Source organism: Macaca thibetana, chromosome 3 (assembly GCF_024542745.1).
Source record: "Macaca thibetana thibetana isolate TM-01 chromosome 3, ASM2454274v1, whole genome shotgun sequence".
Taxonomy (NCBI): Eukaryota; Metazoa; Chordata; class Mammalia; order Primates; family Cercopithecidae; genus Macaca; species Macaca thibetana.
The window spans coordinates 81,076,487-81,148,575 of record NC_065580.1 but is presented as its reverse complement, the minus strand read 5'-3'; positions in this window follow the sequence as shown (position 1 = coordinate 81,148,575).

The window sequence follows — 72,089 nt, the reverse complement described above, 5'->3', positions numbered from 1 at the left end:
GAGATACGACTAAAAGTAAGGCATCTATTCTTTTTTGTTTTCTCCAGGTCTTGCCTCCCTGTGCAGAAGCAAGGGGATCAGAAACCCCCTTTTTACTACCTACCCCTGGTTTAGCTAAATGAATGCTCTCATCTGGGGCCACAGTCAGGAGCAAGAGATATAAGCAAAGGATTCGTTTGTACTTAGTTGCACCATCAGAGATGTCAAGTGGTAGAAATGTCCCGAAGGGACAGTGTGAAGTATCCATAGCACTGGACAAGATGACCAGCAGGGGAGACAGTAACTGAATCTCCTTGCTCCCTGCCCGTGGCTTTTACCTACAGTCTAGTTGTCCGTGCTGCCTGGCCAATTTCGGGACCTGGTTCACTAATCTCTCTATTGATTCTGAGAGCTACTTGATATCCTTCAAGAAAATCCTTTAAAAACTAACACAGAGTCATGTTCTTTTATTTACATGTAATATATTTTAAAATATACTCAGTATAATTTATGCATTTAAATAAGTGGTATCTTTTAAGATGGCCTATTTAGGAAGTACTTCTTTGAATTACCTTTTTGAGTTCTGTAATGATATATGCTCTATTACCTTGTGACCAGAATTGGTTCTTAACTATTTTGGATACTTAAAAAAAATGAATCCAAATGTATTTGAAAAAAAAAAAAAAAAAACTAAGTAAGAATGTTGAATAGAATATGCTATTGGCTCTAATAGGAATTCCAAACAAGAATTTTCAAACTCTTTTGGTACTGGCTACATTGTCAAAATAAGCATAGAGCTTCTTCAAGTTCCTACTTTTGAAGGTGACATTGTTTGTATGCTTTAATTCTGACACCCACACACACACTATATTCTTCTCCCAAACAAGATAGGGTATATAACTTTTCTTGCTTGAATTCTAAAAAAAGTTTGTTATTTCAAAAGTGACTAGAGAATCAAACCTAATGTATTTCCTTAAAGAATAACTCAAGTAATTGGGAAAAATTAATGATCATGTTCATATCCAGTTTATATCCAATTACTTTTGCTACTACAGGGTTTTATTTTTATTTATTTTTTTAAATTATACTTTAAGTTCTGAGATACATGTGCAGAGCATGCGGGTTTGTTACATAGGTATACACGTGCCATGGTGGTTTGCTGCACCTATCAACCCATCATCTACATTAGGTATTTTTCCTAATGCTATCCCTCCCCCAGACCCCCCATCCACCGGCAGGCCCCAGTGTGTGATGTTTCTCTCCGTGTCCATGTGTCCTCATTGTTCAACTCCCACTTGAGTGAGAACATGCAGCGTTTGGTTTTCTGTTCCTGCGTTGCTTTGCTGAGAATGATGGTTTCCAGCTTCGTCCATGTCCCTCAAAAGGACATGAATTCATCCTTTTTGATGGCTGCATAGTATTCCATAGTGTATATGTGCCACATTTTCTTTATGCAGTCTATTGCTGATGGGCATTTGGGCTGGTTCCAAGTCTTTGCTAAGTGAATAGCGCTGGAGTAAACATACTTGTGCATGTGTCTTTATAGCAGCATGATTTATAATCCTTTGGGTATATACTCAGTAATGGGATTGCTGGGTCAAATGGTATTTCTGGTTCTAGATCCTTGAGGAATCGCCACACTGTCTTCCACAATGTTTGAACTAGTTTATAGTCCCACCAACAGTGTGAAAGTGTTCCTATTTCTCCACATCCTCTTCAGCACCTGTTGTTTCCTGACTTTATAATGATCACCATTCTAACTGGCATGAGATGGTATCTCATTGTGGTTTTAATTTGCATTTCTCTGATGGCCAGTGATGATGAGCATTTTTTCATGTGTCTGTTGGCTGCATAAATGTCTTCTTTTGAGAAGTGTCTGTTCATATCCTTCACCCACTTTTTGATGGGGTTGTTTGATCTTTTTCTTGTAAATTTGTTCACATTCTTTGCAGATTCTGGATATTAGTCCTTTGTCAGATGGGTAGATTGCAAAAATTTTCTCCCATTCTGTAGGTTTATTGTTCACTCTGAGGGTGGTTTCTTTTGCTGTGCAGAAGCTCTTTAGTTTAATTAGATCCCATTTGTCAATTTTGGCTTTTGTTGCCATTGCTTTTGGTGTTTTAGTCATGAAGTCGTTGCCCATGCCTATGTCCTGAATGGTATTGCCTAGGTTTTCTTCTAGGGTTTTTATGGTTTTAGGTGTAACATTTAAGTCTTTAATCCATCTTGAATTAGTTTTTGTATAAAGTGTAAGGAAGGGAACGAGTTTCAGCTTTCTACATATGGCTAGCCAGTTTTCCCAGCACAATTCATTAAATAGGAAATTTTTTCTCCATTACTTGTTTTTGTCAGGTTTGTCAAAGATCAGATGGTTGTAGATGTGTGGTATTATTTATGAGGGCTCTGTTCTGTTTCATTGGTCTATATCTCTGTTTTGGTACCAGTACCATGCTGTTTTGGTTACTGTAGCCTTGTAGTATAGTTTGAAGTCAGGTAGCATGATGCCTCCAGCTTTGTTCTTTTAGCTTAGGATTGTCTTGGCAATGCAGGCTCTTTTTTGGTTCCATATGAACTTTAAAGTAGTTTTTTCCAATTCTGTGAAGAAAGTCATTGGTAGCGTGATGGCGATGGCATTGAATCTATAAATTACCTTGGGCAGTATGGCCATTTTCACGATATTGATTCTTCCTATCCATGAGCATGGAGTGTTCTTCCATTTGTGTCCTCTTAGTGGTTTGTAGTTCTCCTTGAAGAGGTCCTTCATGTCCCTTGTAAGTTGGATTTTTAGGTATTTTATTCTCTTTGAAGCAATTGTGAATGGGAGTTCACTCATGATTTGGCTCTCTGTCGGTTATTGTTGTATAGGAATGCTTGTGATTTATGCACATTGATTTTGTATCCTGAGACTTTGCTGAAGTTGCTTATCAGCTTAAGGAGATTTTGGGCTGAGACGATGGGGTTTTCTAAATATACAATCATGTCATCTGCAAACAGGGACAATTTGACTTCCTCTTTTCCTAATTGAATACCCTTTATTTCTTTCTCCTGCCTGATTGCCCTGGCCAGAATTTCCAACACTATGTTGAATAGGAGTGGTGAGAGAGGGCATTCCTGTCTTGTGCCCCTTTTCAAAGGGAATGCTTCATTCCCTTTGCTCATTCCATATGATATTGGCTGTGGGTTTGTCATAAGTAGCTCTTAGTATTTTGAGATACAGCCCATCAATACCAAGTTTATTGAGGGTTTTTAGCATGAAGCGCTGTTTAATTTTGTCGAAGGCCTTTTCTGCATCTATTGAGATAATCGTGATTTTTGTCATTGGTTCTGTTTATATGATGGATTACATTTATTGATTTGTGTGTGTTGAACCAGCCCTGCATCCCAGGGATGAAGCCAATTTGATCATGGTGGATAAGCTTTTTGATGTTCTGCTGCATTCAGTTTGCCAGTATTTTATAGAGGATTTTTGCATCGATGTTCATCAGGGATAGTGGTCTAAACTTCTCTTTTTTTGTTGTGTCTCTGCCAGGCTTTGGTATCAGGATAATGCTGGCCTCCTAAAATGAGTTAGGGAGGATTCTCTCTTATTCTATTGATTGAAATAGATTCAGAAGGAATGGTACAAGCTCCTCTTTGTACCTCTGGTAGAATTTGGCTGCGAATCCGTCTGGTCCTGGACTTCTTTTGGTTGATACACTATTAGTTATTGCCACAATTTCAGGGCCTGTTATTGGTCTATTTAGGGATTCAACTTCTTCCTGGTTTAGTCTTGGGAGAGTGTATGTGTCCAGGAATTTATCCATTTCTTCTAGATTTTCTAGTTTATTTGCATAGAGGTGTTTATAGTATTCTCTGATGGTAGTTTGTATTTCTGTAGGATCAGTAGTGATATCCCCTTTATCATTTTTTATTGCATCTATTTGATTCCTCTCTCTTCTTTATTAGTCTTGCTGGTGGTCTATCAATTTTGTTGATCTTTTCAAAACACCAGCTCCTGGATTCATTGATTTTTTGAAGGGTTTTTTGTGTCTGTCTCTCCTTGAGTTCTGCTCTGATCTTAGTTATTTCTTGCCTTCTGCTAGCTTTTGAATGTGTTTGCTCTTGCTTCTCTAGTTCTTTTAATTGTGATGTTAGGGTGTCGATTTAGATCTTTCCTGCTTTCTCTTGTGGGCATTTAGTGCTACAAATTTCCCCCTACAGACTATTTTAAATGCGTCCCAGAGATTCTAGTATGTTGTGTCTTTGTTCTCATTGGTTTCAAAGAACATCTTTATTTCTGCCTTCATTTCATTATTTACCCAGTAATTCAGGAGCAGGTTGCTCAGTTTCCATGTAGTTGTGAGGTTTTGAGTGAGTTTCTTAATCCTGAGTTCTAATTTGATTGCACCGTAGTCTTAGAGATAGTTTGTTTTAATTTCTGTTATTTCACATTTGCTGAGGAATGCTTTACTTCCAACTATGTGGTCAACTTTGGAATAAGTGTGATGTGGTGCTGAGAAGAATGTATATTCTGTTGATTTGTGGTGGAGAGTTCTGTAGATGTCTATTAGGTCCACTTGGTGCAGAGCTGAATTCAAATCCTGAATATCCTTGTTAACTTTCCGTCTTGTTGATCTGTCTGATATTGACAGTGGGGTGTTAAAATCTGCCATTAATATTGTGTAGGAGTCCAAGTCTCTTTGTAGGTCTCTAAGGACTTGCTTTATGAATCTGGGTGCTGCTGTATTGGGTGCATATATATTTAGGATAGTTAGCTCTTCTTGTTGAAGTGATCCCTTTACCATTATGTAATGGCCTTCTTTGTCTCTTTTGATCTTTGTTGATTTAAAGTCTGTTTTATCAGAGACTAGGATTGCAACCCGTGCTTTTTTTTTTTTTTTTTTTTTTTTTTTTTTCCGTTTTCTTGGTAGATTTTTCTCCATCCCTTTATTTTTAGCCTATGTGTGTCTGTGCATGTGGGGTGGGTCTCCTGAATACAGCACAGTGATGGGTCTTGACTCTTTATCCAATTTGCCAGTCAGTGTCTTTTAATTTGGGCATTTAGCCCATTTACATTTAAGGTTAATATTGTTATGTGTGAATTTGATCCTGTCATTATGACATTAGCTGGTTATTTTGCTCATTAGTTGATGCAGTTTCTTCCTAGCATCGATGGTCTTTAAAATTTGGCATGTTTTTGCAGTGGCTGGTACTGGTTGTTCCTTTCCATGTTTAGTGTTTCCTTCAGGCACTCTTGTAAGGCAGGCCTGGTGGTGACAGAATCTCTCAGCATTTGCTTGTCTGTAAAAGATTTTATTTCTCCTTCACTTATGAAGCTTAGTTTGGCTGGATATGAAATTCTGGGTTGAAAATTCTTTTCTTTAAGAATGTTGAATATTGGCCTCCACTCTCTTCTGGCTTGTAGAGTTTCTGCTGAGAGATCTGCTGTTAGTCTGATGGGCTTCCCTTTGTGGGTAACCCGACCTTTCTCTCTGGCTGCCTTTAACATTTTTCCTTCATTTCAACCTTGGTGAATCTGACAATTATGTGTCTTGTGGTTGCTCTTCTTGAGTAGTAACTTTGTGGCATTCTCTGTATTTTCTGAATTGGAATGTTTTCCTTCCTTGCTAGGTTGGGGAAGTTTTCCTGGATAATATCCTGAAGAGTGTTTTCCAACTTGGTTCCATTCTCCCCATCACATTCAGGTACACCAATCAGATGTAGATTTGGTCTTTTCATGTAGTCCCATATTTCTTGGAGGCTTTGTTCATTTCTGGTTACTCTGTTTTCTCTAAACTTCTCACTTAATTTCATTCGTTTGATCTTTAATCACTAATACCCTTTTTTCCACTTGATCGAATTGGCTACTGAAGCTTGTGCATGCGTCATGTAATTCTCGTTCCATGGTTTTCAGCTCCATCAGGTCATTTAATGTCTTCTCTATGCTGCTTATTCTAGTTAGCCATTCGTCTAATCTTTTTTCAAGGTTGTTATCTTCTTTGTGATGGGTTCAAACATCCTCCTTTAGCTCAGAGAAATTTGTTATTACCGATCTTCTGAAGCCTACTTCTGTCAACTCGTCAAAGTCCTTCTCTATCCTGCTCTGTTCCATTGTTGGTGAGGAGCTACGTTCTTTTGGAGTAGAGGCACTCTGATTTTTAGAACTTTCAGCTTTTCTGCTCTGGTTTCTCCCTATCTTTGTTGTTTTATCTACCTTTGGTCTTTGATGATGGTGATCTACAGATGGGGTTTTGCTGTGGATGTCCTTTTTGTTGATGTTGATGCTATTCCTTTCTGTTTGTTAGTTTTCCTTCTTTTTTTTTTTTTTTTTTTTGAGACGGAGCTTGCTGTGTCTCCCAGGCTGGAGTGCAGTGGCGCGATCTCGGCTCACTGCAAGCTCCGTCTCCTGGGTTCACGCCATTCTCTTGCCTCAGCCTCCCGAGTAGCTGGGACTACAGGCGCCCACCACTGCGCCCGGCTAATTTTTTGTATTTTTAGTAGAGACGGGGTTTCACCGTGGTCTTGATCTCCTGACCTTGTGATCCGCCCGCCTCGGCCTCCCAAAGTGTTGGGATTACAGGCGTAAGCCACTGCGCCCGGCTGTTAGTTTTCCTTCTAACAGTCAGGACCCTCAGCTGCAGGTCTGTTGGAGTTTGCTGGAGGTCCACTCCAGTCCCTGTTTGCCTGGGTATCACCAGCGGAGGGTGCAGAACAGCAAATATTGCGGAATAGCAAATGCTGCCTCATCCTTCCTCTGGAAGCTTTGTCTCAGAGGGGCACCTGACTGAATGAGGTGTCAGTCAGCCCCTACTGGGCGTTGTCTCCCAGTTAGGCTATTTGGGGGTCAGGGACCCAGTTGAGGAGGCAGTTTGTGTGTTCTCAGAGCTCAGACTCCGTGCTGGGAGAACCACTACTCCCTTTCAACGCTGTCAGACAGGGACATTTAAGTCTGCAGAAGTTTCTGCTGCCTTTTGTTCACCTATGGCCTGTCCCCAGAGGTGGAGTCTACAGAGGCAGGCAGGCCTAATTGAGCTACAGTGGGCTCCACCCAGTTCGAGCTTCCTGGCTGCTTTGTTTACCAACTCAAGCCTCAGTAATGTCAGATGCCCCTCCCCCAGCCTCGCTGTTGCCTTGCAGTTTGATCTTGGACTGCTATGCTAGCAGTGAGCAAGGCTCTGTGGGCATGGGACCCTCTGAGCCAGGCACAGGGTATAATTTCCTGTTTGCTAAGACTGTTGGAAAAGTGCGATATTAAGGTGGGAGTGTCCCGATTTTCCATGTACTGTCTGTCATGGCTTCCCTTAGCTAGGAAAGGGAATTCCCTGACCCCTTGCACTTCCCAGGTGAGGCAATGCCCGCCCTGCTTCAGCTCACACTCAGTGGGCTGCACCCACTGTCCAACAAATCCCAGTGAGATGAACCTGGTAAAACTCAGTTGGAAATGCAGAAATCACCCATCTTCTGTGTCGCTCACACCGGGAGCTGCAGACTGGAGCTGTTCCTATTTGGCCATCTTGGAAGCCGAGCCGACTCTTCAGTTTAATTAGATCCCATTTGTCAATATTGGCTTTTGTTGCCATTGCTTTTGGTGTTTTAGTCATGAAGTCTTTGCCCATGCCTGTGTTCCTGAATGGTATTGCCTAGGTTTTCTTCTAGGGTTTTTATAGTTTTAGGTCTTACATTTAAGTCTTTAATCCATCTTGAATTAATTTTTGTATAAGGTGTAAGGAAGGGGTCCAGTTTCAGTTTTCTGCTTATGGCTAGCCAGTTTTCCCAACACCATTTATTAAATAGGGAATCCTTTCCCTATTGCTTGTTTTTGTCAGGTTTGTCAAAGATCAGATGGTTGTAGATGTGTGGTATTATTTCTGAGGCCTCTGTTCTGTTCCATTGGTCTATATATCTGTTTTGGTAGCAGTACCATGCTGTTTTGGTTACTGTAGCCTTGTAGTATAGTTTGAAGTCAGGTAGCATGATGCCTCCCACTTTGTTCTTCTTGCCCAGATTGTCTTGGCTATACATGCTCTTTTTTGGTTCCTTATGAAATTTAAAGTAGTTTTTTATAATTCTATGAAGAAAATCAAGGGTTGATTAATGGGAGTAGCATTAAATCTATAAATTACTTTGGCCAGTATGGCCATTTTCACAATACTGATTCTTCCTATCTGTGAGCAGGGAATGTGTTTCCATTGGTTTATGTCCTCTCTTATTTCCTTAGGCAGTGGTTTGTAGTTCTCCCTGAAGAGGTCTTTCACATCCCCTGTAAGTTGTATTGTTAGGTATTTTATTCTCTTAGTAGCAATTGTGAATGGGAGTTCATTCATGATTTGGTTCTCCATGTATTGTTGGTGTATAGCAATGCTTGTGATTTTTGCACATTGATTTTGTATCCTGAGACTTTGTTGAAGTTGCTTATCAGCTTAAGGAGATTTGGGGCTGAGACGATGGAGTTTTCTGAATATACAATCATGTCATCTGCAAACAGGAACAATATGACTTCCCCTCATCCTGTTTGAATACCCTTTATTTCCTTCTCTTGCCTGATTGCCCTGGCCAGAACTTCCAATACTATGTTGAATAGGAGTGGTGAGAGAGGGCATCCTTGTCTTGTGCCCATTTTCAAAAGGAGTGCTTCCAATTTTGCCCATTTAGTATGATATTGGCTGTGGGTTTGTCATAAATAGCTCTTATTATTTTGAGATATGTTCCATCGATAACCTAGTTTATTGAGAGTTTTTAGCATGAAGCGGTGTTGAATTTTATCAAAGGCCTTTTCTGCATCTATTGAGATAGTCATGTGGTTTTTGTCATTGGTTCTGTTTATGTGATGGATTATGTTTATTGGTTTGCGTATGTTGAACCAGCCTTGCATCCTAGGGATGAAACTGACTTGATTGTGGTGGATAAGCTTTTTGATGTGCTGCTGATTTCAGTTTGCCAGTATTTTATAGAGGATTTTTGCATCGATGTTAATCAGGGATGTTGGCCTGAAATGTGTTGTTGTTGTGTCTCTGCCAGGTTTTGGTGTCAGGATGATGCTGGCCTCCTAAAGTGAGTTAGGGAAGATTCCCTCTTTTTCTATTGTTTGGAATAGTTTCAGGAGAAATGGTACCAGCTCCTCTTTGTACCTCTGGTAGAATTCGGCTGTGAATCCGTCTGGTCCTGGGCTTTGATTAGTAGGCTATTAATTATTGCCTCAGTTTCAGAAGTTGTTATTGGTCTATTCTGGTATTCAACTTCTTTCTGGTTTAGTCTTGGGAGGGTGTATGTGTCAAGGAATTTATCCATTTCTTCCAGATTTTCTAATTTATTTGTGTAGACGTATTTATATTATTATCTCATGCTAATTTTTATTTATGTGGGATCAGTGGTTATATCCCCTTTATCATTTTTAATTGTGTCTATTTGATTCTTCTCTATTTTCTTCTTTATTAGTCTGGCTAGTGGTCTATTTTGTTAATCTTTTCAAAATACCAGCTCTTGGATTCATTGATTTTTTTTGATGTTTTTTTTGTGTCTCTATCTCCTTCAGTTCTGCTCTGATCTTAGTTATTTTTTGTCTTCTGCTAACTTTTGAATCTTAGTTATTTTTTGTCTTCTGCTAACTTTTGAATTTGTTTGCTCTTGCTTCTCTAGTTCTTTTAATTGTGATGTTAGGATATCGATTTAGATCTTCTTTCTCCTGTGGGCATTTAGTGCTATAAGTGCTATAAGTTTCCCTCTAAACGCTGCTTTAGCTGTGTCCCAGAGATTATGGTACGTTGTATCTTTGTTCTCATTGGTTTGAAAAAAACTTATTTATTTCTGCCTTAATTACATTAATTACCCAGTAGTCATTCAGGAGCAGATTGTTCAGTTTCCATGTGGTTGTGCAGTTTTGAGTGAGTTTCTTAATCCTGAGTTCTATTTTGATTGCACTGTGGTCTGAGAGACTGTTTGTTATGATGTCAGTTCTTTTGCATTTGCCGAGGAGTGTTTTACTTCCAGTTTTGTGGTCAATTTCAGAATAAGTGCGATGAGGTGCTGAGAAGAATGTATGTTCTGTTGATTTGGGGTGGAGAATTCTGTAGATGTCTGTTAGGTTTGCTTGGTCCAGAGCTGAGTTCAAGTCCTGAATATCCTTGTTAATTTTCTGTCTTGTTGATCTGTCTAATATTGACAGTGGGGTGCTAAAGTCTCCCACTATTATTGTGTGACAGTCTAAGTCTCCTTGTAGGTCTCTAAGAACTTGCTTTATGAATCTCCTCTGTTGGGTACATATATACTTAGGATAGTTAGCTCTTCTTGTTGCGTTGATCCCTTTGCCATTATGTAATGGCTTTCTTTGTCTCTTTTGATCTTTGTTGGTTTAAAGTCTGTTTTATCAGAGACTAGGATTGCAACCTCTGTTTTTTTTTTCTTGGTAAATATTCCTCCATCCCTTTATTTTGAGCCTATGTGTGTCTTTGCATGTGGGATGGGTTACCTGAATACAGCACAGCGATGGGTCTTGACTGTTTATCCAGTTTTCCGGTCTGTGTTTTTTAATTTTGGCATTTAGCCCATTTACGTTAAAGGTTAATATTGTTATATGTGAATTTGATCCTATCATTATGATGCTAGCTGGTTATTTTGCCCATTAGTTGATGCAGTTTCTTCATGGTGTCAATAGTCTTTGCAATTTGGTATGTTTTTGCAGTGCCTGGTACGGGTTGTTCCTTTCCATGTTTAGTGCTTCCTTCTGGCACTCTTGTAAGGCAGGTCTGGTGGTGACAGAATCTCTCAGCATTTGCTTGTCTGTAAAAGATTTTATTTCTCCTTCACTTATGAAGCTTAGTTTGACTGGATATGAAGTTGTTGGCTGAAAATTCTTTTCTTTAAGAATGTTGATTATTGGCCTCCACTGTCTTCTGATTTGTAGAGTTTCTGCTGAGAGATCTGCTCTTAGTCTGATGGCCTTCCCTTTGTGGGTAACTCAGCCTTTCTCTCTGGCTGCCCTCTGCGTTTTTTCCTTCATTTCAACCTCGGTGATTCTGACAATTATGTGTCTTGGGTTGCTCTTCTCAAGGAGTATCTTTGTGATGTTCTGTGTATTTCCTGAATTTGAATGTTGGCCTGTCTTGCTAGGTTGGGGAAGTTCTCCTGGATAATATCCTGAAGAGTGTTTTCCAACTTGGTTCCATTCTCCCCATCACTTTCAGGTACACCAATCAGACGTAGATTTGGTCTTTTCACATAGTCCTATATTTCTTGCAGGCTTTGTTCATTCCTATTTATTCTTTTTTCTCTAATCTTGTCTTCACGCTTTATTTCATTAAATTGATCTTCAGTCTCTGATCTCCTTTCTTCCTCTTCATTGATTCGGCTATTGATATTTGTGTATGCTTTGCAAAGTTCCATGCTATGTTTTTCAGCTCCATCAGGTGATTTATGTTCTTCTCTTAGCTGGTTATTCTAGTTAGCAATTTCTCTTCCCTTTTTTCGAGGTTCTTGGCTTCCTTGCATTGGGTTAGAACATGCTCCTTTAGCTGGCAGGCATTTGTTATTACCCACCTTCTGAAGCCTACTTCTGTCAATTTGTCAAACTCATTCTCCATCCAGTTTTGTTCTCTTGCTGGCGAGGAGTTGTGATCCTTTGGCAGAGAAGGGATGTGTTTGTTTTTGGAATTTTCAGCCTTTTTGCACTGTTTTTTTCCTCATCTTTGTGGATTTATCTACCTTTGTTCTTTGATGTTGATGACCTTTGGATAGGGTTTTTGTTTGGACGTCCTTTTTGTTTATGTTGATGCTATTTCTTTCGGTTTGTTAGTTTTCCTTCTGACAGGCCCCTCTGCTGCAGGTCTGCTGGAGTTTGCTGGAGGTCCACTCCAGACCATGTTTGCCTGGGTATCACCAGCGGAGGCTACAGAACAGCAAAGATTGCTTCCTATTCTTTCCTCTGGAAGCTTCATCCCAGAGGGGCATCTACCAGATGCCAGCCAGAGGTGTCCTGTATGAGGTGTCTGTCGACCCCTGCTGGGAGGTGTCTCCCAGTCAGAAGGCACAGGGGGTCAGGGACCCACTTGAGGAGGCAGTCTGTCCCTTAGCAGAGTTTCAGCGCTGTACTGGGAGACCTGCTGCTCTCTTCAGAGCTGGCAGGCAGGAACATTTAAGTCTATTGCAGCTGCACCCACAGCTGCCCCTTCCCCAGGTACTCTGTCCCAGGGAGGTGGGAGTTTATCTATAAGCCCCTGACTGGAGCTGGTGTTTTTCTTTCAGAGATGCCCTGCCCAGAGGGGAGGAATCTAGAGAGGCAATCTGGCTCCAGCGACTTTGTCAAGCTCCGATAGGCTCTCCCCTGTTCCAACTTCCTGGAGGTTTTTTTCACACTGTGAGGGGAAAACCGCCTACTCAAGCCTCAGTAATGGCAGATACCCCTACCCCTACCAAGCTTGAGCATCCCAGGTCAACTTCAGACTGCTGTGCTGGCAGCAAGAATTTCAAGCCAGTGCATCTTAGCTTGCTGGGCTCCTTGGGGGTGGGATCCACTGAGCTAGACTGCTTGACTTCCCGGCTTCGGCCTTCCTTTCAGGGAAGTGAACGGTTCTGTTTCGTTCACGTTCTGGGTGCCACTGGGGTATGAGAAAAAACTCCTGCAGCTAGCTTGGTGTCTGCCCAAATGGCTGCCCAGTTTTGTGCTTGAAACCCAGGGCCTTGGTTGTGTAGGCACCCGAGGGAATCTCCTAGTCTGCAGGTTGCAAAGACCGTGGGAAAAATATAGTATCTGGGCCAGAGTGCACCTTTCCTCACTGCACAGTCTCTCACAGCTTGCCTTGGCTAGGGGAGGGAGTTTCCCGACCCCTTGTACTTCCTGTGTAAGGCAGTGCCCCACCCTGCTTTGGCTCGCCCTCCATGGCCTGGACCCATTGTCTAACCAGTCCCAATGAGATGAGATGGGTACCTCAGTTGGAAATGCAGAAGTCACTCACCTTCTGCATTGATTTCGCTGGGAGCTGAAGACTGGAGCTGTTCCTATTCGGCCATCAGGCCGGCCACCTCCAGGGTTTTATTTTTAATAGAAATTTGAGGTTATTTTTTAACTTTGCAGTGCCTGGACCATACTGAACACTGAATACTGTAGTACTCTTTTCAAAACCATTAGGTAGCCACTTTAACTTATAAATCTTAATAAAATCTGTAGCTATGAGGACCAAACCGTTTCTTTTGAAGTGTATAAATTGTCATTACCATGTGAAAACATTTCCTAATTTATGATAAATTCATAGTGATATATACATTCCCTCTCACCCAGTTGTCCTTATCATAGATATTTTTGAGATTGTTGGGACTGTCTTGATATGGAATATATAAACCTCTGACATTTTCAGAGATGGAAGCTGTGCTCATTTCATCATATGCTGACTATGTTCCAGATCTAATCTCAATAGATTGAATTATTTAGTCCAGTTCTTTACCTCTTTCTAGATCCATAGCCTTTGCCATGGAAACTTTACTGTTGTCCTTCCCTAACCTCACCGTGGATAGTGTGCACCTTCTTTTCCCTTGCATTGACAGATAAGCCTTGACATGTGCCAACTTGCTCTCTTGAGCTTGTACCACCCCCAGGAGCCTGCTAGCCCAAGATGAGGATGAGAAACACGTGAAGCAGAGCTCTTCTAGCTGACCTGACACTCAAGAATGTTAAAAACAAAAACAATGTTTATTGTTTTATACCATTGAGATTTTGAGGTTAGTTGTTTTAAAGTATCTTGTAGCAATAGCTAATGATTTCTGTGGGTTTGAGCAGCTTGTAGGAAAAGGTTAAATTAAAAACTAATGAATACTGAAAAAGCAGTCTCTAAAGAATCAGTCTTGAAATTTATGAATTTTATGTCTAAGTAAAAGTTCATCTTATACATTTGATATACCAGAGGTTATATAATGAACATATGGATAGATCATTGATTCCTATTGTCCTATGTATTCTACTGATAAAATAAAAATGTAGAAATAATTAGAATATGGGTGATAGAGTTGCATGTGATAAAATAACCTAAGAAATTATTTACTTGAATATTCACATTTTTCCTAAAATTATGCCAAATAGCCAAAAATTAAATTGGCCATGAGATAGCTAGAGTTGCCCCTTCAAGATTACTTACATGAGAAAACAGAAAGAGGATTATGTAAGTCTCCCAATTTATGCTTTGAGATAAAAGAAAAATTCTAATTTGCAAGCTTTATTTTTTTTTATTTTTATTTTTTGAGACGGAGTCTCGCTCTGTTGTCCAGGCTGGAGTGCAGTGGCCGGATCTCAGCTCACTGCAAGCTCCGCCTCCAGGGTTTAGGCCATTCTCCTGCCTCAGCCTCCCGGGTAGCTGGGACTACAGGTGCCCGCCACCTCGCCCAGCTAGTTTTTTGTATTTTTTTTAGTAGAGACGGGGTTTCACCGTGTTAGCCAGGATGGTCTCGATCTCCTGACCTCGTGATCCACCCGTCTCGGCCTCCCAAAGTGCTGGGATTACAGGCTTGAGCCACCGCGCCCAGCCTTGCAAGCTTTATTATTTTTGATTGTTTGTTGCTATTAAATGAAGGACAAGTTATTTTAATCTTCCTTAATATTTTCTATTTTTAGAGAAAGAAGTCTATGAGATTTTAAAATAAGTATCAGCTCTAAATAACAGAGACATATAAAAAAACAGTTTGATTCATTGATATTTTCCTCTTGTGTCATTAGTATAAACAGTTTTAAATATATTTACCATTTTAAACCCATAACTCTATTCTTAAATCTCTTGTCACTTTTACTTTATAAATAAGCTAATCTTCTTTGATAAGTATAACTTTACTGAAAATGGAACTACGTATGATTGCTAGGATGCAGGCTCAGCGAGGGCAAAGATTTTGGTTTTGTTCGCTAGTATGTTGTTCTTACATCTCGAACACCAACAGGCACATAGCAGTCACTCAATTAAGTATTTGTTGAATATAATGGGTCTCTCTTGGACTCACCTAAAGACAGTTTATTGTCTGAACTCACTTTTTGGAGGGCATTATACAATGGCGTTCTGCACAATCCAGTGTTTGTGAGGACTAGCAGCAGATTTTACTGATTAAATGACTAAGAGTAGCTGAAAAAAGCCTGTTTCCTGCCAGTTTTCTGTGTGCACACATGAGAACATATCAGCTACTGCTGTCTTTTTTTTTCTGAACTTCGAAGTCTCCAGAACTCAACAGATAGTTCTCTTTTGCTGAGTAGAGATACCAACTATTCAGTATGTTAGTGACATACTTTCTATCATGTAATCTGCTTATTTTCTTTTCTGTTGCTTCTCCACAATCACAGATAATTTGCCTAGGAGGAGTTTAACTTTTTCGCCAAAGTCTGATTTCATTTCAGAAGAAGAGTGAGTCGCTTCGTGAGAGTAATATGATGGTTGGCCACTTCTCACTACAGTACATTTAAAGTTTTTTGTTTTGTTTTGTTTTGTTTTGTTTTTTAACGGAGTCTTGCTCTTGTCCCCCAGGCTGGAGTGCAATAGCGCGATTTCGGTTCACTGCATCCTCCGCCTCCTGGGTTCAAGTGATTCTCCTGCCGCAGCCTCCCAAGTAGCTGGGATTACAGGTGCCTGCCACCATGCCCAGCTAATTTTTGTATTTTTAGTGGAGACGGGGGTGTCACCATGTTGGCCAGGCTGGTCTTGATCTCCTGATCTCAGGTGATCCACCCGCCTTGGCCTCCCAAAGTGCTGGTATTACAGGCGTAAGCCACCACTCCCAGCCAGGTTCTTTTTACCTTCATCTGGCCTCCCTTCCACGTTGTTTGTGCATTTTACACGTACCTAAAAAAATATTGCACAGGATTCATAGCCTGAAGTGTTATTTATACTATAAAGTATAAATAAATGACTATTTTAGCTCTTGTTAATAATAGTAACAATAATAGTAGTAAATACTGATTATGTATTATGTACCAGATTCTATCCTAATCACTTTAAATAAATAGCATCATATAATCCTCATAACACCTCAGGAAAATGAGTCTCAATGAGGTCAGGTAACCTTTCTGAAGTCCCACTTAGATTGTCAAGCTGGCACTGGACATGTCTGGGGATTGGCATGTAAACTCAGGCATTTCTACAGCATGCTATCCAGTAATAATTAATTGGTCACCCTTTCCTTTAGCCTAGTACTGTCCAATAGAACTTTCTGTGATGATGGAAATGTTCTGTATAAGGTGCTGTCTTATACAGTAGCCACTAGCTGCATGGGGGTTTGGTGCACTTTGAACTATTACTAGAAAAACTGAAGGGCTATTTTAATTTAAATTTTAATAGTCATAAGTGGCTAGTGGCTACTGTTTTAGATAAGCAAAGCTCTAAGCACTATTATACTGTCTTCTATATAAAAATTTGAGTGTATAGTTGTTTTAGAGGTTGTGTTTAAGTTGGGGATACAAAGATAAAATTGATACCTTCCCCTCTCAAATGAGATATGTATTTTTTCTTTACTTTTTCCTCCTTTAGGTGACTGTCTTTATCTTAAGCACATAATATAGCCTTTTGGTTTGAAGGGCTTATTGAATTAGAATCTTAATGAAAGAGAGTGGTCACAGGTGATTTGGGGGCACACGGGGCTCTGTGAACCTCATGGACACCATGACTAGGTCAGTGCTGAGAATGATCACATTCAACAAGCTTTGTTGGTTCAGTTGTAAAATATTGGAAGCCCCTGCTCAAACTAGGAATACTGGCAGCCTTGAACAAATTAACAGAGAAAAAACTGAGTCCAGTAAGTATGCTTATATATATGCTAGGCATATATGAATATTAGTTATTTATTCATCTATTTACTCATTCAATAAATATTAGGCATGTACAATGTACAAGGCTGAGGATATACCAGTGACCAAAGTTATTATCCTTATGGAGCTTACATAGTATTGTGGGGCAGGGGGTAGAGATGGTTGTGCAGAGAATGAACAGATAAACCAGTAAATATGAAGTATGTTTGATAATAATTGCTGTAGAAGAAAATATGGTATAATAAGAGGGTTAAGGAGTACTGGGGATGGAAATTTTAGCAGATTGGTTCCATTTCATATATGGTGGCCAGAGAAGGCCTCATTTTAAGGAAAGAGCTGAAGAAGGTGAGAAAGTGCCACGCAAATACAGGGGTTTATGGCTGGATGTTCTAGGGAAAAAAGGGCAAAGGCAAAAGTCTTGAGTTGGGAGTCTGATTGATATGTTGGAACTACAGAAGATTCCAGTGCAGTTGGTGACTGTGAGTGGGATAGGTGAGGTTGATGTGGCAGGAAGGGCAAGAGAAGCTTAGTGAGAGAAATCAAAGAGGTGTAAAGGGGCTACATTTTTTTGGGTCTTGTAAGGATTTTGGCTTTTACCCTGAGTAAATTTGAATAGAGAACTGACATGATCTGAGTTTGGATTGATAATCAGTGAAAAATCTATTCAAAATGAACAAATATAGCTATCTACATTCCTTTGAGAGCACATCAACTGCTTATATTTCTGGTGGATGTCGCATGCTTTTGAGACTTTAATTTTGATCCTAAGGAAATAGAAACAGCCACCACAGTGGCTGGTGCTTAGAGAACTGAAGGGGCATAAAGCCTGTGCTGCTGCTAAGGAAGAATGAGAACAAAATTCAAGGCCTCAGAGGAAAATATTCTAAGAAGAGCTCTCTAAATGACACAGAAACTCCCCTTCTATGTGTCATTGGTTTGGATCCACAGTTCTTTCTCTTGAGTAGTTTGTTTGGATTTAGTAAATATTTATTTAGTATTTAATACTTTCTCAGGGTTTTATAAATATTAACTAAAGAATTCTCTTAACAACCTTTGAGATAGGTTCTACTCTTCTAGTTTTTCAGAAGCAGGCTGAAGCAACATTTTTCTGGGAGCTCAACAAGGTTTGTAGGGGTAACTAGAGATAAATTCCTCCCTGAATGGGAGGCTGAACAAGACGGTCTTTAAGGTTCTACAATATCAGCTGTTCTGTGATTACAAATGTGGCAGAATTACATGAGATATTTTCTAGGTAAAATAAAAGCCAAAAGATTGGATAAAACGTTGCCTTTAGTGTTAAAATGTGCCTGAAATTCTGATAGGAATTATTACTTTGAGCCATAATTGAAGCTCTAGTCTACCTAAAGACCCATTGTTATTACTGTTAATGATTAGCTTTTGACCAGTGAATTATGTGAAAATTCAACTGTTTTGCCAGCTCTCTCATTACTTGGTCCTGCTTGCACACCTGTCATAATCCATGCTCCAAAACACAGTATAATTATAGGATTCAAGTGCTGCTCTCTGTCCAAACTCTTTAAGGTGCTAAGCTTAGAGCTTTGAAAATGCCACCACCTACTCTGAAGCAAAGAAAATATTTCCTAATTGGGGCCTGACTTTTTCAGACAGAATCACTTGAAAAGGAAACCCACAAAAAATAATAAAGGTTATGACTATGGGTCATAATAAAAATCTCTCAAGAAAATAAAATATCTGAATGTGTATAGTACTGAATTTTCTGTCCCAAACGAGACCTCAGTGATTAGTGTTCTGAGAACATAAGGAAATCTGGCCTGATGAAGAAAACTGAAATGTATTACTTTCCTAAATGCCACTCAAAAGTGTGTAAGGAAGGCTGTAGTAAGTCTCAAAGGACCAGAATATGAGAAAAGAAATTCAATAATTTAAGTCAGCTTTATTGATAGAATTAAATTTATGACAAAATGACCTTTTCCTGTTTCTGGTCTGTGATTGTCTACACTAAAATGGTAACACTTTCACATTGTCTGGTTTTGGCTCTAACCCTTCTTTTCAATGCCTTTCCTTAATTAACAACCATGATTGTTTTGTTATTGAAAGTGGGTGATGTATTGAGGGGATCTGTGATAGAGACTGCTAATTGTCCCCCAATATCCAATTCATCTCTTCTTCCTTTTAGCAATTAACTTCCATGAGTTTTAGTGATCATGTGGTTGCCCTGCTGGTGTGTACTCTTCTGCCTTCTTTGCATCTCAGGGTGACCATGGGACTGTGTTCTATAGAGTCCTAGTGAAATGATGTGTGTTACTTCCAGGTCATACCCTTAAGAGGAAACTTCTTGCTTTCTACTACCTTTCTCTTCTGTTTGTAGAGGGAAAGATAGGTGTGGGAGCAGTGAATTAGCTTCAACTTCAAACATGTGGATGAAGAAAACATGGTAGGTGTATCAGCCAGCATTCAGGTAAGGAAATGGAAACCAGTCTAGGTAGCCAAAGCAGAAAGGATGTAATACAGTGAATTAGGTGCTTACAAAATAATCACAAGGACTGGAAGAATGGAAACCAGAGAACTGCCACAGGTCAATTGGCATTAAGATCAATCATTGTCCCTGTGAGGTGGAGGTCAGGCAGCTGCTGCTGCTCTTGTCCCCTCTGCTGTCCCCTTGGCTGCCTCATGCCACAAGAGACTAGTGTTTAGAATATGACTTCTGTTAGAAATTGCTTGAAAGCCACCACTGTATCCACTGTTATAAGAAGGTACTATTTACCTCTCTTCTACCTTCCAAATCTCTCTTGAATGCCTCTCATTGCCACAATCAACATTACATCCTAAACCCTAGCTGGTAGGGAATCTAGAAAGTATATTCATCTGCTTTCTGACCACTGTGATAAGGAGGTGAAAACACACTCTCGTTGTCAATAAACAAAATCCAGAACACTAAGATTAAATGGCAACAAGATAGAGGGAGTCTGGGTACCAGACCCTGTGGAGTACCCAACCAGTCCAGGACCATACACCAGGAGGTTAGATGAGAAAGAAGATTGTCGCCTTTTAAAATCTGCTGTTATTTTTGAGTCTTCTGTCACTCATAGCTGAATCTAATATTAATTCAAGTGTTCTTAGAAATGGGATGCTGCAATGAACTTTTGGTGTTGGATTAGTGTAAGTGACCAGGTAACGGAACTCATTCCAGATTAGAAGTCTGGTGACCCCTATTTTGTCATTGCAAACATTTGAGAACACCATCCCCAAAGGTCTCTTAGAAGGTGGTCCATATGCCTGGTGAGGATAAGCTTTAAAAAGAGAAAATGGTAGGAGTAATTCAAAATGTTGGGTTTTGTTTTTGTTGTTGTTACTGCTTTCAACAAGGCTGTAGAAGTGAGATATTACTTGGGGTAGAGTTGTCCAGGCTGGAAGCAGAGATAAAGGTAATGTTACTATGCTGAGCTCAACCATCTCTGCCTCCAGCTGGAATACAAACTGACAAAGAGTTTGATATTTAAAAACTTACAGGGTTGAAATAGCTGACTGATTCTATAACCCCAAACAAGGCAGCAACTTTAGCAGAAGGTAAAGCAATTTCCAAGCCAACTGTGATGGCAAAACTAGTGGCAAAGATCAGATCAAAAGTACTGCCTTTTCTCTCAAGCCTACAATGATGAAGTAAATTGTACTTCCCTTTCCATAAATCCATATATTGAAGCCCTAACCTCCAATGTATTATATTTGGAGATTGGACCTGTAAGGAGTTAATCAAAGTTAAATAAGGTCATAAGGGTAGGACCCTAATCCTATAGAACTGGTGTATTTAAAAGAAGAGGCAGAAATACCAGAGATCTCACTTTCTCCATGTGTATACACAGACATGAGGATACAGCAAGATGGTGGCTATCTGTAAGCTAGAAGAGAGACCCCATGAGAAACCAACCCTGCTGACACCTGATCCTGAACTTCCAGCCTCCAGAACTGTGAGAAAATAAATTTCTGTTGTTTTAAGCCACCAAATATGCAGTATTTTGTTATGACAGCCTGAGAAGACTAATACGCTGACCTTTTCAAATATCCCCAAGGTAATAGCCTCATGGTCTGGCAATGGAAGATAGAGAAATGGGCAGGACTAGAGCCTAGTAATTAAAACCCAGATTCCTTGGGCCTAAAAACTATGCCTAGATAAGATTTTTGGGTCTAGTCATTTTCACTTGGAATTGACTCAAAGTGAATACTCTTTGAGGGAACTGTAAATGCTGACCTTTGCACATCTCCACCCTAATTAACAAGACTGGACTGCAAAAGCTTATAATTGTTCCATCTCTAATACAATCCTCAGATACACTAAGCTTCATCAGCAGGAAGCAGGCTGTGAAATCTACACAGCCACCCTAAAGAGTAACCGCTAATGCCTACCTTACATGTGAACATGGGATCTAATACAGCAGGAAGAAACTCCTAAAGGGAAGAATTGAAGTCCAAGACATTGGACAAGGATGTTGCCCCCAGAAATCAAGACCAAAATTACTGGATTACCTACTCAAAAAAGGGAGTATTCATAAATCCTGGTCAGCAGGTTTTGATAATTGTAAAGTACAAGTGATGGCAATGAACTTCCAATTTTCTGCTTTTTCTAGTGGGGAAAGCCAATTATTGCTTCACCATTGAGTACCATAAAAGGCCAAATAATTTGTATTTTATCTTGTATTTTCTTTTTTCCTTTTGAGATCGGGTTCTTACTATGTTGTCTAGGCTCGACTTGAACTCCAGGGCTCAAGTGATCCTCCTGCCTCAACCTCCCGAGTAGCTAGGATTACAGATGTGAGCCATCCTATCTGGCTTTGTATTTTATTTTGTAGGTTACTGGGCCATGAACTATCATATCCAGACTTGATGCATCACATCACCCAGACATCCTAGACTTTGAGCTGGTTGCTGAAACTGGATAGGACTTTGTCACTGGGTCCCTTGGAGAGGGGCAGGATGAGTTCCATGTATGGGAAGGGTAAATCCATGGGTGATGAAAGAGGCAGTTTGTCAGAGCCTGCTGATTGATAGCTGCTCCTTCTGTGATAGAACCCTCAATTATTGGCTCAGCATAACCTAACATGGACTGCATTTCCCAGTTTACCTTGTTATTGAATGACTTTCTAACTCAGGTCTGGCCAGTGGTATTTAAGTAGAAATGTGATGAAATCTCCTTAAAGATAATGTACATATGTGCTTTATCGCTTCTCTTTCACTTCCTTTATTCTATCACATATTTGTTGACACCACCATCCTGGGCTATGAGAGCTCATTGTTTTCCTCATTATTTATCTTTTTGTTTGTTTGGTTTCTAAAGAATTTTAGAATTGAGAAAAACAGCATGTAAAGCTTCAATGATTAGCCTATTGGCAGCATTGTAAAAGTTAGATTTTGCCAAACTTGCAAAGACAGGCATAATTCAGGATTTTCTCCTGAATTCACAAAAGGAAAAAAAATCATTCATGATGTTTTTCTATTACCTTTAATTTTGGTTGTTACAAGCATCTTAGTTTTATGTATTCTGGAAATTATAGTAAATTTTCACTCAGTCATACAACTAGTATTTTATACCTGCCTTGTAAATACATGACTTTTATTCCTTGAGAAAGAAGCAAAATAAATGTAGAGGAAGGATTTACTTATAATACAAAATACTTCATTCAATTGTTTCAATTAAGAAAGAAATAATTCAATGTAACTATCTCAACCCCAGTTTATAGTCTTTATTTTTCTCTGGTTTCCTTTTTGCCTTAAGCAATGAAAAGGATTAATTCTGTTTAGTAATTTAAATAAAATTACTTGCTAAAAATTCTCTGCCAAGATCAGTGAAAGGGGAATTAGTTTTAAGCTGCCCTAATCAGAATATGTTTAAGAGAAAGACTATCAAGGAATAACTATTAACACTCTAGGTACATCCATTTTTGTATAATTTGTAATATATGTTTTCTCTTTAAAATTACTTAACACTTATCTAAAGTTCTTGGCCCTAGATTTGAATGGCAAAATATATCACTAAAGATATTAAGTTCTTCAATTTGTATGCTAGTGTTCTATATCATTATATGGAATATGTTGTCTTTGGGTAAAACCAACTCACGAATATTGTTAGTAAGTTCCTTTCATATTTTCATATTTCTTCACTGAGCTATTTTGGAGGTGATACTAACAGTTATGATTTGCTTTCTTTGATCCCAGTGCTGGCAAAAGTAGCCCAGATGCTCCTGCTCATATTTGAAAGTGGCTTTGTGGATATATTAACCATAGTTGTGATAGAATATACTTGAGTTGTACAGAGTTGTATAGAGTTGTATAGAGTTGAGTTGAGACTCAAGTATATTCTATCCAGATAGGAAAATAGAATAGATAGGAAATAACGATACTTGAACAGGGAATTAGCACAGAGATATCTTCAGTATATTTCTGGATTTATCCAGCAGTTTCCCAAAGAAAACTCAAAATACCAGAATATGTGTGGTTAAAAAATAGTATTTGTGCTAGGCATTCTTGTGTTGCTACAAAGAAATACCTAAGGCTGGGTAATTTAGCATCTGACCCTGGTGAGGGACTCAGGAAGTTTGCAATCATGGCAGAAGGTGAAGGTGAAGCAAGCATGTCACATGGTGAGAGGGGGAACAAGACAGCCAGGTGGTGGTGTGGGGGAAGACTTTTAAATGAGATCTCGCATTAAGTGAGTGAGAACTCACTTACCACCAAGAGGACTGTGCTAAATCATTCATGAGGGATCTGCCCCCATGAGCTAATCCTCTCCCACCAGGCCCCACCTCCAACATTGAAGATTACATTTCAACATGAAATTTGGAGGAGACAAACATCCAAACCATATCAATGTTTCTTATCTTATCCTTTAGGGTTTATATCTTGAAAGCACTAATTTTAACATTTCGTGTCCCTATTCTCTACCTATCATATCACAATTGACTCAGGGCTGTCATTGTTTTTTTAATCATTTATAACAAAGCTGAAACAGATCTTATGATTCCATGCCTCTCAATGGAGTAATATAAATTATTAGGCTATATGTGTGTGTTAGGCTACAGGGGCATAAGAACAGATCTGTTCAGAAGAGGCCTGGAGGTATATTCAGGAAGGGAAATGTCTAGTCTTGAGAGCTGAAAAAAAAATGAATACAGAATTCAGAGGCTGGGAAGCCAGAAGGAGTCATTAACTTCAATACTGCAAATACAAGGCAAGCTCTTAATCTGCGGCAGGTGCTGCATGCTTTTTACCCTATTTTATATTATTTTCTGGGTGTTCTCTAAAAGGACTTTAGAGACTGCAGACAAATCCTCTCTGGCTAAGATAAGAATAGAATATTTAGTTACACAGAGATCTTCAGGGCGTGCCCTAGCAGCTTCTAAAAACAAAGGAGAATATCTGGGGTGAGGAATTTATTTTTGGAATTTCTGTCTTTTTGTAAATAACACATACTAAATGATTTACCTTATTAATCCCAGAATGAATAATATTCTTTCTTACGTTTGGAATTTTCATTTCCCTATTATGCATTTCGACAATTTTCTGTTCATAGGCATAAACATATGAGGCTGAGAGTATTAAAGAAATTGTGTTTTGGCAGGGTGTGGTAGCTCATGCCTGTAATCCCAGCACTTTGGGAGGCCAAGGTGGGCAGATCACGAGGTCAGCAGATTGAGACCATCCTGGCCAACGTGGTGAAACCCTGTCTCTACTAAAAATATAAAAATTAGCTGGGTGTGGTGGTGTGTGCCTGTAATCTCAGCTACTTGGGAGGTAGGAGGTTGCAGTGAGCCGAGATTGTGCCATTGCATTCCAGCCTGGTCACAGAATGAGACACTGTCTCAAAAAAAAAAAAAATTATGTTTCTATAGTATGAATTTTATATATCTTTCTTAGATTGTGGCTTTTCACCAACTGCATATTTCTTATAATGGTGGTAGAAAAGACATTCTACCTTTTACAGTACTTGTGTCATGCATTTGCTTGTGGGTTTTTTTTTTTTTTTTTTTTTTTTGAGACGGAGTCTCGCTCTGTCACCCAGGCTGGAGTGCAGTGGCCGGATCTCAGCTCACTGCAAGCTCCGCCTCGCGGGTTCACGCCATTCTCCTGCCTCAGCCTCCCGAGTAGCTGGGACTATAGGTGCCCGCCACCTCGCCCGGCTAGTTTTTTTTTGTATTTTTTAGTAGAGACGGGGTTTCACCGTGTTAGCCAGGATGGTCTCGATCTCCTGACCTCGTGATCCGCCCGTCTCAGCCTCCCAAAGTGCTGGGATTACAGGCGTGAGCCACCGCGCCCGGCGCATTTGCTTGTGGTTTTGATCAGCAGGAAGAGGGGAATTATATCTTTAGAAACACATTTCAGTAGAGGAAAGTAAGCTATTTATCCAAGTTTCTTTTAATTGATGATTGAGAAGTCAGTTAAACTGATTTCAGCCCTTTACTTTGCACTGAAAGCAGAGCTCATGGCTGTGACTCTAATCCTGTTCTCTGGCAGTGAGTTAGGAAGAGAGCCCTAGTATCCTGAGGTGGGCCACTTAACCTTTAAAGGCTTTCAGTTTCTCATTGATAAAATGAAGGTAATAGTAGCACTTACCTCTTAGTATAATTGAGAGAATTGAGTTAATACATCTAAAATGCTTAAAAGGGTTAATAATACATACTAAGCACTCAAATGTTTCCTATTCTTAAAATCTTACAAAAACTCTGTTCATTGGGGTACTATCAGCTTCGTTTTATAGACAAGGGGACTGACATACAAGAATATTTAAATGACTTATTCAAGATTACCACTATTAGGTATGAAATCCAGGCCTTTGGTTTCTTGACTCCAGTTTTTCAAACGATGCAATATCTTAATGTGCTCCTTGTTAATTTTAAAACTCAGCTAGAATTACTTTGCAAATGCCAATCAATAATTTGTTTTTATATTATACTTTTCTCGTTGCTTATAAACTATTCAATAAAAGCCAAATTATTTTTTTATAAACAGACTCCTATTTCCTACATTGGTGGTAGTTAAAATGAAATAACTATGTTGGAGGCAGTATTTATATCAAAATAAAATACTGTGGTTTGTCATCATAATCTCATAAATACCTCAAGGTTAGCCAGTCAGATTTTAAAAACACAATTGAATTTTTATGCATGTATGAATAAAAATAGTACTATATGTTACTCAAACTTCTCCTATAGATAAAAAGGAAATTCTGAAGTACGGGTGATTTTGTTCCAAACTTTGTGATTTATTTATATCACCTGAGCAATATCAATAAAAAATGACCTAAGCTCTGAGCCTTCACATTTTTGAAACAAGTAAATACACTTACATAATACAGGCACCCAAGTAAACGGATTTTCAATTAGTAATCTTCTTAGCTGTGCTAGCAAAGGTTTAGGAGTTTTTACAAAAATCTCTTGCTTACATATAAATGAGAAGCCCATAGGTGACTGTCACAGTTTGTAAAATGGGACCATCCAGCAGAGTCACCAGGCAATTGACATTTGCTGTGATCTCACTATGCTTAGAATACAGAAAACGTCATGAAAGGCACGATTCTTTTCTTAAATCAACTCGGAGCAGAATATAAAGGAAAATATTAAAGTATTTCTAAAGCAAGAAATATTTTTGAGATGTTTTGAAAACGGGTGTCTTGATTTCACATTAAATGAAACCAGTAAGTGGAGGTGAAATTAATCAAGGAAAGTGAGGAAGTGAAGTCTTCAATCAAGTTTAGAATAATGGAAACATCTTCCATTTATGAACTCTATTTTTGACAATAGATGAAAAGTCTTTCTGGAAAGATCTTTTAAAAGTGTGATTTGGGAAAATTTTTTTGTAGCTATTAGCATTTCTTTATCTGCTTTATTTTTTTTTTTTAAGAAAAATTTCAACTTTATTTTTGATATAGGAGTACATGAGCAGATTTCTTACATAGGAATGTTTCATGATGCTGAGGTTTGGAGTATGGATCCCAGCACCCTGGTAGTGAGCTAAGCATTGAGCACACATGGACATAAATATGGGAACAATAGATACTGTGGACTACTAGTGGGTGGAGGGAAGGGAGGTGGGTTAAACAACTACCTATCAGGTACTATGTTTTATGTTTTATTAAATATAAGAAACTAGTTTGTCTTTCCCTTTAGAATGTGACCTACTTCAAGGCAGGGATCATGTCTGTAGCCCCAGAATCTAGCACAGTGCCAAGTACAAATTGAAAACTAAAGAAATATTTGTGGAATTGGTTGTTCAGTCTCAATCAGCTCAATTGTACCAGATGTGGTACAAGATAAATTGTTTGTATGGTGTGCATGCATAATTGTGTGTGTTTGTGTGTGTGTGTGTGTGTGTGTGTGTATATATATGTTTGGGGGCACTTTTATAACAAGTGGGATACTGCGGGTTGTTGTAGGGTCAGAGAACAAAATTCTAGTCATACAAATGGTACTTTGGGAACCAAAGAAAGCTTGACTTGTGCCATAATGTTTTATTTCCTTCAATCAATTCCGAAATCCTCACTCAACATTGATGGTGCAGTGGGAACAAGATGAACTGATAAATATCACTACCTAAATTATGATTGGAGAAAGTCTTGACCTGTATCTTAAAAGATACTTTGGAGTGGAAGAGTGGCCAGTGCAGACTGTGAGGCACAGGTGTTCCCTGCTCTGCGCTGGCAGTAGCCCGTTTCTGACAGGCTGCCGCATTGGGCACAATCTGAGGCTCCCAGGTGGTCTTCAAGGACAGCCTGCACTGCAGCCAACTCATTCTGCTGAGGTCAAGGAGAGAGCTTGGGCACACAACCAGGGATCCACAGCAGGTAGAAGTGAATTATTAGAGGGCAAGAGTTGGCATTTGGGAAAATGATTCCTGACTAGTGATAAAGAAATGATTAATTCTCTCAGGACAGTTCTGCTGTATTTAATTCTACTTTAAGGTCAGTGGGAACTTTGAATGAATATTGAAAAGAAAAGATTTTATTGCTAACACTTTAATATAATGTTTACTTAAACATTTAGCATATGAATGAATCTCTGCACCCAGAGATATACAATTTCTATGGCAGCTCACTACCTATGTTTTCTTTGAAATCTTAACAAGGACTATGGACAAACCCAAATTAAGACAGTCATCAGGATGGTGACCGCTGCATCTTAACTTATGCTGGGTTCTATAACTTCAGGCTCTTGAAAGCCTATGGGAATTATTAAACCTGGGCCAGACATTCCAGTCTGTCTTGGTACAAAAAGAACTTTAGCCCAGAGTTCCAATAAGAATGTGAGGTTACATCATTACCTCCATGCTTACTCTCCTTCCTACCCTGTAATGCCTCTTAATATGCAAGAGCATCCAAATGACCTACTCTGACTTTTAATTGCATCCTCAAAATCTCTGGGACTTGTCTTCTCTCCTTCATCCCCAAACAGGTATATACACCGCTAATCCCTTTGCCTACCTCCTATGCTTTGCTGTTTGTAAATTTTGTTTTTTGATACACAAACTTTACATCTTTAAGTTCTTCCAATAATTGCCCCTCATCTATGCCTCACACAGATGATACTGTGATTCATATTTTTCACATTTTGTTGGCTCCGAAATAGGAATACATATTAAATTCATGCCATTTTACAATTATGACTGGCAACTTTAAAAAGTACTTTCTTTTTTCTTTTTTTTTTTTTTTTTTTTTTTTGAGATGGAGTCTCACTCTGTCACCCAGACTGGAGTGCAGTGGTGTGATCTCGGCTCACTACAACCTCTGCCTCCTGGGTTCAAGTGATGCTCCTGCCTCAGCCTCTGGAGTAGCTGGGACTATAGACACCCACCACCACACCCGGTTAATTTTTTTTTTTTTTAATATTTTTAGTAGCAACGGGATTTCACCATGTTGGCTAGGCTGGTCTTGAACTCCTGACCTCAAGTGATCCACTCACCTTGGCCTCCCAAAGTGTTGGGATTACAGGCATGAGCCATTGCAGCAAGCCAAAAAATTCTTAATAGATTTAATATATTTCTGTTTAGTAGAAATAGAAACACATTACTTTATGTATAAAGTAATAGTGTATGTTAGCCCTGAGGGCATCATATGTTAGATGACATATGGTAGTTCTCTTGAAGAAAATCCTCTTATTACCTGTTTTTGAGTGAAGTCCTTTCACTTTTCCACATGGCTCCCAGTGTGCCTTGACTCCTTTTTGATGAGTTCAATTTCTGCTTTAAGCTCTACAGAACTCTGTGTAAGCCATTATCACCCTAAAGAATTATAGGACATTGTAAGGATTTACTTATAAATCTGGTTGCAACTGTACAGTATTGATTTACATGTATGAGCCATTTCTTATTGACTCATTTATTGTCTCTTAAATAAAATGAGGTTTAATAAAATTGAGAGAAACAAAAAAGTATATTGCAAAAGTCAGTTACTTGAGAAATGATATGGCACTGAGTGAAAAAGTATTCATTCTAATAAGTGTTACCAGCAAAAAAAAAAAAAAAAAAAAAAAAAAAGAACAAACCCAAACTCAAAAAACTAAAACAATAAATGTTATCAGCAGTTGTCTTTATTCCTCATCATGCCTCTTAGGTGAGTGCAGTTGAGTAGAATTGTATCTGTTGTATTTGTCATTATGAATAAAAATAAAATTAATCTGCATAGTTCTGATAATATATTTCATATACATTATTGGTTAAATTCCAGTGGAAGTCATATAAGAATTTACTGTGCACATTTATGTTGGTAAGCCTGATGAATTTACTCTTTTGTTTTCTGTTTTTTAATTTTGATAATTCTTAAACAGTCTTGGGTTTGCTAAATCACTATCAGTATATGTTAAGAGGAAGCTTTAGAAGTCAATGCTGTAATCCTTTTGGAAGACCTATTAAAATTTACTATGAAATCGCACTTTTATCAGGCTCTCTTTTTATCTTCTTTAATGCCCTGCTGGGGTGATTGAAACATGAACCTTATTTTAATGAGAATGTTTGTATATGGAATATGAAACAAATTTTTAGATGGATATTTATATGAACCATTATATTTATCAATAGAAATACTGCTATTGTTTAAATGTCCCCTCCAAAACTCACGTTGGCATTTAATTTCCATTGTAACAGTGTTGAGAGGTGGGACTTTTAAAAGGCAATTAATGCTATTCCTGTGGGAGTTGGTTAGTTACTAAGAGAGTCTGGACCCTCTTTTCTCTTTGTCTCCCTTGCTTACCTTTGCCTTTTGCATTCCACCATGGGATGATCCTAGCCAGAGGCTGGCACCATGCTCTTGGACCTGCTAGCCTCCAGAACTATGAGCCAAATAAATCTCTTTTCTTTCTGAATTTCTCAGTCTGTGGTATTCTGTTATAGCAGCAGAAAGCAGATGAAGACAAATACTTCTATTAGAAAATTTCATACTAATCTGTACATGGCAAGAATTAGAAAACTATGTGAATCCATATAAATACTTCCTTGCAAATCAATGAATATTTGGATGGAGGAATATGTATGCATATTTTTGGCTTTATTCAAAACCAAATGATTTGTTAAAACATATCATTGAAATATCTATATACCAATTTTGGGAAGCATAAAACCTTTCTCTGTGATTGGCCAACTTTCCATGTACCATTAAATCCCAAAAATACTATCAATTATGTCAATGATAAATATTTATATTTCTGAAGTATAACATGAAGTTAAGTGTGTTTTTTCCTATACTTTGTTTTTGCAAGTGATGGAGGTGATGGCTTTTCCCATTCTAGAATGTTTGATGTCATCCAGAATGTTGTTGAGTCTTTCCGTTTTGCTACCCTCATTATTCTCTGTGGGTCACATCTCTGGGTCCAGTGATCTAAAAAGTGAGATCTGTAGTATTGATGAGTGAACAGTTTATAATCCCCTGGCAGCCACTCTGTCTTTAACTAAATGGAAACTTGGTGATACCATATATGCTCAGACAAATTTTCACAGAAGTTGGCACGCCTTTCTGACTAGACCCAGTTAAAAGTTGAATTGTACAAGTTAGGAAAAAATTGTTAACTCCAGAAAGATGAAAGAGAGTGCTGTATTAATTTCCTCGGGGCTACTGCTGTTACAATTCATGATTCTTAAAGTATAGAATCCGGAGGCTAACTATTTTTGAATGCAGAACATTTTTCTGAATTAGTGTTGTGTTTTCAACATTTTATATTTTTAAAAAGTTACCCAGTCTTTTGTGATATTTATTTGTTATAATTACATTTCAACTTTCAGTTCTTTTTTCTCTTGAAATTAAATATATTCTTTATTTAGTATGATTATGCAGTGCTTCCTTTTTCTTTCAAAGAATGAAATAAATTCTATCTAGCTCATAGGCACAAATATATAGAGATAAAAAGTTTTATTTGGTAGGTTTTACACATCAGGTTTATATTCAACCCAGGCTTGAAATGATCAAAATGTGTTATTGACTGATGGTTGTTTCAGTGTCCTACAAGAAATATTGATAAAGTCAGACCAGCTCTTTCTTTAATGGTATGTAGAGTGACAAAGCAAGAATATTGAAATGTTGGCTTCAGTTTGAAGTCTTGAAAGGAAAAATATTGTAATGACTTTTTATTTTACTTCCCATATGGAGACGTGATCCATTCAGGTCAGGGCTTAGGACTGGTTCACAGGGAACTCCAAGGTCACCTCCTCATGACTTGGGTCAGTGAAAATATGAATTAACTCTTTACTTCAGTCACTGGAGAAAAAAGAAATAATTTAATTGCAGGAGATTCAAAAAATTAAGAAATTTCTTCGTCCCACATAGTATACACACACACACACGCGTGCACACACACACACAAAATGTGTGTGTGTGTGCATGTAAGAGAGAGAGAGAGAGAGAGAAAGGGAAAGAGAGAAAGAGAGAGAAAGAGAGAAAGAAAGAGAGAGAGAGAGAGACAAGTCTCATTCTGTCACCCAGGCTGGAGTGCAGTGGTGCAATCTTGGCTCCTGCAAGCTCTGCCTCCTGGGTTGAAGCAATTCTTGTGGCTCAGCTTCCCAAGAAGCTGGGATTACCGGTGTGTGCCACCATGCCTGGCTAATGTTTTTGTATTTTTAGTAGAGACGGAGTTTCACCATGTTGGCCAGGCTGGTCTCAAACTTCTGGCCTCCAGTAATCCACCCGCGTTGGCCTCCCAAAATGCTGGGATTACAGGCGTGGTTGGGATTACAGGCGTGAGCCACAACATCTGGGCCTCCCACCAATATTTATTCTCAGAAAGAAATAGTCACACTTGTCAGGTAATGTTTATCTGCTCACCCTCAGACACTCATATTTTAATTTTTACCCATTGGATCACTTTCATATTGCTTCTCTAATTTGTACTGCCTGTTTCTGTCCCCTCCAAATTCACACGTTGAAGCCCTAGCCTTCAGTGTGACGTTATTTGGAGGAGGGGTTTTGGGGGTAATTAGGTTTTAATTAGGTCATAAGGGTGGGATGCTCATGATAGAATTAATGCTCTTAAAAGAAGAGGAAGAGAAGGAGAACTTCCTGCAAGCCAGGAAGACCCTCACCAGGAAACACATCCTCCAGCACCCACATTATAGAACTTCTCAGCCTCGAACTGTGAGAAATAAATTTCTGTTGTTTAATACACCTAGTTCTTTGGTATTTTGTTGTAGCAGCCCCAGCAGACTAAGACAATGTTGACATCTATTGTCCATTGAAAAGTACCTTTACCCCACATTCTTGATTGTGTCTTTTCCTCAGTGCTTTCAAATAGCCAGACTAGCACAAATCTTACATAATTAACCCATTAGACATTCAATATCATAGACTACATAATATTTGGCACTAAAGTCTTACTCATTTTAAACATATTATGCTTCTAAAGATTTTTAAATGTAGAAAACATACCAAATTTTGTATATTTTTTGTTTCCTGGGCAGTAAAATAGAAAGTGGTGTGTATTATCTGCATCAGCTGACACTTTTTACAAAAGGATTTTAATTGTCTGGATGAGATTTTTTTCAATTTAAGGATTAAAATCTCAATGCTATTTTAAATGGTGTAAAAAATCTGGACATGCTTTTCGAAAAGCTGTTTATTTCTTGGTACTGACTTAATAAAAATAAAGGTGAGGTATCTTAGTCCTATTAACATATATTTGAAAGAGATGTGCAGATTTAGATTTATGTCTACTGACATTGATGCTCTAGGAAGAAAAAAATTGATCCTCATCTCTCATCATATGTGTAGCGATTTAGGCCCTGAAATCTCAAACTAAGATGAAAACAGAAATCCCAGTCTTCAAGTACACTTTGATCTTTGCTCTCAGCAGTGCTAAACTTCACTGTTGCCTCACGTAAAGAAAAAGAAAAGGAAATAGCTTAATACAAAAGTTAATTTATATTAAATCATTTGCCATTTTGCTGGTTTTTTGCAACCTAAATTTTACATCCTCCATGTATTTTCTTTATGCATTAAAATGGAAAAATAAAACTTGATTTGTAAAGCAAAGAAATAATGACAGCAAACTGGGATTTTTTATTTGTTCTTTGGTGTGAATTGGCATAGGCATTATGATGAAGTTAAAACGCAGAGGTTAATTGAAAAATGAGATAAACAAAGCCCCTTGAAGGTCTCTGAATAATTTTGCCTGGCAGCATTGACAGTCTACAACCATCAGGCACTAAACCTACTCCGAACTGCTGGAGATTAAAAAAAAAAAAAAAAAAAAAAAAAAGCTAGAGTTAATTGTCTTTCTGTTCCTTCCACCTCATTTCAGCCCAATTATAACTGGGAAAAGTCATTCTGCCTTATTTGCATTAATGCACCTCCATGGAAAAATAGCTTAGACAGTGAATTTGATTTTTTAAAAATATTATGGACATATTTAAAACACCTACCACAATTCCCAAATATAAAATTGCTTGTGAAATTCCTGATGATAGTTCTCAAATTCTCCTAAGATGCCTTTAAATTATAGGTATTAAGAAAAATAGTTAACATATTGAGGGCTTATTAAATGCCAGAGCCTACCTTAAGAGCTACATGGGGATTACTTAATTTAATCCATACAACAACTCCATGATGTGGACCTTTTTACTGTCCCCACTTCACAGATGAGTAAGCAGAGGTTTAGAGAGGTTAAGTAGCATATTCAAGGTCATGTAGCTAGAGCTGAGATTTTAACCTACGCAGTCTGACTTCAAATTCCTTGATATTATTGTAGATAGATGATACTTTATTATTATTACACTTATTTTGATTTCAATTTCTTAGAGAAGTATCAATTAAACTGCCATTTCTTGAAGACAGTATGAAGACAGAAAAACTATCAGTACAGTGTGATATTATTAGTTCATTTACTCAGGTTTCTTTCATGGCAACTTTACTAGGAAGCTCATGTTCTCATTTCTATTATTAAATGGAAACATATTTAGGCTACTCCTGTTCAATAGTAAAATACCTGCAAATCTGAAGAATGTTAGCCGTTTTGTCTCTAGCGTAAAATCAAGCTAAGAGGTGTCAGTGTTTTGAAGGGAATATTTTTTGTTTTAATAGTCATGCAATAGATATGATCCCAGTTAGAAAATTAGGTGTCTCCAGATATGGCTGATGTCTTGTTTTTTCTTGGAATGGTATGGAAATATTATTTTTATTCCTTGTTAATTGACAGACTTGGAGCAGAAGCTGAATCTGTTCAAAACCATTTGTATTAATAGGTACACTTATCCACAGAGGTCTTTATTTTCAAAGTGCTAGGCTCATAGCCCCCTTTTGTGCCTGTTTCTGGTGCGAAAGTGTTCATAATGATTAGGAGCATCTGGCTGCAAACTATTGTTTCTCATTAAAAGGACATGTCTCTGAAGCTTTTATGAATTCTTTGTGCTGAACAATGCAGACTGAGCATTTTGCCCTTTTCATAATTTGTAAATGTGTGTTGTTGCTACTGCTTCTAGCCTAAGGTGCATGCTTGCTTGTTGCTGAGCTTCTGAGCATCTAAATATGAGGTGAGAATGCAATCACTGACTGCATGTCCTTCTTTTGTTTGGCTGGCATTTTCATTTCTCTGCCTTTTCTGTTTTCTGTCATCAATAAATACTGTATAATAATATATGGTAATGATCTAAACCAACAATCACTTGGGGTGATTTTGAATATTTTGCATATTTAAATTCATTCTTAGAATGGTGACTTCTTGACTCATGGCAGGTTAACTCAAGAGATGGAAAACTGAACTGGGAGTACAGATTCCTGTTTGAGTTGTAAATCTTCCTGGACGTTAATTTCCTTATCTCTGAAAAGAGAATTATTTCCCAGTTGCTCCCATGGGGCTCTCATGAGCTTCCATTCAGACACTAGGGGGAGTTTGGCTTACTAAATCAGTCTTTGCAATCATTAGAAAAATTTCTGTTTGGCCTATACAGTATGTATTACCATTGGCTACATACAACTATACCATCTTGTCCTCTTAGATTTTGACCTTCTCTGCCAGCCTCCTAGATGAAAAAGAACAGTGAAATCTGCCTAAATGAAGCATATTGTCTTTCCCCACAAACTGAATCATGTGAAAATGAGACAGAGAGAGAGAGAGAGAGAGAGAGAGAAAGAGAAAGGGAAAGAGAGAGACAGATAATGTAAGAGAGAGGTGTAAGAGAAAGTACACTTGTTCCTTGTAGGGCCATTGGATTTGGTTCCAGGCACTTGTATTTATTTTTGCCCTTAGGCCTGAGGACTGGGGCCAATTTTCATTTCTGTTGCTCCTCAAGAAGGAAAACCTTCAAATCAGAAGAGTTAGTATGACTCCTTCATTAAGAAGAGAAAAACAAATTTCTTAGAGTACATTGAAAACAGTACATTGTTTGTAGTTAAAAACAGTGGGAGGAAATGGAAATGTGCCTTTATTCATGATAAATACAAATTAAATCATCCTGTGATAGCTATAGTAGCTGATTTTCAGAGAAAGGGGTTTCTAATAAGAAAAGCAGTGCTAGATATAAAAGAGCAGATAGTAGAAGTGGAAACATAATTTTCTGTATGAAACACATATGAATTCCTGGAATACAGTTATCACTGTTTTTATTTTGTTGTTGTTTTTTAGCCATGTCTTGGGGCTGCCATGATGGTTTTCTCTACACATAGTTGTGAGTAATTGTATACATAATTCTGTACAAATAGTTGTACATCTAATTGCACACATAATTGTGAATTTGTTACACAGTAATTGTATACACATAATTGTATACATAATTGCACACATAATTGTGAGTTTGTTAGGATGAAATAAGAAAAGTGCTTTTCCTTCTGAGAGAAATTCTATGCATGAAAAAGAGTCTTAAGGGATTCGTTAGGAGATGCCACAAATTGGAAGGGATGGGGGTATAAGATAGCTCAGAAAAAATAGTTGGGACCACCCAGAGATTGGCATGACAGAAACAAAGCATGGCTGCTGAATAGTGACAAATGAATTGGCTGAGGAGGAGGTCTTTGGGAAGGGTCAGAAAAGTATTCATATTATTTAAAATGTGAAATAGTTGTCTGAATTGTTCTAAAGTCTGAGCCTGACCTTGCTCTTCTTGTGTTAGGTCACTTTATTAACTCTACTTTTCTGTTTCTTGTTTTCTGTTTTCTTTAAGCAAATTATATTTGGCTCTCTCCTATCTGAAATTGAGAAATGTTAGTTCTCTGAACTAACCAACCAGCCTCATCTCAAAATGTGTTGTTCATTTCCTGTCATGATTTCTTTAAAAACACTGTGTTTATTAAAGGAGTTACTGGCTATCTTAGCTCTTTATTTTAAAAGGTGATAAGTAAGCCGGATGCAGTGGCTCATGCCTGTAATCCCAGCATTTTGGAAAGGTGAGATGGAAGGATCACTTGAACCCAGGAGTTCAAGACCAACCTGTGCACCATAGCAAGACTGAGTCTCCAAAAAAAAAAAAAGGTTAAAAAGGGTGTTAAGTCACTTAGAGCATGCTGTGCGTAAATTTCTGAATCTCCATTTATCCATTGTTTGTTCATCCTCCCATTTATGAGCATATACATCTCCCTGAAAGAGGTGCTTCATAGAATTTGAAATAAGCCATGGCTATTACATATGTTGAAACTCTGTGTTTACTAAAAATAAAAATATGAAGTAATGTAGAAATAGAGATTCAAAAATGGTGGTGAATTTTAAATATTTATTTTAAACAAGTTAACACTTAAAATATAATGCAGTGTAATTGCATCATTCAAATGGTAATTATATAATTTATGAAGATATGCAGGTATTAGTATAGTATAATATGTAGGTTGTGTGGTTGAAGATTGGACACAAGTTTAAATTCTATTGTATCTCTGTGATTGTCCATATAGCCTCATTCAGAAACATGGTTGAAGTCTAAAGTTGAGTCCCTTTTTGTGAAGTCCAGGGCCAAATGGCGCTTGTTATCTATCCATGAGTTTGGCTCTACCTGGGACAAATCAGATGGCTTTGCAAGAAGGACAAAGTTTGATCAGGATTTTGAAGTTTTATTTAGGAAAGAGGGAAGGGTGTTAGGTCTCACATAGTCAGCAATGGTAGCAGGAAGGCCTGGACTTTTGGGGAACCTCAGTAGCCAGCGGCCAGCAATGACATACAGTCCCTACTGCGTGTGGATGTGGGTGGCAAACGGGAAGCAAAAGCAAGCTAAAGGCACATTTACTTACAAAGCAGTATGGGATTAGTGGTTAAAATACCCTAATTCAAATCCATTGATAGTCAACCCAGTTTATCTATCTGAACTTCAGTTTTCTCATCTGTATAGAGGAAATAGTAATTTCTACCCTTTCTAACTCTTGGGGTGGCTTGTTGTGAGTGAAAACGTAAAACAATGTATCTGAAACTGTGTTGTAAATACAAGGTCATATATATATATATATGCTCTCAAATGGACAAATAGCAGTTCAAAAATCAGATAACATCCTTATCATCTCAAGGCAAAGAAGAGCAGTGTATCCAATAGCCTGTGATCTTTTACTATGAGGGCTGACAGTAAATAATTGAAGATTAAAAAAAGTTAAAACCTAGTCCTCTTCTGCCCCCTTTTTTCTTTGCTTCAATAAGAGCTTTGTAGAATATAACAAGACCTAGTCTGAAAGAACATGCAAGGACACTTAAATAGGAATATAATGCTTTAAAAATGAAACATGAAAACTAGCTTTCCTTTGCCAACGAATTCCTAAATTTATTGCCCTGTGCTGCTTCTATTAGCATTGATAATTAAAGCAGTATAAGGAATGTCTTGCATTTGATGTTAATAGTGTCATGCTGGCTGCTGCGGGACCCTGGGCCTGATCTTTATCCCCTCTGCAGGTAAATCTTTGAGCTCACCTTTAGAAAGCACATTAAACATTCTGGAAGAGAATCTTCAAACTTGTGGATTCTCCAGTGATCTCTTAAGTATCAGAAGCTCAGATTAGAGGATGACATCTTATAATCTTCTGACCACTGCCTGACCCATGTTAGCAAAAGAATGGTATAAATAGCCTTAGGATATGGATATCACACTTCTTATTTTTGCTTTGGATTGACCTTAGGGATCCACTGAGGCCATAAAGAAAAATATCAGTATGCCAGAACTATGAAGTACCACGCTTATTAAAAATAGTGGCAATAAACCTTATTTTTGTAATATTTTATCTGACTAGAGTATGACCAAAACATCACCATTTAAGAGATGGTAAATAAACTATATATTTAGATTTCTGCTTTCTCACTATTTGGTTCATTTACATGATATATTACTATGATACTTTGCAGATTTCTGTTAGTTTGTTTAGTTGTATTACGGTTAAACTCTAGACTTTATTCAATTTTTCCACTGATGTCCTTTTTCTGATCCAAGGTCCCATCCCAGATACCACATTACATTTAGTCATATGGCTCCTCAGTCTCCTCTGGTCTGTGACAGTTCTTTCCTTCTTGATCATGATCTTGACAGTTTTGAGGAGTATTGGGCAGGTATTTAGTAGTACAGATCTCAATTTGGTCTTTCTAATATTCTTATTATGATTAGACTAGGGTTATGATATCTTTGAGTTACTTTTTTTCAGCTTAATTCAACTATCACCTCTTTTCTGCCAAACCAATTTTATATGATAACTGCTGTCTTCTGTATTCATTTTCTATTGCCACATCACAATTACCACAAAATTAGTGGCTTAAAATAGCAGACCTTTATCAGCTCCAGTTCTGTAATTTAGAAGTCCAGGTAGGGTTAATTGGGTCATCTTTTGCTCAAGGTCTCATAAGCTAAAACCAAGGTTAGCTGGGCTACGTTTTTGGAGGCTCTGGTGAAGAATCCACTTCCACACTCATTTGGGTGTTGGAAGAATTCAGTTCTTTGCAGTTGTAGCCTCCACATGGGTCCCACTTCCTTCAAGGCCAACAACAGAGAGTCTCCCTTGTGTTGGAATTCCTTCCACACTTCAATCTCTCTCACACATCTCTTTCACCAGGAAAAGCCCAGTCACTTTTAAGGACCATCCTATTAGATCATGTCCCTTTCTCACAGGTGATCATGCTGCCTAATCTAAATTAATCATGGGAGAGACCATATCATCTATACAGGTTGGCCACACTCAGGGGCTTGTATACAGGACTTGTACAACAGGGGGCAGAAATCTTGGGGCCATCTTAGAATTCTGTCTACAATATCCACCACACATAATCCTCACTACTGGCAAATTGGATTGAAGGTATTCTGTTTATTTAGATGCTCCATATGCCAGGAACTTGGTAATATTATCCTAAACCCCTGTGCACTTGTTACAAAGATAGCCAGATCCTTGCTTCTGGCCCTACTGAACACATCTGAGAATTGATACAAGTTTTTCTACATTCTGTAATTAGGATAAAAAATTTTTTTTTCTTCCTTTACTCTTTCAGCTTCTTTTCAGGCAGTATTGTAGAGGGGCTTTGAGATTATTTTATTAATTTTTCATTTTTAATAAAAATTATCAACAAACCGAATGGAAATTACCAGCAGGGTACAGTATTTTAAGTGTTGAACTTCACTTGGCAAACTCACTTAGAAGATAAGCAAATCTTATTAACCAGAGAAACTGTGATTCTGAGTTTATTTATACTACATTGATATGATTTGGCCTTGTATCTCTCCCCAAATCTCATCTTGAATCGTACTCCCATAATTCCCACGTGTTGTAGGAGGTAGATAATTGAATCATGGGGGTGGTTTCCCTCATAATATTCTCATGGTAGTGAATACGTCTCATGAGATCTGTTGGTTTTATAAGGGCTTTCCATTTTCGCTTCTTTCTCATTCTCTCTTGTCACCGCCACATAAGAAGACCCTTTCGCCTTTGGCCATATTGTGAGGCCTCTGAGCCACAGGGAACTGTCAGTCCATTAAACCTGTTTTTCTTTCCTGTCTCAGCTATGTCTTGATCAGTAGCGTGAAAAATGGACTAATACATACATCGTGCTTTCAGGTATATATTGTTAGTTTTCAATATGTATTAACTAATCAAAACAATAAGAAAAGAGCAAATATTTCTCTGGGGACAAATGCCATCTGATATTGGTGCCACTTCCAAAAAATACTTACCAAATGGAGAGCTAAGACATATTGTGAATATATACAGGACTGAAATCAAAAGCACAATTTAAACAAGAAAGGTTTTAGGGGTTAAAAGCAAGGGGTAACTTTGTGACATGAGCAAGGAGGCTGTGAGACTTCTGTGGCAGTTCCCCCTCCTGTGCTCCATGCTTTGCTTTAAGGGCTCCAGGAAGTGCCTGCACAGCTGTCAGAAGCAAACCTCAGGCCACTAGGCAGCTATCTTGCTATTCCTATTACAAAGGATCTCAGGCTGAATGATAGATATAAAGAGGTTTTTTTTTCAGTCACCAGTTTTGTTTTTGTTTTTCTTTTATTTGGGAAATAATTTAATATATTCTCTATTGTTAAGTGCACCAGATGCCAGACTTCTGAAACAACAGTTACGCTTCAGCATAATAGCATTTTCTATGTGTTTCTATTCATGATGGTTGTTCCTCTGATTTACCTGGAACCAGTGAATGTTTCCTGAGCCTACTTAGGCTTAAGTGGGCTGGAAGGCCCACTTAAGGGGCTGGAAGGCCTACAACAGTTTAAGTGGGCTGGAAGGCCAACGAGGCTCAAAATTCAGAGGATGGTGGGTCCCCTGGCTCACACCTGTAATCCCAGCACTTTGGGAGGCCCAGGCAAGAGGATCTCTTGAGGCCCAGGAGTTTGAGGTCAGCCTGGGCAACATAGTGAGACTCTATATCTAAGATGGGCAAGGCAGATGCCTGTCCCCAAAGCTCTGCTACCTGCCTGGAAATGGGCACCATGCAATTGTCCATCATGTTGCCATGGCAATTCAGCTGACACTGGAACTGGAACATTCACCAGTTTTGTAATGGCTTTCCCATGCTCTTTTCCTTGAGATGCTATAATTTTATATCTCAGAGACACTAAACTGGAGGGCAGAATCCCAAGTCTAACTCCATGGTAAAGCCATTTTGTCTTACCAGGGTGCCCTGGTCCTAGGTATCTCCACAACCCAACAGTGGACCTTGCAGCTGAAGTCAACTTCTATCTCATTGTTAATTATAAGGCTTTCACCGAGTCCTGGCACTTCTCATCTTTATTGTAATGCAATTAAACTGATGCCTTTGTACATAAATTGAAATGTGCCTCAACTTTATCCACTTCACCAGCCTACCCCTTCAGAGCCTTATAGTTTTATTTAAGGATTTAAACTTAGATTTAAACTCCCAGATGGAATCTGACTTGACCTTTCTATCCTGTGAAGACCTATTGTCAGCTAAGAGTCCAACGAGGGCCAACGAGACTCAAAACTCAGAGGATGGTGGGCCCCCTGGCTCACGCCTGGGGGCACACCCAGATATGAAGCAATTTTATTTTTCAATTACTATTTCAAACATAAACGTGTTTGAATAAATGATCAAACTTCCTCTTCCCTGTCATGTTATTTTGGGTGGATCCTAGGTTTTCTCATATCTCTTGAGTGTAGCAGACCCCACTTACCCTTGGGGCACATGTTCTAAGACCCCAGTGGATACCAGAAACCGCAGAGAGTACCAACTATCTATATACTGTTTTTTCTTATACATACCTACGATAAACTTTAATTTATAAATTAGGCACAGAGATTAGCAACAACTAATAATAAAACCATTCTAACAATATGCTATAATTAAAGTTATGTCAGTGTAGTCTGTCTCAAAATATCTTAGGATATGGTACTCATGTATTTTTGACCACAACTGAGAGTGGATAACTGCACCTGTGAAAGTGAAACTGGATAAGGTGGGGGGACTACATATAAAAAAATTTAGCCCAGTCTAAATACTGAACTTAGGCCTTGTCATCATCACCTCAGCACTTGTGAGGATTTAGCCAGGACTTGGAGAGGGAAGAGTTGTGCTCTTCTCCATCCTTTCCTCTCCTCTACCTCCTGGATCCCTGTGGTGTGTTTAGTGGTAGGGGTTAGAGAGAAGAGTTATAAATGTTTTCATTTACCTGACTGATGTAGACCTCTCTGTTGAGGCTTCTGTGGTTAATACCAACTGGCTGTCACAGCTGTCTGCATAATGGGCATCTAAATACCGTCTCTCATGTGAGAGTCATTTGTGAATTCTTCAGACAGTCAGTTGGAGCCTCATCACTCCACTGAATGTGTTTCAAGCAAGCCTGCTCTGGTTTGAACTCTGGGGACCCCTCCAAATTCCTTCACTTGGGGTCTCTCTGCCTTCTGAAGTATTCACTTGAACCACAGGAAACTCAAACATCTTTATCGTGACCCAAAACTCTGCTATTTCATAGGGCATGTCAACAATTTAGGTACATAACAAACTCATCCAATCCAGGAAAGGAGATGCCCCCACTTGGTTTGCAAGGAGAGGTGAAAACTACCTTCTTCCTAGTCTGAAAATTCCTTATTTCCACAAATTTCCCTACAGTAGTTTCTCCAACTCTCTAGAGTGGGGAGAGAGGTACGTTGGATGTGTGAGTGATGGCTAGGGGTAGCACAGCCAGTTTGTCTTGGTTCCTCATGAGTCCTGGAGGGAACTTCTGGCCCTCAGTTGCTTGTAGGTTCTTTAAAAAGGTAGGATATCATGACTTGTTTTCCTCCAACTTTGAATACAACTTGTAGAGCTGCCAGATAAAAGTAATTTGCAGTTAAATTTGAATTTAAGATAAACAAGGGGAAATTTTTAAGATAAGTATGTCCTAAATATTGCATGGGTCACACTTATACTAGAGAATTTATACCTAGTTATCTATAATTGAAATTAAACTGGACATCCTCTATTGTTGTTTGTCAAATTTGGCAACCCTAAATGCAAATTAGCAATCTAGAGCAGCAGGAAAATCCCACTCTGTATTTGATTATGTTCTAGGTGTCAGGTCCTATGTACGCTAGGCATTTTACCTAGATTATGTATTATTTTTCCAGGTAGATATTGTTAGCTTCTTTATATAAGGAAAATCATTGAAGCTCAGAGAATGTTAGCTCAATGCTCAAGATCACTCACAAAAACACAACTGGTTAGGGCCAGAGGGAGGATTTGAGTCTGGGTTAGTTTGCTCTAGCATCTGATCTTTATACTTTATCACACTTTACTGCTATCTTTCTCTTCCTCTCCTCAGTCCCAGATATCCCATATATATTCAAGACACCTCTCACTCTCACTGTCTACTTTCCTCCTACTTGGTTTCGTTTTGCTCCTGCCATTGATACAAGACTGGAATGTATTCCAACTTTCTCTCAGGAGTTAACCCTGATTAAGTGTGTAAGTGGATAATACTTATTGCTTAGTAGTTACGGTTTTGTTCTCATTTTTTATCCTGGTAAATTGATTGGCCTTGAAAGCCTCTTCCCCTTTCTTTTACCCTTGGTCATAAAATAAGCCCTATGCAAGTTGCCCCTTATTTTTTCACTGTATTTTCCAGGACGAAGGTGTCTAAAAGGAAAGAGCTCTCAGAAAACTGAAGGAGAGGCTTGGCTACCACATCTAAAAATGCCTCCAGGTTCTTCCTGGCTTTCTTCTTGCTTAATATCCCTGCCTCTGTGATGCCTTCACCTAAACTTAGGGAGAAGGAGGGATGACTCTGGCATTCTACTTTCATCTCTAGTTGATTTACTGAGATCAATCTCTAAATTCCAGCCTATTTAGCATTTCTACAATGGTTCCCTTCTCTTGCTTTTCTTCACTGCTCATCTGTGCTGCTTACCAGGGATACTTCTTGTGAAGGATTGGGTGAGTGAATGGTACATGGAACCTACAATATGAATGATGGGAAAATAACAAGAGTACAGTTTAAGACTTCAGCAGACAAACATAAACAGAGTGATTGAAAGAGAAATTAATAAGGAAGCATGTAAGAAGAATGTAACTAAAAGAGCAAATGAATGAGGAAGAAAGGAGATTTACAGCAAAATTTAGTAAAGGCAGATCTACTAAAGATTTACTTCTATTACCTATTTTAAATCAGTGTCTGAACATAATTGAACATGTGCTATATGATAATTTATTGATATTCTCACCACTTTTTCTTAAGTTGTTTCTTAAGACAGTTTAGGAAAGACTTGCTGTCTTCTGGTAAGTATGAGATGCATCAGTGCTTCTAGGTCTACTGCAGAGGTTAGTTATGGATTAACACATTATTTATGAGACCGTTTTTAAAGGAGGCATGGAAATATATTGCAGCATGGCCTATCATATGTTATAATATGGCGGACATTATGAAAATGGTGCTTCGTTTTAATCCACTATCAGGAAGACATGTGATGTGTCTTGAATCTTTGACCATTTTTGTGAAGCAATTTAAGGTGGCAAAGGAGAAGTCTTTTATTTTTAAATTTGGGAGTCAGATACACCAAGGAGGTGCTATAATAGAATGTCACACTAGCTCTATGATGTGGGTTTAAGCCACTTTTCTAAAACTTTGTTTTCTCATACATAAAATGCAGATAATAAGAAATTTCTATCTAAGTTGTAAAAATTAAATGAGAGAATGCATATAAAGCATTAACACGGTGGCTCGCACATTGCAGTAGCTCTATGATAGGATATAATCATCATTGTGACTATTTTGATCAATGGCACATTTGGGTCATGGGTAGTTTGAGTATGTCCTTCCTAATAAGGGAATGCAGACTACGCAGTTTCATTATTTATGTCATTGTTCAAGATAACGTTAGCATGCTATGAGAACTACTTTAAAAATTTGTTTTAAAACTCATATGCAACAAAAGTCACAAAAGTGGAAGTTTTTAGTCGCACAAGGGAAAGTGGATTAAGGAGTGAGGGTATCTGCGTTTTCATTCTGCTCTGCTGCGCACTGCTTTGTGACTTTGCAAAGACATTTTATCTACTCATTTAAAATTTCTATCTGTAAGATGGAATAATTGGAGAAAATAATTTCAGAAGTCTACTCTAGTCTAAAAGTTTTATTTTAGCTATGGTTATTTATATTCAGGACCAACTGCTAGAATGTACTTCCTTCAGAGGTAGGAATAGTCAACACACAGATAAAAAAAAAAACAAAACCCACTGTTTATTTCTTTAGCTGTTTCAAATTCAGTATCTGAAGGCTTCAAAAAGCAGTCATGGTAAAAAAAAAAAAAAGTCCAAAATAAGGATTTGTTTATATTTTCAACAAAAACTAATTTTTATTGTTATAGAAGTTATTTGTGTGTGTTACATAAAACATAGAAAACAGAGAAGTCTATCTAGAAAAATAAAAATCATCAGTTAAATAAGCTCCCTCGTCAAGCTCCCGCCCCTCTTTCCTCAGGGTAATCATTCTTCACATGAAAGCATGAATTCATTAGAATTTTAAATTTATATAAAACATTAAAAAACTTTATAATATTTAATATTTGCTTTTTCACTTAATTATATTCTGTACATTTAATGGAATCATAGAGCATAGATGCATAGATGTTATCATTGTATTTAATAGCTGCAAAGTATTAATTTGTAAAAATGGATTAATTTATTTACCAAATTTGAAACAATGAACATTTACTATTGCTTGCAATACTTCATTACTATAAGCAATACTTTTTGGATATTTGTTGCTTAGTTATGCTCACATGTCTGTCTGATAAATTTATAGAGATTGCATTTCTGGTTAAAGGAATATGCACATTTCAATTTTTATATATATATTACCAGATTCCTCCCAGGCCCCCGGGAAGCTTGCATGATATACTCCTATCTATGTATTAAAGTGTCTATTTCTGCATACTAAGCATTGGGCATTTTTCTTTTAAATCTTAACCAAGATGGTAGGTACATGAAAAAAAAATGCTATCTTATTGGTCTTTTAATTTATAATTTTTATTCTTTATTACTAATAAAGTTTGATGTATCTTAGTGTGTTTATTAGCCAAAATGGTGTGTTTGTTTCTTTCTTAAAAAAAGTTTAAGAGCTCATTCTTTCATAAGTGTATGAGCTATTTGTCTGTTGTGTACATTGCAATTTTGTTTTTCTTAGTTTTCTTTTAATTTAGTTTAAGGAATTTAATTTAGGTGAAGTTTAGGAATTTTATGTGTAAAATATAGTGGCATCTTTTATGGCTTGTGATTTTGATGTCCTGTTTAGAAAGTCCTTCCCCAGTCAAATATAAAATTATCCATCAAAATTTCATTATGTAATTTATTACATTTAAATCTTTAATCCATTTGGAATTTATTGTGGTTTCTAGAAAATGCTTGCAGTTCTTTTTAATCACTTTTATCTAGACTCGTTGGGTTCTATAATTCCTTGCCTGTGGTTGAAGGAGACCTGAGTCAATTAAAAACCAATAATAAGATACAGCGAGCAATACTTCAAATGCTCACCTGACAGCCAGACAAGTCCCTGCTCCCTCCTGGCTCGTCGCTTCATATCACAAGGGGGAGCTTTCGTGCTTTAGTAAATATATCTTATGTTATCCGGGCCACTCCTTTCGTTTGTAGCTTTTGTCCCACCTCGATTTGTTTTTCTCTTAACCATGCAAAAGCAGTGTGTTGAGGTCGTTAGGAAAAAAATATCTGAAAAAATTGAGCTACACAAGATAAAAATCCTAAATGTCAATCTGTATTAAAAAAATTTTTCCTTTGTGCATAGGAAAGAGATTTAAAATTTTCTTTCATTATTCTCTCATTTCCTAAATAATTATTGTAATATGCTTCTTTAGCAATGGAATTCAGATCCATGTTTAAAATTAAGGGCTTGAATGAAGAGCAAAATTAGGTGTCATATATTATGGGGATTTTTTTTTTCTGCACTTGTGATGAAAGCCAGTGTGTGTCAAAGATCATATAGTGGGTGCTAGAAAGGATTTCTCCGCACTCCATATTTATCAATGGGTCAAATTCTTCAATTAGGTAAATATGTTTCAATTACCTCCCACCTCTTTTTGTCTCACACCTTTGAGGAACTTTGTTATCTATATGTTTGAGTTCTAAGGTGAGTAGAGAGGGTAATCCTATTTGTGGCTAATTATCAGTAAATTTACATTTTTCTAATTTATTTCCTCAGTACAATCAGAATTCTATAGCATTGTGTCTTGAGTGGAGACCACTTGCATGTGTCTGTCATTTGTACCTAACATAACAAGAAATGGGTGCTGTCAAATAGTCTCATTCTCTGGCTGTGAGCATATGCATTTGTGAATGTTTGGATGATAGAGTGTAAATGCGAAGTCCTCTTAAAAGAGGGTAAAAAGGCTCTCAGCTTCTCTTAGAGCACATATCCAAGGCTAAACATATGGCCTTGTCATCACAATTTCCCACATTCCCTTTTTTGTGGTTTTAACCTTCTACTTTATTTATTACCAGAAGGCCTTATCTCTCTAGCCTGCTGCTACAGACTGCTAGGCCAGGATGTAGTGAAAGCACAAAGTAATGAAACAGGGACAATCATAAAATAGAGGGGAAATGGCCACAGCCTCTGTCTGTGGTACAGCTGCCCGGGTTTTGTAACCTGAGCCACACCTTGCTAAAGAAACGTAATGTTGCACAGTGCTGATGATGTTTCCAGTCCTGTTACATTTGGTATCACCAGAAGACCTTAGATTTTGTGAATGTCAAGTCTTTTTACAAACTTTCGGGAGAATTGTCAGCCAAAGGAAGGGAAAGAAGACAGCTAGAGGACCTCAAATGCTAAGATGCCATTTAAAGGGCAAACAGCATCTCAAGTGAAGAAATGTCATGCAGGCAAAATATTTTGAGGGGCTCAAGGTAGAGGACAGTGAAGAGGAGAAGCAATAAGTACTGCTTGGCAATATAGTGTTTTATGACTTTTTTTCTTCCCTGTGCAGCCCTTAGCAAAGTGATCAAACCAGAGCTTCATGCCCCCTGATGGGTGACTGACAGGTGGTTAACTGCAGCATGTTGGATGACAGTTGAATTAGTATTTTCCAAAAGCTGGTCCAGGTCTGGCCAAATCCTGTGTGTTGTAGTTAGTGCCAGGGCTCCTTGGGGAGGTGTGTGTCCGTTCCTTCTTTCCCCAGGTGGAGCAGAAGGGGAAGTGAGAAAGAAGAATTTGACTCATCAACCCAGATGCCACACACAACTGATTCCAAAAAAATCAAATCTTTATAAGGCAACTTTAAGATTTCTGTAACAATAATAGAGCAGTTTTGGTTCTCTGGTTGAAAAAATTTTTTAAAATGATAATATATGGTGTTCATAAAGGATAGATAACTGATAATCCTAATACATAATTGATAATAGTGTGTCAATTGATACTCCTCTTATTGTGGAGGACAATTTGCCAATATCTGTTACAAATGAAATGTATTAAACCCTTTGAACTAGTGTTCTACATTTAGGAGTTTATTGTATGGAAATACTAATATAAGTGAATAAAGTGACATGTAGAAGATGTTGCAGCATTACTTCTAGTAGTAAAGTAACAAAATAATCCAAATGTCTATTAAAATAGGAATTGTTAACTTTACAAAATAGGAATGCTAACTAGTCATTAATAAGAATGAAGTAGAATCATATATATTTTGATTTCTGAGATCTGCCACTTAATTATCTGTGAGAAATTGAACAAAATACTTTATATCTGCACCTCAGCTTTTTCGTCTGTGTAATGGGCATAACAATAGTATCTGCTTTATAGAGTTTCATAAAGCAAATGAGTAATACCTTATAAAGTTTTTAGAACATTTTCTGGTATCTAGTAGACAATAAATGTTACATCTTTACAGTTACCCTTCTGTATTTGCCTAGGAAGATGTGCAAGTTGGAAAGTTGCAAATGAGTATACGTAATATAGTCTCACAAAAACAGTGGACTGATATTAGTTATGTTAATTATTTTTGTTGTCTCTGGGGAATGGAGTTATGGCCTTTAATATTTTACATAATATATTTCTATTTATTTGAATTTTTACCTCTTAATTTTTACAAGCAGCGTTACAGCCTGCAGTGAATAATCGTCCCTACCACCTCATATTTCTTTGGTCTTACAAGGAGTTACCATGACATTTCATGTGATCAGAGGGGCTGGTACAGTTTGAGGTAGAAGAGTAATGAACATGAAGCAGTATCACTTAAATAAATTGTGGGGAAGAACCAGCTTTTCTTTTCATAGACTTCAATTTTAGGTTCGCAGAAAGATTGAGTGGAAGGTACAGAGATTTCCCATATTCCCCTATCCACATACACTTCCCAACCTTCAGACTTCCCCAACCTTCAACATCCCACAGCAGAGAGGTGCATTTACTACAGTCGATGAACCCATCTTGACACATGATTATCACCCAAAGTCCATAGTTTACTCTTGGTGTTCACTCTTGATATTGGACATTTTGTGGATTTTGTCAAGTATATAATGACATGTATTCACTGTTATAATACCATACAGAATAGTTGCAGTGCCCTAAAAAATCCTTTATATATCATCTATTCATTCCTTCCTCCCTGTTAACCTCTGGCAACCACTGACCTTTTTACTGTCTACCTTGTTTTGCCTTTCCCAGAATGTCATATAGTTGGAATCATACAGTATGTAGCCTTTCAGATTGACTTCTTTCACATAATTATATGCATTTAAGTTTCCTCCATGTCTTTTTATGGCTTGTTTATTTCTTTTTAGCACTGAATAATATTCCATTGTCTGGATGTACCACAGTTTATTTATTCATTCACTTATTGAAGGGCACTTGATTGTTTCTAAGTATTGGTAGTTAAGAATAAAACTGCTGTAAACAATGTGTGTAGGTTTTTGTGTGGATACAAGTTTTCAGCAGAGTTTTTTCAGTTTTCAATCCATCACAGACCAATAGTTTGTTTTAATGAAATAAAATGAATTGTTAGCATAAAGAAACAGAAAAATGGATAGAAAATACAAACTCTAACTTTTTATTGCTAGATTCAACAGACCTATACATACTCTGTCAAATTGATATAAAAGTTTCTAAAGGCTTGCTCTTAATTTCTGTACTTAATGTTGAACCAGAAATAGTTGTTGGCAAGTCCCAGTCCACAGACCACACTTTGAGCAGATTTATATAGGGAATTCAGAGTATATAAGGAGAGGAAGGTCAGAGAACTCCATCCTTTCATCTTGGAAACTCCACACTTAGCCTGCAAGAATCAGCTCTGAGTCTTTTCTGACTTCTCTAGACTGGTTGAGCTGCCCCTTCTTTGGCTCCAGAGTGATGCTTGCAGTGCTTTCTGGCAGTGCTGATTCCCACGCCTTCCCTCCTACAGAAGGCTGCTTGAGTGCAGGTGCCAACTTCATAGTCCTAGTACCTACCACAGGCAGGCACACAGAAGACTTTCAATTTATCTTAGTTAAATGAGTAAATAGGAAAAGTTGAAATTGAAAAGAAAAAGAACAGTTATCTTTGCCATTGCTGATTGAAGACATCAAATGACCTTTAAGTATGGATTAAAATTATATTATTTTGTACATTATAATGTGGATTTAGCTTTACATTGGGTCAATGTATGTCTCTCAAACTCTAATAATACTAAATTGTTAAACTACAGATATCTATCTGTGCACATATATTGCATTAATATATGTCACTTAACAATGGGGATATATTCTGACAAATGCATCGTTAGGTAATTTCATTGTTGTGTGAACATCATAGGGTGTACTTACACAAACCTAGATGATTGAGCATACTACACACCTAGACTATATGGTATAGCCTATTGCTCCTACACCACAAATCTATACAGCATGTTATTTTACTGAATACTGGAGGCATTTGTAACATAATGGTAAGTATTCGTCTATCTAAACGTATCTAAATACAGAAAAGGTACAATAAAGTATGGTACAAAAGATAAAAAATGATACACCTGTCTCAGGCACTTACCATAAATGGAGTTTGCAGGACTGGAAATTTCCTTGGGTGAGTCAGTGAATGAGTGGGTGAGTGAATGTGAAGGCCTAGGATGTTACTGTACACTGCTGTAGGCTTTATAAGCACTGTATACTTAGGCTACATTAAAATTATGAAAACAATTTTTTTCTTTACAAATAAATTAACCTTAACTCACTGTAACTTTTTTACTTTATAAAGTTAAATTTTTTTTTGAACTTTTTGACTCTTTTGTAATAACACTTAAGGCACAAAGATATTGTATAGTTGTACAAAAATATTTTCCTTGTATCTTTATTCTATAAACTTTATTTAAAAATTTATTTATTTATTTTACTTTTTGAACTTTTTAATTAAAAACTAAGACACAAACACACACATTAGCCTAGGCCTAACAGGGTCAGGATGATCAATATCACTGTCTTCTATCTCCACATACTGTCCCAGTGGAAGGTCTTCAGGGGCAGTAACACACATGGAGCTGTCATCTTCTGTGGTAACAATGCCTTTTTCTGGAATACCTCCTGAAGGACTTGCCTGAGGCTCTTTTTGAGGAGATGTTAGTCTTTTCAGAAATATGTCTATGGCAGTGATTTGTTTTATGTTTCTTTTTTTCATCATAGATTTGCTTGTAAGCAGATAATGTCCTCTTCAGGTAGCAGCCTTAAGAGCTGCTATTACTTCTTGATCCATTGGTTGGATCAAAGAGCTGGTGTTTAGAGGCAAAAACACCACTTTGATATTGGGATAATCACCAATAAAAGGAAGATGTACAGGAACATTATCAACAATAAGCAAAATCTTGAAAGGTGTATTATCTCTTTTATTTAACTGGCACAGGAATTCAGGAGGCCATCTTGGAAGAGGAGCTGGGTCATCCGTGACCTCCTTTTGCTCTGTAGTACAAAGGCCATGCGTGCTTATTGACATACTGGAAGGCCCTCATGTTCTCCCTGTGCCAGATTACAAAAGGTTTCAATTTGTGGCCTGCAACATTGCCCCAAGCAAGACTGTTATCTTGTCATAGAAAGCTTGAACCCTGGCATTGACTTATTTTTCTCATGGATGAAAGTCCTCTCAGGCATTCATAAGCAGGTTTCATTCATATTGAAGATTTTCTCTGGTAAGTAATGTTCTTCCACGATCAGCTTATGTAGAGTTTCCAAAAATACTTCAGCTGCCTTTTCATTAACACTTGCAGACTCACCACTCATATTTACATTATGTAATAAATAATGATTCTCGAATCATTTAAACCATGCAGAGCTAGCAGTAAATTCACCATCATAGTCAGGTCCAGCCTTTTCTTTTAACATAGCAAACAAACTTTTTGCCCTAACTATGATTGTTATGGTTCTGAGAAGGATACGCTTTTCTGTCTGGTCCTTAATCCAGGTAATTAGAAGTTTCTTCTTATCTGATATAAGCCTTCCTGAAGTTTGTGTCTTGTTGCCTTCAGTGAAGCAGACCTTTTAACAGCTTCTGTCACTTTGTTCTTGTTCTTCAAGATCATAGCTATGGTGGAAGAGAACATGCTTGATTGGTGAGCAATAACCATCACTGCCTTTCCACCTTCATGGCCCTTAATCAGTTTTTTTTTTTTTTTACTTTAAGTTCTAGGGTACATGTGCACAACGTGCAGGTTTGTTACATAGTACACATGTGCCATGTTGGTGTGCTGTACCCATCAACTCGTCAGCACCCATCAACTCGTCATTTACATCAGTTATAACTCCCAATGCCATCCCTCCCCCCTCCCCGCTTCCCATAATAGGCCCCAGTGTGTGATGTTCCCCTTCCCATGTCCAAGTGATCTCATTGTTCAATTCCCACCTATGAGTGAGAACATGTGGTGTTTGACTTTCTGTTCTTGCAAAAGTTTGCTGAGAATGATGGTTTCCAGCTGCACCCATGTCCCTACAAAGGACATGAACTCATCCTTTTTTATGGCTGCATAGTATTCCATGGTGTATATGTGCCACATTTTCTTAATCCAGTCTGTCACTGATGGACATTTGGGTTGATTCCAAGTCTTTGCTATTGTGAATAGTGCTGCAATAAACATATGTGTGCATGTGTCTTTATAGCAGCATGATTTATATAATCCTTTGGGTGTATACCCAGTAATGCGATGGCTGGGTCATGTGGTATTTCTAGATCTAGATCCTTGAGGAATCGCCATACTGTTTTCCACAATGGTTGAACTAGTTTACAATCCCACCAACAGTGTAAAAGTGTTCCTATTTCTCCACATCCTCTCCAGCACCTGTTGTTTCCTGACTTTTTAATGATTACCATTCTAACTGGTGTGAGATGATATCTCATTGTGGTTTTGATTTGCATTTCTCTGATGGCCAGTGATGGTGAGCATTTTTTCATGTGCCTGTTGGCTGTATGCATGTCTTCTTTTGAGAAATGTCTGTTCATATCCTTTGCCCACTTTTTGATGGGGTTGTTTGTTTTTTTCTTGTAAATTTGTTTGAGTTCTTTGTAGGTTCTGGATATTAGCCGTTTGTCAGATGAGTAGATTGCAAAAATGTTCTCCCATTCTGTAGGTTGCCTGTTCACTCTGATGGTAGTTTCTTTTGCTGTGCAGAAGCTCTTTAGTTTAACTAGATCCCATTTGTCAATTTTGGCTTTTGTTGCCATTGCTTTTGGTGTTTTAGACATGAAGTCCTTGCCCATGCCTATGTCCTGAATGGTATTACCTAGGTTTTCTTCTAGGGTTTTTATGGTATTAGGTCTAACACTTAAGTCTCTAATCCATCTTGAATTAATTTTCGTATAAGAAGTAAGGAAAGGATCCAGTTTCAGCTTTCTGCTTATGGCTAGCCAATTTTCCCAGCACCATTTATTAAATAGGGAATCTTTTCCCCATTTCTTGTTTTTCTCAGGTTTGTCAAAGATCAAATGGCTGTAGATATGTGGTATTATTTCTGAGGACTCTGTTCTGTTCCATTGGTCTATATCTCTGTTTTGGTACCAGTACCATGCTGTTTTGGTTACTGTAGCCTTGTAGTATAGTTTGAAGTCAGGTAGCGTGATGCCTCCAGCTTTGTTCTTTTGACTTAGGATTGTCTTGGCAATGCGGGCTCTTTTTTTGGTTCCATATGAACTTTAAAGTAGTTTTTTCGAATTCTGTGAAGAAAGTCATTGGTAGCTTGATGGGGATGTCATTGAATCTATAAATAACCTTGGGCAGTATGGCCATTTTCACAATATTGATACTTCCTATCCATGAGCATGGTATGTTCTTCCATTTGTTTGTGTCCTCTTTTATTTCACTGAGCAGTGGTTTGTAGTTTTCCTTGAAGAGGTCCTTGACATCCCTTGTAAGTTGGATTCCCAGGTATTTTATTCTCTTTGAAGCAATTGTGAATGGAAGTTCATTCCTGATTTGTCTCTCTGTTTGTCTGTTACTGGTGTATAAGAATGCTTGTGATTTTTGCACATTAATTTTGTATCCTGAGACTTTGCTGAAGTTGCTTATCAGCTTAAGGAGATTTTGGGCTGAGACAATGGGGTTTTCTAAATATACAATCATGTCATCTGCAAAGAGGGACAATTTGACTACTTCTTTTCCTAACTGAATGCCTTGATTTCTCTTGCCTGATTGCCCTAGCCAGAACTTCCAACACTATGTTGAATAGGAGTGGTGAGAAAGGGCATCCCTGTCTTGTGCCAGTTTTCAAAGGGAATGCTTCCAGTTTTTGCCCATTCAGTGTGATATTGGCTGTGGGTTTGTCATAAATAGCTCTTATTATTTTGAGATACGTTCCATCAGTACCGAATTTATTGAGAATTTTTAGCATGAAGGGCTGTTGAATTTTGTCAAAGGCCTTCTCTGCATCTATTGAGATAATCATGTGGTTTTTGTCTTTGGTTCTGTTTATATGCTGGATTACATTTATTGATTTGTGTATGCTGAACCAGCCTTGCATCCTAGGGATGAAGCCAATTTGATCATGGTGGATAAGCTATTTGATGTGCTGCTGGATTCAGTTTGCCAGTATTTTATTGAGGATTTTTGCATCGATGTTCATCAGGGATATTGGTCTAAAATTTTCTTTTTTTGTTGTGTCTCTGCCAGGCTTTGGTATCAGGATGATGTTGGCCTCATAAAATGAGTTAGGGAGGATTCCCTCTTTTTCTATTGATTGGAATAGTTTCAGAAGGAATGGTACCAGCTCCTCCTGTACCTCTGGTAGAATTTGACTGTAAATCCGTCTGGTCCTGGACTTTTTTTGGTTGGTAGGTTATTAATTATTGCCTCAATTTCAGAACCTGCTCTTGGTCTATTCAGGGATTCAACTTCTTCCTAGTTTTGTCTTGGGAGAGTGTAAGTGTCCAAAAATTATCTATTTCCTCTAGGTTTTCTAGTTTATTTGCATAGAGGTATTTATAGTATTCTCTAATGGTAGTTTGTATTTCTGTGGGGTTGGTGGTGATATCCCCTTTATCATTTTTCATTGCATCTATTTGATTCTTCTCTCTTTTCTTCTTTATTAGTCTTGCTAGTGGTCTATCAATTTTGTTGATCTTTTCAAAACACCAGCTTCTGGATTCATTGATTTTTTGGAGGGTTTTTGTGTCTCTCTCTCCTTGAGTTCTGCTCCGATCTTAGTTATTTCTTGCCTTCTGCTAGCCTTTGAATGTATTTGCTCTTGCTTCTCTAGTTCTTTTAATTGTGATGTTAGCGTGTCAATTTGAGATCTTTCCTGCTTTCTCTTGTGGGCATTTAGTGCTATAAATCTCCCTGTACACACTGCTTTAAATGTGTCCCAGAGATTCTGGTATGTTGTATCTTTGTTCTCATTGGTTTCAAAGAACATCTTTATTTCTGCCTTCATTTTGTTATGTACCCAGTAGTCATTCAGGAGCAGGTTGTTCAGTTTCCATGTAGTTGAGTGGTTTTCATTGAGTTTCTTAATCCTGAGTTCTAGTTTGATTGCCCTGTGGTCTGAGAGACAGTTTGTTATAATTTCTGTTCTTTTACACTTGCTGAGGAGTGCTTTACTTCCAACTATGTGGTCAGTTTTGGAATAAGTGTGATGTGGTGCTGAGAAGAATGTATATTCTGTTGATTTGTGGTGGAGAGTTCTGTAGATGTCTATTAGGTCCACTTGGTGCAGAGTTGAGTTCAATTCCTGGATATCCTTGTTAACTTTCTGGCTTGTTGATCTGTCTAATGTTGACAGTGGGGTGTTGAAGTCTCCCATTATTATTGTATGGGAATCTAAGTCTCTTTGTAAGTGTCTAAGGACTTGCTGTATGAATCTGGGTGCTCCTGTATTGTGTGCATATATATTTAGGGTAGTTAGCTCTTCCTGTTGAATTGATCCCTTTACCATTATGTAATGGCCTTCTTTGTCTCTTTTGATCTTTGATGGTTTAAAGTCTGTTTTATCAGAGACTAGGATTGTTTACCCTGCTTTTTTTTGTTCTCCATTTTCTTGGTAGATCTTCCTCCATCCCTTTATTTTGAGCCTATGTATGTCTCTGCATGTGAGATGGGTCTCCTGAGTACAGCAAACTGATGGGTCTTGACTCTTTATCCAATTTGCCAGTCTGTGTCTTTTAATTGGACTATTTAGTCCATTTACATTTAAGGTTAATATTGTTATGTGTGAACTTGATCCTGTCATTGTGATATTAGCTGGTTATTTTGCTCATTAGTTGATGCAGTTTTTTCCTAGCATTGATAGTCTTTACATTTTGGCATGTTTTTGCAATGGTTGGTACTGGTTGTTCCTTTCCATGTTTAGTGCTTCCTTCAGGGTCTCTTGTAGGGTAGGCCTGGTGGTGACAAAATCTCTAAGCATTTGCTTGTCTGTAAAGGATTTTATTTCTCCTTCACTGATGAAACTTAGTTTGGCTGGATATGAAATTCTGAGTTGAAAATTCTTTTCTTTAAAAATGTTGAATATTGGCCCCCACTCTCTTCTGGCTTGGAGAGTTTCTGCCGTGAGATCTGCTGTTAATCTGATGGGCTTCCCTTTGTGGGTAACCCGACCTTTCTCTCTGGCTGCCCTTAACATTTTTTCATTCATTTCACCTTTGGTGAATCTGACACTTACGTGTCTTGGAGTTGCTCTTCTCGAGAAGTATCTTTGTGGCGACATTTTTTCATTCATTTCACCTTTGGTGAATCTGACACTTACGTGTGTTGGAGTTGCTCTTCTCGAGAACTATCTCTGTGGCGTTCTCTGTATTTCCTGAATTTGAATGTTGGCCTGCCTTACTAGGTTGGGGAAGTTCTCCTGGATGATATCCTGCAGAGTGTTTTCCAACTTGGTTCCATTTTCCCCTTCACTTTCAGGCACACCATTCAGACATAGATTTGGTCTTTTCATATAATTCCATATTTCTTGGAGGCTTTGTTCATTTCTTTTTCCTCTTTTTTCTCTAGACTTCTCACTTCGTTTCATTCATTTGATCTTCAATCATTGATACTCTTTCTTCCAGTTGATCGAGTTGGCTACTGAAGCTTGTGCATTTGTCACGTATTTCTCGTGTCATGGTTTTTATCTCATGTCATGATTTTTATCTCTGTCAGTTCATTTATGGCCTTCTCTGCATTGATTATTCTAGTTATCCATTCTTCCATTCTTTTTTCAAGATTTTTAGTTTTTTTGCGCTGGGTGCATCATTCCTCCTTTAGCTCTGAGAAGTTTGATCAACTGAAGCCTTCTTCTCTCAACTCGTCAAAGTCATTCTCCATCCAGCTTTGATCCATTGCTGGTGATGAGCAACGGATCATCTCCCCCTTTGGAGGGGGAGATGCACTCTCATTTTTTTAATTTCCAGCTTTTCTGCCCTACTTTTTTCCCATCTTTGTGGTTGTATCTACCTTTAGTCTTTGATGATGGTGATGAACTGATAGGGTTTTGGTGTGGGTGTCCTTTCTGTTTGTTAGTTTTCCTTCTAACAGTCAGGACCCTCAGCTGTAGGTCTGTTGGAGATTGCTTGAGGTCCACTCCAGACCCTGTTTGCCTGGGTATCAGCAGCGGAGGCTGCAGAAGATAGAATATTGCTGAACAGCAAGTGTTGCTGTCGGATTCTTGCTCTGGAAGCTTCATCTCAGGGGTGTACCACGCCGTGTGAGGTGTGAGGTGTCAGTCTGCACCTAGTGGGGGATGTCTCCGAGTTAGGCTACTCAGGGATCAGCGACCCACTTGAGCAGGCAGTCTATCCGTTCTCAGATCTCAACCTCCATGCTGGGAGATCCACTGCTCTCTTCAAAGCTGTCAGACATGGTCATTTACCTCTGCCGAGGTTTCTGCTGCTTTTTAACTATGCCCTGTTCCCAGAGATGGAGTCTACAGAGACAGGCAGGCTCCCTTGAACTGCGGTGGGCTCCACCCAGTTTGAGCTTCTGGGCAGCTTTGTTTACCTACTTAAGCCTCGGCAATGGTGGGCACCCCTCCCCCAGCCTCGCTGCTGCCTTGCAGTTAGATCTCAGACTGCTGTGCTAGCAAGAGGGAGGCTCCGTGGGGGTGGGACCCTCCCGTCCAGGTGTGGGATATAATTTCCTAGTGTGCTGTTTGCTAAGACCCTTGGTAAAGCACAGTATTAGGGTGGGAGCTACCCGATTTTCCAGGTGTTGTGTGTCTCAGTTTCCCTTGGCTAGGAAAAGGGATTCCCCTCCCCCCTTGCACTTCCCAGGGGAGGCGATGGCTCGCCCTGCTTCAGCTCTCGCTGGTCAGGCTGCACCAGCTGACCAGCACCGATTGTCTGGCACACCCCAGTGAGATGAACCCAGTACCTCAGTTGAAAATGGAGAAATCACCCGTCCTCTGTGTCGCTTGTGCTGGGAGCTGGAGGCTGGAGCTGCTCCTATTCGGCCATCTTGCTCTAGGATCCTTTGTCCATGTGGTAGAGTTGCCTCTAGACTGTGGCAGCGAATTCTGTTCAATGAGGAGAAGCGCGTCCCCACACAGAGCAGCTCTTGGGTCTGAGGAGGGCCGGGCAGGGCATGCGTCTGCTGTCTAGATTTGAATTAAAGGTGACTTGTGGGAGATAAGGCCATGCCACTGTGGCACCTTCTCCCGTCCAGCTCCGAACACTCAACGGTGAGGGCCGTGGGAGGAAGCGGCGGTTTTCACAGCCTCTTACTCCAGTCCTCACGGTCTGGTTCTTTTTCTGATTTGACACAATGGGGCTGATGGCCCCATAGGTAATTCCCCTTAATCACTTTTAATTTTGTTTCCAAGTCAGACATGTGATGTGGCCTCTTACTGGCAACACCAGCAGTGGATTTTATATACTTAGAAGACAAAACCGGCAAAACAACACAAGATAAAATCAAGCAAAAGAGAAAATGTTGCAAACAAGAGATGCAATAAACATGAGCTCTGTGAGGCTGCTGCTGGTGTAAGATGTCATACTGTTTTGCAGTAAACTGTTTTTTTAATAAGTAGGAGGAGTGCACTCTAAAATAATGATAAAATGTATAGTTTAGTAAATATATAGTCCAGTACATAGTCATTTATTATCAAGTATTATGTAGTACATAATTGTATGTGCTATGTTTTTATACAACTGGCAGCACAATAGGTGTGTTTACACCAGCCTGGATACAAACACATGAGTAATGTGTTGTGTTACAACCTTAAGATGGCTAGGATGTCAATAGGCAGTAGGAATTTTTCAACTCCATTATAATCTTATGGATTCACCATCCTATATATGGTCACTGGGTGAAACATCATTATGTAGTATATGACTACATGTACAATCTATAAGCAGTTTTGGCCCTCAGGATAGTTTTAAGGTTCATCTTTTTTTTTTATGATACTTTAAGTTCTGGGGTGTACGTGCAGAATGTGCAGTTTTGTTGCATAGGTATACACTTTCCATGGTGGTTTGCTGCACCCATCAACCCATCACCTACATTAGGTATTTCTCCTAATGCTATCCCTTCCCTAGCCCCCCACCCCGCGACAGGCCCCGGTTTGTGATGTTTCCCTCCCTATGTCCATGTGTTCTCATTGTTTAACTACCATTTATGAGTAAGAACATGTGGTGTTTGGTTTTCTGTTCTTGTGATAGTTTGCCAAGAATGATGGTTTCCAGCTTCATTCATGTCCCTGCAAAGGACATGAACTCATCTTTTTTTTTTATGGCTGCATAGTATTCCATGGTGTATATGTGCCACATTTTCTTGATCCAGTGTATTATTGATGGACATTTGGGTTGGCTTCAAGTCTTTGCTGTTGTGAATAGGGCTGGAGTAAACAAAGCTGTGCATGTGTCTTTATAGTAGAATAATTGATAATCCTTTGGGTATATATGGGATTACTGGGTCAAATGGTGTCTCTGGTTCTAGGTCCTTGAGGAATTGCCACACTGTCTTTCACAGTGGTTGAACTAATTTACACTACCACCAACAGTCTAAAAGCGTCCCTATTTCTCCACATCCGCTCCAGCAACTGTTGTTTCCTGACTTTTTAAATGATTACCATTCTAACTGGCATGAGGTGGTATCTCATTGTGGTTTTGATTTGCATTTCTCTAATGACCAGTGTTGATAAGTATTTTTTCATATGTCTGTTAGCTGCATAAATGTCTTCTTTTGAGAAGTGTCTCTTCATATCCTTTGACCACTTTTTGATGGGGTTGTTTGTTTTTTTCTTGTAAATTTGTTTAAGTTCTTTGTAGATTCTAGATATTAGCCCTTTGTCAGATGGATAGATTGCAAAAATTCTCTCTCATTCTGTAGGTTGCCTGTTTACTCTGATGATAGTTTCTTTTGCTGTGCAGAAGCTGTTTGGTTTAATTAGATCCCATTTGCCAATTTTGGCTTTTGTTGCCATTGCTTTTGGTGTTTTAGTCATGAAGTCTTTGCCCATGCCTATGTCCTGAATGGTATTGCCCAGGTTTTCTTCTAGGATTTTTATGGTCCTAGGTCTTACATTTAAGTATTTGATCCATTTTGAGTTGATTTTTATATAAAGTGTAAGTAAGGTGTCCAGTTTGAGTTTTCTGCATATGGCTAGCCAGTTTTCCCAACACCTTTTATTAAATAGGGAATATTTTCCCCATTGCTTGTTTGTGTCAGGTTTGTCAAAGATCAGATGCTTGTAGATGTGTGGTGTCATTTCTGAGGCCTCTATTCTGTTCCATTGGCCTATGTATCTGTTTTGGTACCAGTACCATGCTGTTTTGGTCACTGTAGCCTTGTAGTATAGTTTGAAGTCAGGTAGCATGATGCCTCCAGCTTTGTTCTTGCCCATGATTGTCTTGGCTATACACGCTCTTTTTTCATTCCATATGAAGTTTAAAGTAGCTTTTTCCAATTTTCTGAAGAAAGTCAGTGATAGCTTGATGGGGATAGCATTGAATCTATAAATTACTTTGGGCAGTGTGGCCATTTTCACAATGTTGATTCTTCCTATCCATGAGCATGGAATGTTTTTCCATTTGTTTGTGTCCTCTCTTATTTGCTTGAGCAGTTGTTTGTAGTTCTTCTTGAAGAGGTCCTTCACATCCCTTGGAAGTTGTATTCCTTGGTACTTTATTCTTTTTGTAGCAATTGTGAATGGGAGTTCACTCATGATTTGGCTCTGTTTGTCTGTTATTGGTGTATAGGAATGCTTGTGATTTTTGCACATCGATTTTTTTATCCTGAGACTTTGCTGAAGTTGCTTATCAGCTTAAGGAGATTTTGGGCTGAGACGATGGGGTTTTCTAAATATACAATCATGTCATCTGCAAATAGGGACAATATGATTTCCCCTCATCCTGTTTGAATACCCTTTATTTCCTTCTCTTGCTTGATTGCCCTGGCCAGAACTTCCAGTACTATGTTGAATAGGAGTGATGAGAGAGAGCATCCTTCTCTTGTGCCAGTTTTCGAAGGGAGTACTTCCAGTTTTTGCCCATTCAGTATGATATTGGCTGAGGGTTTGTCATAATTAGCTCTTGTTATTTTGAGGTACGTTACATTGATACCTAGTTTATTGAGAGTTTTTAGCATGAAGCGGTGTTGAATTTTGTCAAAGGCCTTTTCTGCATCCACTGAGATAATTGTGTGGTTTTTGTCATTCGTTCCGTTTATGTGATGGATTATGTTTATTGATTTGCATATGTTGAACCAGCCTTGCATCCTAGGGATGAAGCTGACTTGATTGTAGTGGATAAGCTTTTTGATGTGCTGATGGTGGATTCAGTTTGCCAGTGTTTTATTGAGGATTTTCACATCAATGTTCATCAGGGATATTGGCCAGTAATTTTCTTTTCTTGTTGTGTCTCTTCCAGGTTTTGGTATCAGGATGATGCTGGTCTCACAAAATGAGTTAGGGGGAAATTCCCTTTTTTTCTATTGTTTGGAATAGTTTCAGAAGGAAGGGTATCGGCTCCTCTTTGCACCTCTGGTAGAATTCGGCTGTGAATCCATCTGGTCCTGGACTTTTTTTGGTTGGTAGGCTATTAATTACTGCCTCAATTGCATAACTTGTTATTGGTTTATTCAGGGATTTGACTTCTTTCTGTTTTAGACTTGGTAGGGTGTAGGTGTCCAGGATTTTATCAATTTCTTCTATTTTCTAGTTTATTTGCAGAGAGGTATTTCTAGTATTCTCTGATGGTAGTTTATATTTCTGTGGGATCAGTGGTGATACTCCCTATATCATTTTTAATTGCATCTATTTGATTCTTCTCTCTTTTCTTCATTAGTCTGGTTAGCGTTCTATCTATTTTGTTGTTCTTTTTGAAAAATCAGCTCCTGGATTCGTTGATTTTTTTTTAAGGGTTTTTGTGTCTCTGTGTCCTTCAGTTCTGCTCTGATCTTAGTTATTTCTTGTCTTCTGCTAGATTTTGAATTTACTGTTGCTTCTCTAGTTTTTAAAATTTTGATGTTAGGGTGTCAATTTTAGATCTTTCCTGCTTTCTCCTCTGAGCATTTAGTGCTATAAGTTTCTCTCTACACATTGCTTTCAGTGTGTCCCAGAGATTCTGGTACATTGTGCCTTCATTCTCATTGGTTTCAATGAACGTCTTTATTTCTGCCTTAATTTTGTTATTTACCCAGTAGTCAGTCAGGAGCAGGTTATTCAGTTTCCATGTATTTGTGTGGTTTTGAGTGAGTTTCTTAATCTTGAGTTCTATTTTGATTGCTTTGTGGTGTGAGAGACTGTTTTTTATAATTTTTGTTCTTTTGCATTTGCTGAGGAATGTTCTACTTCCAATTATGTGGTCAATTTTAGAATAAGTGTGATGAGTTGCTGAGAAGAATATATATTCTGTTGATTTGGGGTGGAGAGTTCTGTAGATGTATATTGGGTCCGCTTGGTCCAGAGCTGGGTTCAAGTACTGAATATCCTTGTTAATTTTCTGTCTCGTTCATCTCATATTGACAGTGCAGTGTTAACGTCTCCCACTATTATTGTGTGGGAGTCTCTTTGTAGGTCTCTAAAAACTTGCTTTATGAATCTGGATGCTCCTGTCTTAGGCGCATATATATTTAGGATTGTTAGCTCTTCTTGCTGTATTGATCCCTTTGCCATTATGTAATGGCCTTCTTTGTCTCTTTTGATCTTTGTTAGTTTAAAGTCTGTTTTATCAGAGATTAGGATTGCAACTCCTGCTTTTTTTGCTCTCCATTTACTTGGTAAATATTCCTCCATCCCTTTATTTTGAGCCTATGTGTGTCTTTGCTCATGAGATGGGTCTCCTGAGTACAGCACACTGATGGGTCTTGACTCTTTATCAAATTTCCCGGTCTGTGTCTTTTAATTGGGGCATTTAGCCCATTTAAGGTTAATATTGTTATGTGTGAATTTGATCCTGTCATTATGATGCTAGCTGGTTGTTTTGCCCATTAGTTGATGTAGTTTCTTCACAGTGTCGATGTTCTTTACAATTTGGTATGTTTTTGCCATGCTTGGTACCAGTTGTTCCTTTTCATGTTTAGTGTTTCCTTCAGGCACTCTTGTAAGGCAGGTCTGGTGGTGACAAAATCTCTCAGCATTTGCTTCTCTGTAAAGGATTTTATTTCTCCTTTACTTATGAAGCTTAGTTTGGCTGGATATGAAATTCTGAGTAAGAATGTTTAATATTAACCCCCACTGTCTTCTGGCTTGTAGGGTTTCTGCAGAGTGATCTGCTGTTAGTCTGATGGGATTCTCTTTGTGGGTAACCCGACCTTTCTCTCTGGCTACCCTTAACATTTTTTCCTTGGTGAATCTGGTGATTATTTGTCTTGTGGTTGCTCTTCTTGAGGAGTATCTTTGTGGTGTTCTCTGTATTTCCTGAATTGGAATGTTGGCCTGTCTTGCTAGGTTGGAGAAGTTCTCCTGGAAAATATGCTAAAGAGTGTTTTCCAACTTGGTTCCATTCTCCCTGTCACTTTCAGGTGCACTAATCAAACGTAGATTTAGTCTTTTAACATAGTCCCATATTTCTTGGAAGCTTTGTTCATTCCTCTTTATTCTTTTTCCTCTAATCTTGTCTTCTCTCATTAAGTTGACCTTAAATCACTGATATTCTTTCTTCTGCCTGATCGATTTGCCTATTGGAACTTGTGTATGCTTCTTGAAGTTCTCGCGCTGCGTTTTTCAGCTCCATCAGGTCATTTAAGTTCTTCTCTACACTGGTCATATTCTAGTTAGCAATTTGTCTAACCTTTTTTCACAGTTCTTAGCTTCCTTGCATTGGGTTAGAACATACGCTTTTAGCTTGGAGTAGTTTGTTATTACCCACCTTCTGAAGCCTACTTCTGTCAATTTGTCAAACTCGTTCTCCATCAAGTTTCATTTTCTTGCTGTCAAGGAGTTGTGATCCTTTAGAGAAGAGGCATTTTGGTTTTTGGAATTTGCAGCCTTTTTGCGCTGGTTTCTCCCTGTCTTTGTGGATTTATCTACCTTTTGTCTTTGTTGTTGATGACATTCAGATGGGGTCTTTGTGTGGACACGCTGTCCCTTTCCGTTTGTTAGTTTTCATTCTGACAGGCCCCTCTGCTGCAGGTTTGCTGGAGTTTTCTGGAGGTCCACTCTCAATCCTGTTTGCCTGGATATCACCAGTGGAGGCTATAGAACAGCAGATTGCTGCCTGATCTTTCCTCTGGAAGCTTCGTCCCAGAGGGTCACCTGCCAGATGCCAGCCAGAGCTGTCCTGTATGAGGTGTTTGTTGGCCCCTACTGGGAGATGTCTCCCAGTCAGGATACACGGGGGTCAGGGACCCACTTGGGGAGGTAGTCTGACCCTTAGCAGAGCTTGAACACTGTGCTGGGAGGTCTGCTGCTGTCTTCAGAGCTGTCAGGCAGGAACGTATAAGTCTACTGAAGCTTTGCCCACTGTCGCCCCTTTCCCTAGGTGCTCTGTCCTAGGGAGATGGGGGTTTTATCTTTAAGTCCCTGACTGGGGCTACTGCCATTTTTTTTCAGAGATGTTTTGCCCGGAGAGGAGAAATCTAGAGAGGCAGTCTAGCTGCAGCGGCCTTGCTGAGCTGCAGTGGGCTCCGTCCAGTTGGAACTTCCCAGCGGCTTTATTTACACTGCAAGCATAAAACTGCCTACTCAAGCCTCAGCAATGGCAGTCGCCCTTCCCCCCACCAAGCTTGAAAGTCCTGGGTAGACCTTAGACTGCTGCTGTGCTGGCAGTGAGAATTTCAAGCCAGTGGATCTTAGTTTGCTGAGCTACATGGTGGTGGGACCCCCCGAGCCAGACCACTTGGCTCCCTGGCTTCAGCACCCCTTTCTAGGGGAGTGAACAGTTCTGTCTCACTGGTGTTCCAGGTGTCACTGAGGTATGGAAAAAAAGAAATCCTGCAGCTAGTTTTGTGTCTGCCCAAATGGCCATCCAGTTTTGTGCTTGAAACCCAGGGCCCTGGTGAGGTAGTCACAGGAAGGAATCTCCTGGTTTGTGGGTTGCAAAGACCATATGACAAGCACAGTATCTGTGCTGGAGTTCCTCAGGCTCAGACCCTCATAGCTTCCCTTGGGTAGGGGAGAAAATCCCTTGACCCCTTGTGCTTCCTGGGTGAGGTGACACCCCACTCTGCTTCTGCTTGCCTTACGTGGGGTGCACCCACTGTCCAACCAGTCCCAGTGAGATGAACCAGGTACCTCAGTTGGAAATGCAGAAATCACCCGCCTTCTGTGTGGATCTCTCTGGGAGCTGCAGACCAGTGTTGTTCCTGTTTGGCCATCTTGCCAGCAATAGGTTCATCTTTTTTATTCAGGGTAGTTTTCTCATATCGTTTAAATCTTAGCTAGAAGTAATGTTTCTGAAATGCTTTGAAGTAGGTGTCTTTTCCAAACAACAATATAAATAGCTACTAATGAAGTGAGAAAATTCTTATGGACTTAGAAGCACTACAGCTATATTATTTGTGATATAATTTTCTGATATAATCTTTGTGTGTTAACAAGTCCAAGTACTTTGATATCCTTTGTGGTTAATGCCAAGCACAATGAATAAAATAATTAACTGTGATGATCCATGTCAACATTTAAATCATCTATGGGAACAGATTGACCATCTGGGGATATACCAAGAAGAGAACGATTATGCAAGTTCTGTAATTTGACACATTTCCAGGCAGAGGTGGTCAAATACCCCAGAACACAAATTCACAATAAGGTTAACTAATTTACCCTATTCAGTTATTTTTGTTTCTTATGTTGTTTTAGTACTTGCTTTTCTTTGCAGTGACTGTTGAAACCTTTGGCTTCTTCTTCAAACCCCCATTCATTTCTTCTGTCTCAGCAGATGTCCTAAGCACTGACTTTTGTCAACTCTCATCTCCCTTGGCTTACTTAAAATATTTCTCTATGAATGGCTTCAATTTATATAGTTTAGTCTTCTCAATTCTGTCTTTAACTCTTACGCATCACCAACTTTTTTCCTCAGCTTGCTTTCTTGACTTTCCTGGAGGTTTGTATCAAGTATTGTTTTCTACTTGAAACTCCCCTTTTGTTTGATTTTTTGTGATCGTACCTTGTCTCTGATTCTTCCCCCAAAATTTCTGTTTTATAATTTTATTCTCTTACTTTTGCTGCTCCTGTTACATTGGGTCGTACTTAGATTAAGGTGGTAGTAGTGAAGGTGAAGAGGTGGAAATAATTGGATTTTAATGTGTTTTGGTTGTAGAATTGACAAGATTTGCTGGTGGACTTGGTATGAGAATGAATGGAAGACAGGAATCACGGACAAACCCTAGTTCTTAGTTTGAGCAATTGAAAGAATGGCAGTGTCATTTACTGAGACGGAATGAGAGTACAGACTTGGGAGGAATGGAAAATCAAGAATTTTATTTAGGTGACAAGTTTGAGATACTTGGTGGCAACTAAGTGGACATGTCAAGTTAGCAGTTGGGTATACCATTTGGAATCCAAGGGAGGAATCAGATAAGTGATAGACACTTAGGAGTTATAATCATACAGTGATATTGATGACTTGTGATTGGGTGAGATAACCCATAGCTTTGGTTTTCAAATGTTAGTGTGCATCATAATCATGTAGAGGGCTCGTTTGTCAAACAGATTGCTAGGTCCTATCTAAGAGTTTCTGACTCAGTAGGGTTGAGATGGGCCCTAATAATTTTCATTTCTTTTTTTTTTTTTTTTTTTTTTTTGAGATGGAGTCTTGCTCGTTGCCCAGGCTGGAGTGCAGTGGCGCGATCTCGGCTCACTGCAAGTTCCGCCTCCCGGGTTCACGCCATTCTCCTGTCTCAGCCTCCCGAGTAGCTGGGACTACAGGCGCCCACCACCACGCCCAGCTAATTTTTTGTATTTTTAGCAGAGACGAAGTTTCACCGTGTTAGCCAGGATGGTCTCGATCTCCTGACCTCGTGATCCGCCTGCCTCGGCCTCCCAAAGTGCTGGGATTACAGGCGTGAGCCACAGCGCCCGGCCAATAATTTTCATTTCTAATTTCTCCAAATGATACTGGTTTTAGGACCACATTTTTTTTTTTAATTATACTTTAAGTTCTAGGGTACATGTGCACAATGTGCAGGTTTGTTACATGTGTATATATGTGCCATGTTGGTTTTCTACACCCATTAACTCGTCATTTACATTAGGTATTTCTCCTAATGCTATCCCTCCCCTATCCCCCCACCCCATGACAGGCCCCAGTGTGTGATGTTCCCCACCCTGTGTCTAAGTGTTCCCATTGTTCAATTCCCGCCTATGAATGAGAACATGAGGTGTTTGGTTTTCTGTCCTTGCAACAGTTTGCTCAGAATGATGGTTTCCAGCTTTATCTATGTCACTACAAAGGACATGAACTCATCCTTTTTTATGGATGCATAGTATTCTGTGGTGTATATGTGCCACATTTTCTTAATCCAGTCTATCATTGGTGAACATTTGGGTTGGTTCCAAGTCTTTGCTATTGTGAATAGTGCCGCAAGAAACATACGTGTGCATGTGTCTTTATGGTAGCATGATTTATAATCCTTTGAGTATATACCCAGTAATGGGATTGGTGAGTCAAATGGTATTTCTAGTTCTAGATCCTTGAGGAATCACCACACTGTCTTCCATAATGGTTGAACTAGTTTACCCTCCCACCAACAGTGTAAAAGCATTTCAGGACTACATTTAGAGGGAGATAGGGTGTGATTAAGAAAATAAAGAGAAGAAGGCTGAGAAGTGAGGTCTGGACATACCAACGTTTAGAAATTGTATAGAGGATTTTGAGGAGAAGAGCCATTGAGGTAGGAAGCAATTTAGAACACATTGACATAGAAACTAAAAGGAAAGATGTTGCAGAAAGGAAGAAGCTTTTTGTGTGAAAAAAGGAAAGTGACTAGTTTAGAGAAGAATTGGTCTGCAAAGAACCTTGTCCCAAGAGATTTGGGAGTCACTTACAAATTCTATGTCCACAAATAGCCTTTTTGATTGGTTTGAACAGTATTACATACCGATGTCTCAATCCATCTTTTTATTAAAATAATAGTATATAAGGTGTATAAACTCTGATTATAACAACTGCTTCCTCATTGCTATGTTGTGAACCAGGAGAATTTGAATTGGGAAAGGTATCTCAAGGTAGTAATAGTACTGTTGGTGTTACACCGGCATTGCCCAAAGATGGCCAAATAAACGTTGCTGGCCCTACCTTTAAGCCAGCTTTCCTCCCACCTACCCATTGACAGTATGGATTTCTCAGGATGTTAGAATGATGCTATTGGGTTATGGCTACTTATGAGTCCCTTCCTATATCAAAGGAACAAAAGAGTGCTAGATAGTCTCATTTCCTTCACTCAGTTTAGGTGTTTTTATTCTAAGCATGTGTGGCTTTTCTTTTCAATGCTCCTATTCCCTGCCTTGCCCACTGCCTCATAATTTTAGCTTTAGATGGTCACACGAAGATTATTTGAAATCATTAAGAATATGAATCACAAGGGCCCCCAACCCTCCTTCTAATTACTTTGCTAAGACTTATTTTCAGTTCTATGACAATTGGATTGATGGTGTTCTTGCTTTCACACAAGTGTAGTTGATTAGATTTCAACTTTCTTTTTTTTCAACTTTTTAAAAAAAAGTTTTATATGAATTTCAGTCTTTGAATCTTTGTTTGTGCTTTCCCTCTAAACCCCCATTGGTTTGTTAACTCATCATAAAAATTCTCAACCAAAGAGGAAAAGAAATACATCTTTCCATTCACCTCAGTCCACCTCAAACCCCACTACCACTCCATTTACACCCCATTCCCCAATGTGCTGTGTAGTTTCTCATCTCCATGCCCTGACTATAGTGTGCTTCCTCAGCCTAAAAAAGAAACTTTGCCCTTTAAAAGACAATTCAAAAGCTCTCCCTGCTTTCTTCAATCCCTCAGTCAGAATAACATTTTCCTTCCCTTGGTACTTCTTCCCCATTTTGCTTTAGCACTTATTCAAATTCATATGTACATAAACACGCATCTATATGTATGTATGTATGTGTGTGTGTGTGTGTATTTATATATTTTCTTGGCTAGAACCAAATTTCCCAAATTTAGTTTGGGAAATCTACTTAGGATCTTTGCCCCAGATAGCATATCAGAATCCCTAAGACAGATTGGGAGGCCAAGGCGGGAAGATCACGTGAAGTCAGGAGTTCCTTACCAGTCTGGCCAACATGATGAAACCCTGTCTCTATAAAAATACAAAAATTAGACAGGCGTGGTGGTGTGTGCTGGTAGTCCCAGCTACTTGGGAGGCTGAGGCAGGAGAATTACTTCAACCCGGGAGATGGAGGTTGCAGAGAGCCAAGATCATGCCACTGCACTCCAGACTGGGCAACAGAGCAAGATTCCATCTCAAAAAGAGAGAGAGAGAGAAAAAAAAAGAATCCCTAAGACAGGGCAATTCTTATCAACTGAGAAATACTGATCTGGCATGCTCCGAGAGCAGGATCCACTGCATACATTTTAATGGACACATGACATATAGAGTTGGGCCTGTGACCAGAGCCAACCTGTGAGTAGCCAGAGTAGGTGAATGAATGGCAGTATGGTAGAGGTGTGATCTACAAATATTTTATTTTATTTTTTAAAAAAATAATTATTGTATTTATTAAAGCAGAACTGATGGATTTTGGACACTGAAGACAGATCTTTCTTCCCCCCCTCTTTCTTTTCTTTCTTTTCTCTTTTATTTTTTTAAGACAGAGTTTCACTTGGTTACCCAGGCTGGAGTGCAGTGAGGCAACCTTGGCTTACTGCAATCCCTGCTCCCTAGTTCAGGTGATTCTGCTACCTCAGCCTCCCTAGTAACTGGGATTACAGGCATGTGCCACAAAGCCTAGCTAATATTTTTTATATTTTTAGTAGAGACTGGGTTTCGCTATGTTGGCCAGGCTGGTTTTGAACCCCTGGCCTTAAGTGATCCTTCCACATCAGCCTCCCAAAGTGCTGGGATTACAGGCGTGAGATACCGCACCCGGCCTCCCAAATGTTTTCCAGATAATCATATTATGTATATTTGAAGTAACCATTACAGAAGCCATTTCTTTCCATTGAAATCATGAGATCTTCAGAAGGCCCTTACATAAATGGAAATACAACGTTTCATAGTAGAGTTTCAGTTCAGATTAGTTACCAGATTAACCCCAAAGGAGTAGACTCAGGATGAGTAAATTTTAGAGTGCAGTGAGACCACTCATCCGAGGGCAGAGGAGATTGAGAGATGGGGTTCTACATGCCAGTGTAATGGCTTTAAAGTTATCAAAATTTGGAAGGAGCAACATTAGAAGGACAAATGTAGAACTTGATGGCCTATTAACAATGTTGTGAAGGCCCATCTCAAACTCTAATATTTGATCTTAGTTTATGATACATAGCCTGTAAACGTGATATTAGCTTCTTTCTTCTTTTCTTTTTTTTACATTTCTATTTTTTATTTTGTTATTTTTTTATTTCCATAGGTTATTGGGGAACAGGTGGTGTTTGGTTACATGAGTGTATTCTTTAGTGGTGATTAGTGAGATTTACGTGCATCCATCACTGGAGCAGTATACACTGAACCCTATGTGTAGTCTTTTATCCCTCTCCCCCTTCCCATCCTTTTGCCCTGAGTCCCCAAAGTTCATTGTGTCTTTCTTATGCCTTTGCATCCTCATAGCTTAGCTCCCACTTATAAGTGAGAACATACGATGTTTGCTTTGCCATTCTTGAATTACTTAACTTAGAATAATAGTTTCTAACTTCATCCAGGACACTGCGAATACCATTAATTCATTCCTTGTTATGGCTTGAGTAGTATTCCATTGTGTGTGTGTGTGTATATAAAAATCACAGTTTCTTTATCCATTCATTGATTGATGGGCATTTGAGTTGGTTTCACATTTTTGCAATTGTGAAGTGCTGCTATAAGTATGTGTGTGCAAGTATCTTTTTCATATAATGAGCTCTTTTCTTCTGGGCAGATACCCAGTAATGGGATTGCTGGATGAAATGGTAGTTCTACTTTTAGTTCTTTAAGGAATTTCCACACTATTTTCCATAGTGGTTGTACTAGTTTACACTCCCACCAGCAGTGTAGAAGTGCTCCCTGCTCACTGCATCCATGCCAATATCTACTATTTTTTGATTATAGCCA